This window comes from Primulina eburnea, chromosome 17 (assembly GCF_022965805.1).
Source record: "Primulina eburnea isolate SZY01 chromosome 17, ASM2296580v1, whole genome shotgun sequence".
In the NCBI taxonomy this organism is placed as follows: Eukaryota; Viridiplantae; Streptophyta; class Magnoliopsida; order Lamiales; family Gesneriaceae; genus Primulina; species Primulina eburnea.
In genome coordinates this window covers 17,328,058-17,400,146 of record NC_133117.1, presented here as the reverse complement: position 1 = coordinate 17,400,146, position 72,089 = coordinate 17,328,058, and the positions used below count along the sequence as shown (strand labels likewise).

Here is a 72,089-nt window from a genome sequence, read left to right as displayed (position 1 = left end):
ACGCCTAGTAGCATCGCTTACATGATTCCCTAGGTATCAAATGATAGTACCTGCAAAAACCATTCTATTATGGTTAGCGTACAGTACGGTCCCTTCAACTCATATATCCCGACCGATTCGACAACTATTGGTATAAGGAGAGCTGCCAAAGAATCGATACTATGTGTCATGTCGTAGTTTCATCGAGGGTGTAATATAAGAAACCCCTTTCTTAATTACAACCAACACTATGATCAGAGATTTCAAACTAAATACACATGAGATCACATAGGATATCCATACCCGAAGGTAAGCGGTGAATCCCCGAGTACAATGCATCAATTCCTATATGTTTCGACAAAACACACAACCTTGCCACTTGATTACCCCATATGAGTCGGTAAATAATTCAAAGTGTAATGCTAGCCTATAGAGTCTCAATGTTGTCCTGGTTCGTAAGGACTAATGGTGTACAACCATAAACTAGGACGTTTCCACTCGATAAGTGAGAACCACTTGGAAAGTCCTTTATGAAGGGTTTTTCAATGCACTCTACAAGGAGCACCTATCTGCATGCTCGGACATCACAATGTCCCCTACCAATGAAACATGGTACTCAAATCGCAGATACTAGTCTCAAACACAAGCGGCATTTATCCTTCTTAGTGGCAGCTGAATCGACTAGGAACTGTTTAGAATATAAAATATTCCAAATATGAGTTTCATGATACTCATCATATGAGCATCTCATATTCTTTCTACTATTTGTATATTCAAGGTCTTTATCTATGCAACTAGCATGGGTATACAGATAAAGATTTACCAAAACAATAATTTAAAATATTTTTAAAATAAAGACTGTTTATACATAGAGTTTAATCATGAACCCTCTGCCAACACTTGGCTCGACGGACACCTACTCTAATAGTACACTTGGGTGGAAATTTTTATGTTGTAAACTAGGTCTAATGAAACAACCCCACTCCCATGACATTTAAATTAACTAATTAACATATGCGGAAGCCTTAGCATTTAAAATGGAAAGAACAATATACCATTTACATCATAACTATTACGCACTGATATACATAACCATTCAAAATCATATCCTTCAACACATAACCAAAAGCCAACATAAAGTTTTCCTCATCACTCCTCTAGCCAATTACATGACATTTTAAAGCTTCACATGTTTACTAAGCTCAAACAAAAGTGACACAACCAAACAACATCTTTCCCATTGCCTTATATATATATATGACTTCTCCCGCATCGGACAATCCTTTTCAGTCCTTCTTATCACCTGCATCACATGACATAACTGGAATTTGAATAAAACTCAGTAAGTAAGAAGCTGTACTTAGCGATTACATATACATAGCTTTGGCTTAGAACATGGCTATGGCAATGGCGATAAAGAATGAATCCTAAATCTCAAATCAATGTAAAGGGTATCATATCATGAATTAAAGGAAGGAAATGACAGTTCTGTGACCTTTGGCCTGTGACCTGTGGCAAGTATCTCTTTGATATAAATATCAAAACTGTGAGAGATACCTCATAATCATGTGATTGGCCAATGAAATGCATTAATTACTATCATTCCTTGGCTTTAATCATTGGAAATCTCATAGAGGCATTTTGACAAACACTTGGTAGGAACAATGAATTAACAGCTCCTTTGTCAATGAATTCAATGTTAATCTTTGAACAATGAATATATTTAACAATATACATATCAATTATATGCCAATGGAAGGAGCTAATTGACAATAACATGGCTTGATACATATATAAATCATGTGAGCACAAAGGAAAAGCTTTCACTTACTACTCAATAAACACTTGGTTGCTATGATAACTTCAATGGAATTCCTACAACATAATACACAAGAATAACTATAATTTATCACAAGTAATCAAAGAAATTCATCAATCCTATATAAACCTTCATCTTCTTAAACTTTTCTAAACTAAAAATATGTTCCTTACCTTGTAACTTAGAAATTGAAATAGGAGAACCTAACCAATAAACTAGAATCTTTGAACTTGAGGTAGAAGAGGAGGAAGAGAAAACTTGGAGAGAAAAGAAGCTTTGATCGATCAAGGAGAAAAGATGACTTGAAGATATGAAGAACCCTCTAGAAAAGGGTTTAAAAGCCATTCACACGCCTAAAAACGCATTTTGAAACAGCATTTCTTCACTGACTAGCGCCGCGGAGCCATTCCTTGGCGCTGCGGTGCCTAACCTTCGGGTTTGGCAGCGCCGCGCTTAGGCGCCATGGCTACAGCCTTAGAAGCGCCTAGGTGCTGCCACCTGCAGTGTTCTGCGCGCATCTTCCTCAAATATTTCTCCAAAAATGCTTCTTACCTTCATAATTAGGAAAAATGGTAAAAATGAAATTGTAGCACTATGTCTTGGCTTGCATCTCCAATTGGCTTCATGTCATTTGAACGCCTGAGTAAAAAGTTATGGTCATTCTCCCAACATGTGTCAGTGCAGGAATAACGATACACACCACTATTCCAATAAACATAACCATAACCATTCTAATCTCATTTCAATAAACAACACCATATACATATACCATTTAACATAATCTCAACCATTAAATCATAAAACATGATTATAACAATAATAAATCATAGAGATTAACATGATAAAAGGTTGGGCTATTACAATCTCCCCTCCTTATAAAAATTTTGTCCCCGAAATTTGCTTACCGTTGAATAAATTGGGATAACGATGTTTCATTTCTTCTTCCGGTTCCCAAGTCACCTCTTCAATTATATGATTCCGCCATAGAACTTTTACAATAACAATCTCTTTGTTTCTTAATACTTTTACATTGCGACCAAGAATTTGAACTGGTACTTCTTCGTAGCTTAAGTTAGGTAAAAGATCTAATGATTCATGTCGAAGAACATGCGATGCATTGGGAAGTATTTGCGTAGCATAGAAACGTGAAAGACAATGTACACTCGATCCAAGTCCGGTTGCAATGCAAGACGATAGGCTCTGTCTCCAATTTTGTCAAGGATTTCAAACGGCCCAATGTATCGAGGACTTAACTTACCTTTCTTTCCAAAACGCATCACTGCTTTGAGAGGAGATATTCTAATGAACACATGATCACCAACCTCGAATCCCAAAGGCCGTCGACGTACATCAGCGTAACTTTTCTGTCTAGACTGAGCAGTCTTCATTCGCCCTTGGATCAATGCCACAACATCTGCTGTTTGTTGAACCAACTCCGGGCCCAACATCTTCCTTTCACCTACTTCTTCCCAGTACAATGGAGATTTGCACTTTCTTCCATACAAAGCTTCGCAGGGTGCCATGCGGATTGAAGATTGATAGATGTTGTTATACGTAAATTCAACAAGAGGCAATTTGGAATCCCAATTTCCTGGGAAATCAATTGTACGAGCTCGTAACATATCTTCCAGAATTTGAATTACCCTTTCGGATTGCCCGTCACTCTGAGGATGATATGCTGTGCTAAAGGCCAACTTTGTGCCCAAGGCTCTGTGCAAACTCTTCCAAAACTCGGAAGTAAACATCGGGTAACAATCAGATACAATTGACACAGGGATTCCATGAAGTCGTACAATCTCAGCTACATAGACTTCAGCATACTGGTTCAATATAAACGTTGTCTTGACTGGAAGAAAATGAGCCGACTTGGTTAACCAATCTACAATTACCCAGATGGAATTGTAACCCTTTGATGTTCTTGGAAGCCCTATTACGAAGTCCATGGTGATATGCTCCCATTTCCACTGCGGTATTGGGAGAGATTGCAAAGTTCCAGCAGTCTTTGATGTTCAATCTTAACCTGCTAACAGGTTAGACATTCAGAAATAAATAACATGATATCTTTCTTCATACCTGGCCACCAATAAAGACGTCGAAGATCTTGATACATTTTGGTACTGCCAGGATGAACTGAATATGGAGCTTCAATAAGTATATCTTTCCGAATGTCATCACCCCTAGGAACACAAATTCTACCTTGAAAGGTCAATAAACCATTACGATTCAGACCAAATTCAGAAACTCCTGTTAAATCATTTTTATTCTTCAACTCTAATAAGTGAATATCCAATTGTTGCTCCTTTAAAATTCGATCAACCAAAGTAGAGCGAAGAACTAGTGTAAATAACTGATCTACCGTACCTGGAGATACTAGAGTGACTTCGTTCCTTTGCAAATCGAGTAATAACAGTTTCTGAAATATGGAACCCAATAAATAACTGGATTTACGGCTTAAAGCATCTGAAACGACACTAGCTTTTCCAGGATGATAGCTAATGGTGCAATCGTAGTCATTTACCAGTTCCAACCACCTCCGCTGCCTCATATTCAATTCTTTCTGCGAAAACAGATAACTCAAACTTTTAGGATCTGTAAAAATTTCACACTTCTTACCATATAAATAATGCCGACATATCTTCAAGGCGAATACTACAGCTGCCAACTCCAAATCATGCGTGGGATAATTCTTCTCATATTCTTTTAGCTGACGAGAAGCATAAGTGATCACTTTCCCATGTTGCATCAACACAACACCTAACCCCTGCTTTGAAGCATCTGTATACACAACAAAATCCTCAGTACCACAGGGAAGTACTAATACAGGGGCAGAAGTTAACTTATCTTTCAAATTTTGGAAAGCTTGTTGGCATTCTATGCTCCATTCAAATTTGATAGCCTTTCGTGTCAAGCTCGTCAATGGTAATGCTATTTTTGAGAAGTCCGCTATGAATCTTCTGTAATACCCTGCCAAGCCAAAAAAACTTCGTACCTCTGAAACTGTCTTTGGACTGGACCATTGCTTAATAGCTTCAATCTTGGACGGGTCGACTGCTATTCCTTCTTTTGACACAATATGGCCTAAAAACGCCACTTGATCTAACCAGAACTCGCATTTCTTTAATTTCGCATATAATTACTTCTCCCTCTATGTCTGTAACACGATCCTCAAATGCTCCCTATGAAGTTCTCGTGTCTTCGAATATAACAAAATGTCGTCAATAAATACAATCACAAAAGCGTCCAAATACAATTTAAAGACACGATTCATCAAATCCATAAACACTGAAGGAGCATTAGTTAATCCAAACGACATCACCAAAAATTCATAATGGCCATACCTCGTTCTAAAAGCAGTTTTTGGTATGTCCTCCGTTTTTACCTTCAATTGATGATATCCGGATCGAAGATCGATTTTTGAAAATACAGTGGCCCCTTGCAATTGATCAAAAAGATCGTCGATTCGAGGTAAAGGATATTTATTTTTAATAGTTACCTTATTGAGTTTGCGATAATCAATGCATAACCTCAACGATCCATATTTCTTTTTCACGAACAAAACCGGAGCTCCCCATGGCGAGGAACTAGGACGGATAAAAGATTTATCTAATAGCTCCTGTAATTGATTATTCAATTCTTTCATTTCAGTTGGAGCCATTCTGTATGGAGCTTTAGAAATTGGGGTTGTACCTAGACTCAATTCAATAACAAACTCTACCTTTCTATCAGGAGGTAAACCAGGCACATCATCAGCAAATACGTCAGGATATTCCTGAACCACATCAATATTCTGAATTTGCACTTTACTATCCATATCCACATCCGATACTAAGGCCAGAAAACCAGTACAAGCCTTATTCAATAATTTCGTAGCTTGGAGGCAAGAAATAAGGGGAATACTTAGTGAAGAACCTAGCCCAAAAAATTCATCACCCTCATGATCATTAGTTAAAAACTTCACGGTCTTTTCCACACAATCAATCACGGCACGATAAGAATATAACCAATCCATACCCAAAATAACATCGAAAGCAACCATCGGAATTACAATAAAATCATCGTACAATAATCTCGAACTTATCTGTACCGGACATGCCTTAGGAATACTAGTAGGAAAAATCTCATCACCAGAAGGAAACATAATATTGAATTGTAAAGGCATGATAGTAGGCTCGCGAGATAAGGAGTGCATAAATACTTCAGACATAAAGTAATGCATTGCACCAGTATCAATCAACGTAAGTGCTTCCTTGCCAGATATTAGAATATTACCTGATAAGATTGAAGAATCAGGATTGGCTCCTTCTTTTGTCATCGTAAAGATTTTGTCTTGACCTTTTCCTTGATCAAAGGAGAGAGGACACTTCTGTGCTGTATGCTCCATTTCTTTACATCTATAACATCGACCACTTCCCACAAGACACTCAGCTTTATGTGGCTTGCCACATTTAGGACATAACGGTCGCTCCGTATTTGAAGAAGGTGCAAAAGGTTTATTGCGTTGCTCCATCTTACCTTTTCCCTTATAGCCACCTCGAGTACTAGTACTTTCCTTTTACCCTCTCGCTTAAAAAGCTTGCCTTCTTAATTGCCGCTCCTTTTCAATTTCTTGTTCATCGTGCTCGGCAAGTAAGGCTCTTTCAACGATGTCTTGATAAGTGATCACCTTGGCCATATGAACATCCCTTCGAATTTCCTGTTTCAACCCACGAAGGAAGTGTTCTCCTTTGTCTTTATCATTTTCAGCAATAAACGGAACAAACACGCGTCCTTCTTCAAATTTCAATGTATATTCAGCAACAGACAAGGAATATTGCCTCAACTCAAGAAATTCTTTAACCTTCTTCGCTTTAACTTCTCTTGAAAAGTACTTGGCATAAAATAACTCTTTAAAATCATCCCATTTTAACTCACGAACATTGACAGTCACTTTAGTAGCTTCCCACAAGATGCGAGCAGCTTTCACTAGCATAAACACAGAACAACTCACTCTATCTCGATAAGTGAACTTCAGATAGTCAAATATATCCTCCAAATATTTACCCATTCAAGAGCTACGAGTGGATCGGCACCACCAACAAATTCGGGAGGGTTCATACGCTTGAAAAATTCATAAGAACTACCTTTGGTACTTTCCACTCTGCTTTGTCCTCTTCCTTGACCATGACCTTGGGTTGAGGTATGCAGGCTCAACAACTGTTGAATTTGTTCACCATAAACTTTTGCTTGTTCTAGTATTAATTTACTAAATTCATCTACAACGTTGGTAGTCCTGTCAGTGGTAGGGGTTCTATCATCCCATTTAGTAACCTTTCGTTTAGGAGGCATTTCCTACACATAAGCTCACTTTAACATAGATAGGAAGAAAATACATCAATAACAATGGAGTAGGATCAACGCTCAATGTTAAAATCAATAGATGCAGGATCGAAAACATACCGGATTGTCCTAGGTAGAAGAAGTCATATACGGTCCAAGAACTTTCGCTCTGATACCAATTGAAACAACCCCACTCCCGTGACATTTAAATTAACTAATTAACATATGCGGAAGCCTTAGCATTTAAAAGGGAAAGAACAATATACCATTTACATCATAACTATTACGCACTAGTATACATAACCATTCACAATCATAATCTTCAATACATAACTAAAAGCAAACATAAAGTATTCCTTATCATTCCTCTAGCCAAATACATGACATTTTAAAGCTTCACATGTTTACTAAGCTCAAAACAAAAGTGACACAACCAAACAACATCTTTCCCATTGCCTTATATATATATGACTTCTCCCGCCTCAGACAATCCTTTTTAGTCCTTCTTATCACCTGCACCACATGACATAACTGGAATTTGAATAAAACTCAGTAAGTAAGAAGATGTACTTATCGATTACATATACATAGCTTTGGCTTAGAACATGGCTATGGAAATGGCGATAAAGAATGAATCATAAATCTCAAATTAATGTAAAGGGTATCATATCATGAATTAAAGGAAGGAAATGACAGTTCTGTGACCTGTGACCTGTGATGTGTGGCAAGTATCTCTTTGATATAAATATAAAAACTGTGAGAGATACCTCATAATCATGTGATTGGCCAATGATATGCATGAATTACTATCATTCCTTGGCTTTAATCATAGGAAATCTCATCGAGGCATTTTGACAAACACTTGGTAGGAACAATGAATTAATAGCTCCTTTGTCAATGAATTCAATGGTAATCTTTGAACAATGAATATATATAAAAATATACATATCAATTATATGCCAATGGAAGGAGCTAATTGACAATAACATGGCTTGATACATATATAAATCACGTGGTCACAAAGGAAAAGCTTTCACTTACTACTCAATAAACACTTGGTTGCTATGATAACTTCAATTGAATTACTACAACATAATACACAAGAATAACTATAATTTATCACAAGTAATCAGAGAAATTCATCAATCCTATATAAACCTTCATCTTCTTAAACTTTTCTAAACTAAAAATAAGTTCCTTACCTTGTAACTTATAAATTGAAATAGGAGAACCTAACCAATAAACTAGAATCCTTGAACTTGAGGTAGATGAGGAGGAAGAGAAAACTTGGAGAGAAAAGAAGCTTTGATCGATCAAGGAGAAAAGAGGACTTGAAGATATGAAGAACCCTCTAGAAAAGGGTTTAAAAAGCCATTCACACGCTTAAAAACGCATTTTGAAACAGCACTTCTTCACTGACTAGCGCCGCGGTACCATTCCTTGGCGCTGCGGCGCCTAAGGCGCTGCCTGGAAGCGTCTAGGCGTCATGGCTTCGGCCTTAGAAACGCCTAGGCGCTGCCACCTGCAGCATTCTGCGCGCAGCTTCCTCAGATATTGCTCCAGAAATGCCTCTTACCTTCATAATTAGGAAAATTGGTAAAGATGAAATTGTAGATCTATGTGGCTTGCATCTCCATTTGGCCTCATGTCATTTGAAGGCCTGAGTAAAAATTTATGCTCATTCTCCCAACATGTGTCAATGCAGGAATAACGATACACACCACTATTCCAATAAACATAACAATAACCATTCTAATCTCATTTCAATAAACAACACCATAAACATATACCATTTAACATAATCTCAACCATTAAATCATAAAACATGATTATAACAATAATAAACCATAGAGATGAACATGATAAAAGGTTTGGCTATTACATCTAAGAAAGGGAGGAACATAATTTTTATGATGCTTAATGAGATTTTATTATAGTCATTTTGTATCATTTGTTATTTATCGTCCAGAGTAATAGATGAATGCATAAGGAGGGCAACCGTGAAGTTGGGAATTCAAGTACGGTTGGAACGACCCGATTATAGCGCCGATAAACTTGAGCTTAAAGGTGAGTTTGTTCATAATATAATCCTTGTTATTACTAACTTGCTTTGTTTTTGCGTAGGTAACCAAGATTTGAAGACAAATATATTTTGAAGAATGAGAGTATGATATGAATATGACCGGGCATGGCATTCAAAGGATTGGAAGGAATTTCAAAGAAGCATTGCATGGACTCATGATCAATCGAGAAAAGCTTGCAAGCAAGATTCCAAGCCTCGAAGGGTCTGTGATTCATGGAAATGAGCTTGGGGGCCATAAGATCGTTGTGCGAGTGTTAATGAAGAGGAAGGCAGAACGCTCCATGCCGAGCGATCAAATCCTACCGCCCGAGCGCCAAATTCACTGTTGCACAAGGCCACATGCAAGAAGAAGGAATTGATTACGACGAAACTTTTGCTCCAGTTGCTCGACTTGAAGCAATCAGAATATTCCTTGCCTATGCATCATTTAAAAATTTCAAAGTCTATCAAATGGGTATGAAAAGCGCTATTCTCAATAGTTAGTCACAGAAAGAAGTTTACGTAGAATAACCACCAGGTTTTGTCAATCATTTATTTCAAGACCATGTTTATCACCTTAACAAAGCTTTATATGCTATTAAACAAGCTCCCAGAGCTTGGTATGAGACTTTATCAAAATTTATAATTGATCATGATTTTATTGTAGGAACAGTTGACAAAACATTGTTCAAATTCATGAAGAAATGTCATACCCTACTTGTTCCAATTTACGTTGATGATATGATTTTTGGGTCAACTAACCCAAACTGTGCAAATAATTTGCTAAACTGATGCAGGACAAATTCAAGATGAGTATGATGGGTGAACTGACATTCTTTATCGGTTTGCAAGTGAAGAAAATGGAAACTGGCATTTATATCAGTCAGAAGAAATATACGAAGGAACAATTCAAGAAATTTGGCATGAAAACATATTCAGCAATATCCACTCCCATGAGTCCATCGATTAAAACAGACAAAGATGAAGGGAGGATATATGTTTATATGACACTCTACAGAGGTTTAATAGGTTCATTATTGCACATAAGTACTAGCTGTCCTAATATCATGTTTGTTGTATGCTTGTGTGTTAGATTTCAAGATGATCCCAAACAATCACATTTATTAGCTGCCAAACGTATATTGAAATATCTTAACGGCACACAAAATTTGGGCTTATGATATGCTAAAGATTCTTATTTCAATTTAGTTGGATATTTAGATGCAGATTACACATGATTTAAGCTAGATCGCAAAAGCACAAGTGGATCATGCAAGTTTCTAGGAGACAGACTAATTTCATGGTTTACCAAGAAGCAGACATCCATTGCGATTTCCACAACTAAAGCTGAATACTTGGCTGTTGGAAGCTGAAAACTTAGTTTATGGAAGTTGATGTGCCCAACTACCCTGAATTCAGCAACAACTGAAAAATTATGGAGTTACTATAAAGAATCACCAATATTTTGTGATAACACCAGTTCAAATGCGATTATATATAATCCAGTTCTCCATTACAGAACCCGACATATTGATGTCAGACATCACTTCATCAGAGATCATGCTTTAAAGAATGACATCAGACTGGAATACATATCAACAAAATAACAAGCAGTGGACATTCTCACCAAGCCTCTAACCGAGACTAAGCCTCTTACTTACTTTTTTCCCCATGCCTCTAACCGAGACACTTTTCACCAAGCCTCTAACTTGCTTTAGAAATATTTTAGGGCTTATTGATTTAACTTGATGCTTCATTTAGGGGGAACGGTGAATTTTAGTTGGTTAACTGATAATATATATGTAGTGACCCGTTCCAGAATCACCTACTAGGCAAGAACTAAGCATGCAATTAACCTAATAACAATAATCAGAGATACAGCGGAAAATACCAACAAATGATACCGATTATACAACCAACCAGCTACTCAACGTCCTCCTCCTGCTCCTCCTGAGCTGTCCAACCTGAGGCCTGCCCCGTGGGAATGGGGTGTCCACGAATAAACAAAACCGAGGACGTGAGCGATAAGAACGCCCAGTACAAAAGTATGAGTATACAGACCTATATGAAATGCACATGCTATGATCATGATACCGGGGTAGTCAAGAAACAGGAATCACAAAGGATCTCAAAATGCTCAGTCTAGAGGCGCCAAGTGGATAGTGCCGCGCGGTACACCTCTGGGTCACTGCATCCACTACAAGACAGACGTGGACCTAAAGTGTCCCGGACCACCGAAGCCCTCCCGACCCGTCGGCCACTGTGTACTCTCGGTGTCCATGCGTCCACAAGACAGGGCTGAGCGGCCCCAAGATATAGCTTATCTCGAAAGAGATACAGCTCAACAGTAAAGGCTATCTCGAAGGAGGTACGGCTCAACATGAAATGCAACGTGCAGTAATAAACGTGACATAATAGCATGCATCATATGACATATATCAATGCACCACATAATCATGCAACACATATAAGAATGTATACTCAACCAGGATATCTCGGATAGTACTTTCGTACCTCTATCACAGCAATCCTAATCCACTGGAACAACCAGACAACAGGTCTAATCCAAGCCTATTCATCAAGAGCATACCCAATGAACAATACTACCATGCTCGGCTAGCAAAACCAGTACTCCCTAGTACTACCAAAGGTTTAGGGTTTACCTTCGTCCGTCGACAGCCCTTTGATGTCGATTGCCTCGAAACTCCGGCGCTGCTATGCTACCAATCCCGGCAGCTCTTGGCTATCGCTCGAACAACAACTAACCCTAGAATCCTTCCAAAACTCTCAAAGAGGAGACTTAACTCAAGGAATGGCAAGTCACAAATGAGAAATCCGGGCACTATTTATAGGCCATGTTCGGATCCTCCGAACACCACTTCGGAACGTCCGAACGCTACGTGTCCATTGGCTCTTGACAGCTCATGATCGGATCCTCCGATCATACACTTCGGACCGTCCGAACATGCACGTGTCCAGCTGCTCTTGACACCTCATGATCGGATCCACCGAACCTACACTTCGGAACGTCCGAACTCCCACGTGTCGACCAACTCTTGACACCTAATGATCGGATCCACCGAACTCACTTCGGACCGTCCGAACTCCCACGTGTCGATCAACTCTTGACACCTAATGGTCGGATCCACCGAACCCACTTCGGACCTTACGAACTCTTCGGTGCTTCCGAACCATCTTCGGTCCGTCCGATCATGACTCGGTCAAAATTACACATTAAACCTTCTTAATCACCATTACTCCGTTAATTACCCAATTTGGGATTCGGGCTACTACATTCTCCCCCCCTTAAAACGATTTCGTCCTCGAAATCAGGCTTAGAGAATGAACAAAATGAATAACAATCATTGTTATTACATCTCAGACACACCAAACACTTGGCTACAAACTGGTAAACACTTCTCTTCATACCTTTCCACCAAAACTTGGTTTTCAAATCCTTATACATTTCCATGCTTCCAGGGTGGATACTCAACTTACTCCTATGAGCTTGAGATAAAATCTCGTCTCTCAATTTAGAATCTTCTGGAACTACGATTCTTCCTGACAGACACAAGGTTCCATCTGTTTGGATTGCAAAACCAGATGTGTGGTCTCCGTTAGCTAACCTTGCTAACTGTTGTTTCAACTCTTTTATCTCTGTTGGTGCCAATCTTCATTAAATCTATAATGTTGACACGGTTCCTACGTTTCCTTTCATCATGATCTCGGTGACGTCCTCCGTCACGATCTCTACGACGATGTTCTCGGCCAGCCTCATCTTCGCCATAACGGCCATGTCCCACACTACCGTGACTGCTTCCATCTCCTGACATCTGAAAGGAAACTAAAATCAACTCCTAAATCCTCAAAACAGAATTACTAATGTCCCAAAAATCTTTGCATGCTCTGATACCATAAATGTAGTGACCCGTTCCAGAATCACCTACTAGGCAAGAACTAAGCATGCAATTAACCTAATAACAATAATCAGAGATAACAGCGGAAAATACCAACAAATGATACCGATTATACAACCAACCAGCTACTCAACGTCCTCCTCCTGCTCCTCCTGAGCTGTCCAACCTGAGGCCTGCCCCGTGGGAATGGGGTGTCCACGAATAAACAAAACCGAGGACGTGAGCGATAAGAACGCCCAGTACAAAAGTATGAGTATACAGACCTATATGAAATGCACATGCTATGATCATGATACCGGGGTAGTCAAGAAACAGGAATCACAAAGGATCTCAAAATGCTCAGTCTAGAGGCGCCAAGTGGATAGTGCCGCGCGGTACACCTCTGGGTCACTGCATCCACTACAAGACAGACGTGGACCTAAAGTGTCCCGGACCACCGAAGCCCTCCCGACCCGTCGGCCACTGTGTACTCTCGGTGTCCATGCGTCCACAAGACAGGGCTGAGCGGCCCCAAGATATAGCTTATCTCGAAAGAGATACAGCTCAACAGTAAAGGCTATCTCGAAGGAGGTACGGCTCAACATGAAATGCAACGTGCAGTAATAAACGTGACATAATAGCATGCATCATATGACATATATCAATGCACCACATAATCATGCAACACATATAAGAATGTATACTCAACCAGGATATCTCGGATAGTACTTTCGTACCTCTATCACAGCAATCCTAATCCACTGGAACAACCAGACAACAGGTCTAATCCAAGCCTATTCATCAAGAGCATACCCAATGAACAATACTACCATGCTCGGCTAGCAAAACCAGTACTCCCTAGTACTACCAAAGGTTTAGGGTTTACCTTCGTCCGTCGACAGCCCTTTGATGTCGATTGCCTCGAAACTCCGGCGCTGCTATGCTACCAATCCCGGCAGCTCTTGGCTATCGCTCGAACAACAACTAACCCTAGAATCCTTCCAAAACTCTCAAAGAGGAGACTTAACTCAAGGAATGGCAAGTCACAAATGAGAAATCCGGGCACTATTTATAGGCCATGTTCGGATCCTCCGAACACCACTTCGGAACGTCCGAACGCTACGTGTCCATTGGCTCTTGACAGCTCATGATCGGATCCTCCGATCATACACTTCGGACCGTCCGAACATGCACGTGTCCAGCTGCTCTTGACACCTCATGATCGGATCCACCGAACCTACACTTCGGAACGTCCGAACTCCCACGTGTCGACCAACTCTTGACACCTAATGATCGGATCCACCGAACTCACTTCGGACCGTCCGAACTCCCACGTGTCGATCAACTCTTGACACCTAATGGTCGGATCCACCGAACCCACTTCGGACCTTACGAACTCTTCGGTGCTTCCGAACCATCTTCGGTCCGTCCGATCATGACTCGGTCAAAATTACACATTAAACCTTCTTAATCACCATTACTCCGTTAATTACCCAATTTGGGATTCGGGCTACTACAATATATGTCAATTTTTCCTGAACTGAACTGATCCAATTTCAAACTGATCATTTAGTACTAGAACCAATTGATCTTATAAAATAAGTTATCTGATTTTAATTCAGTTAAGTTCTACAATGAGATTTGTGACTGTCGTCGAAGTGTTGGAGTCGTGAGGTAGCTAAAGTTTGGTGAGGGCCAATCGTATATTTTGGTAGAGTGGCTCGGTTGCGTTTAGATCGGAAGAAAGGAGTGAGCCGGCAGTGCGAGGGTTGTTACAAGTCTTGGACCAGACCCTGATGGGTCTGAGCAATGACCTAGGATGGCTCAAACCCTATAGTCGTTGTCATGGGGCCGAGCGAGGGAGTTTAGGCGAGGGTTGTCTCGATTGGGCTTGTTTTGGTGGCTCTTGGGTGGTCGCGCTTAACAGCGTGCATGGGGCTGAGAGCTAGGGGTAGGTCGGTCCAGGAGGGTCCGGAGTTTAGGAAGATTTGGTTCGGGTTTGGTCCTCAGTGTTTTGGGCTAGGGTCAAAATTTAGGAGGATAGATACGCTATGATTTTCGGGTCTTGTGTGCTGAAAATTCCAGCAAGCAGCAGCGTATTTTGTTGGGTCCAAACAGCTTGAATTGGGTGGTCTAAGGGCCGGTTGGGAGTGATTACGTTGTGGTTTAAGTTTGGAAATATTTTGTTAGTTTCGGGCTGATTCGGGTTAAAACCGGGACTCCAGTACAAGTTTTAAAATGAATTAAATAAATTATGTAACAGGCTCGATTTTATGTCTAGGAATCGATTGTAAATTCTTTTTGAGATGTTTGGTTGGCTTCGGGTCAAAATTTTGAGGTTCAGGGGTAAAATGGTCAATTAGGGTTTCCAAGGGCAAAATGGTCATTTTGAGCATGAGTCAAGTTAGCATTCCTGGCAGCGCCCTCATCACAAAATTGCACGTTTTTAATGCCTATGCTATCATGAACATGAACTTTTAAAGAAATATGAAAAATATGTTGCATGCTTGATTTTAAGAAAAATTTACGTAAATGCAAGATTTTTTATAAATGATGAATATGATGACGATGAGAGTTTGTTGTAACTAATACGAACACGATAATACGATGACATGTAAGACTAAGGCTCAATGGATGGGTAATACTGTCGCTTATGTCCATGACGCCGGGTACCACAGTTATACGTAGATGGATCCATCGAATAATATGATGATATGAAAGTCACAACTAATAAATTGAATTTGTTGAAATCAGAATTTCGGAGTTTGAGAAATTGATCGTTTGAAGATTACAAAACTGATCAACTCAACTGAACGTAATTGAACTGAAATGACTTGAACAAAGTTTTCCCGACTAATAATTAATGCAACAAACAATCGAAAGAAACTGAACTGATTAAAGCTAACTTAAGCTGTGTAGCGAACTGAACTATCAGTTAAGACTGATCAGTTACACGGTCAGTTAATCGAATCAGCTATACAGTCAATTGATAAATCAATTTGACACGTTATCAGTTAAAATGTGTATCCAACAACCGAAAATTTGTACAAGAGCAGACTGCAACTTGTAGTGGGAGCATCGCGTATCAGAATGCCATAGAGTACTATTGTCAGAAGAATTATGACATGTATACTCAGGAAAAATCAACGGATATATGACATTTAAACACATTCAATATTACCATTGGGAGCAAAGCCTATAAATAACCGAGAATATCAGCTGAGAAGAAAGTGATAGTTAAGAATGATAGTTACCGAGTTAGCAATAACAAGAACAAGCAAATCATTCTAAGTATAAAAAGCTCACGATTTATCAGATATATTCATAGCTTTCAAGCTATATTTCAAGCACTAGCACAAGAACTTATTGTTACTATATTTGATCTTTTTAGATCATTTGTTAGAAAAATATATCAGTTTCATACAGATAAAATTGTAAGGATACTAAGAGTTTCAGTTTGGCAGTGTTTAAGACCAAACTGAAATGAGTTATTACATATTCTGTAATTAATCAAAGTCTTTTAGTGAAAATCATATACTTGAGATAGAAGGGGTGACATAGTAGCATTTGAAGTTTCTGATCATCCATAAATCTTTGTGTTCTTTATTTCTCAAGTATTCATTCTGTTTTTCAGTTTATTTCCATATTTTAAGTTAACTGATTCACATTGGCAACAAGATTACCGAATTCATTTTATCACTAAATTGATTCACCTAATTTAAAAGATTTGAAAATCGTAAAGTGTTTATTCAACCCGCCCCCCCTTTCTAAACACTTTCACTCACCCAATCGATCATAACAAGTGGTATCAGAGCCATGTCAATCTTGTTTCTGAATACTTTCTATCGTTACAATTTGATTGACATTTCTTCTTTTAATAAGATCCCCATGTTTTCAAGAGAAGAATTTGATGACTGGAAGATCAGAATGCAGGCTCATTTAGCTGCACGGGATGATGACATGTGGTATGTCATAACCGACGGACCAATGAAAATATTGAAGGCAAATACAACAAATGTCATAACTGATGGAGCACCCCATCACATCGAGAAACCACGGAAAGAGTGGATAATGGAAGATAAGAGGAAAGACAACCTGGATAATGTGGCTAAAGATATTTTCTACAAAACCTTGGACAAAGTTACATTCAGTAAGATCAACATGTGCAAAACATCAAAAGAAATCAGGCAAAAACTGATGCAGTTATGCGAAAAAAATGAGAAAACTAAAGAGAACAAACTCTCAGTCGCAGTACAGAAATTTGACAACACCAAAATGAAGATTGGAGAGTCAATGAATGAGTATGATGAACGAGTAAGAAACTTTATCAATGAACTAATTGCGCTTGTGAAAGTTAATTCAAATAAAGAATTTGCGTTGAAGGTGGTTCGAGGTCTTTCCAAAGAATGAGATGTAAAGTGTAATGCCCGAGATTTAATATCGTATTAAATTACGATTATTGATTTTTAATCGAGACGATTATGAAAGGGCTAACCGATACACGAATGGAAAGTGTGCATGTGAGATTGTTGGTGCGAGAGCCGAAGGTCTCGCGCATATGCGCAAAGAGTAGGCGCGCATATGCGCGAGCTGTGTGGAAACCAAGGAGCCAAGATCGAACCTTGGGCGCACATGCGCAACGTAAAGAACGCACATGCGCGATAGGTCCAGTGGGGTTGGCGCATATGCGCCGAGAGAGGCTCGCATATGCGCGAGTGTAGTTGGGCATGAGACAGTAGGTCTCGCGCATATGCGCGGCGATGGGGCGCGCATATGCGGGAGCTGCCGAGAAGCCGAGCAACGAGACCAGTAGGTCTCGCGCATATGCGCCGATGATGTCGCGCATATGCACGAGACGTGTAATATGTGGGATGAGCCACTCGTCCTTGTTCATGTACGTGGATGTATATATATATATATATAAATATATATATATATATATATATATATATATATATAAACACACGAATTATTCATTATTCAGAAGAAAGAATCGAGAAAAAGGTTTCTGAAAAAGGGTTGAAAATCCTTACGCCTTTTGTGAGAAATCCGTCTATCCGATTTTGAATCCGATTTCGGTATTGAGTTCCTATCGACGTAGGCTACAACTAGACGTAAGTTTTGCTACGTTTTGATATGTTTTGAAATTATGGTATGGTCAGAATCTGATTTGATTCATATATGATGTTCTTGTCATGTTAGACATCGTATAATTGAAACCGGATTGAAGAACAAATACCATATGAAATTTTTATGATTTTCGGAGTAGTTTTGGAGTCGATTTGATATCAGAATTGAATTGTTATTGATTATGAGATGTTGGGATTGATATCTGATTAACATGGTAGTGATTGAAATTATGATGTTATGTTGTTGAAACAGAATTTGACTGAATATGATTATATCCAGTATGGATTGAATGGTGTATTGATACCGTACCCTCGATATTGTTATTATCAGATTAAGTATTGACAGGCTTAGGGTTCGAGACTGCGACCGAGTCAGAGTATCAGATATAAAGGTATAAATTAATGTTGTGTCGGGATTGCACAACTCGAGTGAGGTTTGACTCGAGTTTCCCTAAATCACATACTCAGTTTATTATATTGATATTTGTAATTGATGAGATTGATGTTTGTAGTCTATTGATTTATAGCCACTGCATGTATTGACTACTGAGTCGTTTAGTCATTGGCTGATTCGCCTATTCACCGGCTGATTCGTCTGGTTATTGGCTGATTCGTCTAGTTATTGACTGATTCGTCTAAACTTTGGCTGATTCGCTTAATTACTGGCTGATTCGTCTAGTTATTGGCTGATTCGCTTAATTCTTGACTGATTTGTCAATTCTGCGGCTGTTTCGCCCAGACACAGGATATATGAATTATATCGATGCCGTGTAGGAATTGATTTATTCCTATCGACTGAGATTCGATATAATTATCAATATCCAGACATCGGGATCCCTAGGTTAGAGTTGAGTCGAGTCTGAGACGACGCGTTTTTTGAGTCGAGTCTGAGTCTGAGTGTGATTCATTTCTTGATATTGATTTATGTTTCTGATTTGATACATGTTATCAAAATTTCTTACATGCTTTTGTATACGCTTTTATATGATTGCATGTTTACATTGTTTATACTGGGATGTAATTCTCACCGGATTTATCCGGCTGTTGTCTTATTTTGTATGTGTGCATGACAACAGGTGGGGCCAGATCAGGGTCAAGAAGAGGATGAGAGAAGATAGTTAGCGTGGAGATCCGGACTTAGGAGTATATCTGTTATATCACCTGAGATGTAGTGAAAATACAATAGTTATTATAATTACTTGTTGTACAGGACTTGTACTTAGAACTGATTAGTGATCTTGTAAATGAGATAAGACTTATTTCATATGCTGCGTACTCTCGTGTTTTAAAAAAAAAAATTTAGACCCTGTTTATTTTAATTGATTAATTATTACCAGCAAGTGATTAAGAATTGAATTAAGTTCGGGTCACCACATAAAGACGATGGCTATGAGAGAATCCAAAGGCCTGAATAAGGTAGAATTACATGACTTATTTCCTAATCTCAAAGCTTATGAGTTCGAACTGCAGACAAGAGAAGGAGAACCTTCAACACCAACAGTCATAGCTGCTCTAAATGCCATAAAACTGGAACCAACTGGTTCAGCTGAGAAGAATACAGAACAAATGAGTAATGACGCGATGACATTATTTGTCAAGAAATTTGGAAAATTTATGAGAAAAAATCAAAGTTATTTCCAGCTACAATATCAGAAGAACAATTCAAGGGAAGAGCCAAATTCTTGCTACAACCGTGGCAAGTCAGGACATCTCATTGCTGACTATCATAAACCAATGAATGATAGTATACATTCAACTGAAAAATGAAAGAAGTCAGTTCAGTTTAGAAGACGAGGCAATAATGATAAATGATCATTCATGAAGAAACATGAGGTCCTGCTCCTGCTAGCTAAAGAAAGCAAATCCAAATAGGCAAAGACTGATAGTGAAAAGTCAGTGTCTGAGAGCTTGAGCAGCTCCAGCGATGAAGATTAAGTAAATGCTTAATGGCCAATGATGCAGAACTAGAATCAACTAGTGAAAATGCATTTGATTTCAGCTTAACTGATTTTACACGAGAAGAACTCATTTATAAATTGCGTGACATAGTAAATGAGTATCACAAGCTTGATCTTTCATTTGAGAAAGCCAAAGTTAAGCAAACTAATCCTGAAACTGATTAGTCAGTTGAATTGTTGAGTCTAATAAAGGAGATTGCGAAGCAGAAAGCTGAAATGATTGAGAACCAATCTTTGATTCAGCAGTTGAAAAATGAAATTTCAAAACAATATGTTCTGATTCAAGCATGAACAAGTCATCAGTCACGCTGACTGAAATGCAAGGTCTACAAAAATCAGTTACTGACAAAAATGGTTTAGGCTTCAATAACAATGATGAAACCTCTGAAGTGATACAATGCCAAAGTTGAATGAGCACAATGGAAAGTATATTAACTTTGTGAAATCAACTGTGGTAAACGAATTCTTAGAACCAAATAAACCTATTGTCCAACCGATGGAGAACAAGAACAAGGTTAAACGACATGGAATTGGATATATCCCCACGAGTTCGACGGATTCGCGAAGATAGTCTCCTAAATGGTTCAACTACAAAAATCAGTACTTTAAGAATGGGTATTACAATAATTACAACTGTAAGCCAGTTTAGAAGAGATATCGGATGAACAATCAGTTGAAAAGGGTTAAAAATCATATTGTTTCTTCCGCACACAACACACCAAACACATACAAGTCGAGAAAAATCATTTGGAACACAGCAGCTAGAATGTCAGTCAGACTGATCCAAGTCTGGGTTCTCAAAGAACTAATCAGTTTAGGACAAAAATAGATGTGGGTACCAAAATTATTCATTTTGTGTGATTGCAGGTGACATGTACATCAACAAAAAAATCTATTTGGTACTTGGACAGTGGATGCTCACGACACATGATAGTGGATGCTAATTTTCTATACCAATTGATCAAATATTATTGTCCAAATATCAGTTTTGGAGACAATTCTAAAGTTAGAACTGTGGGTAAGGGTAAGCTTATCCATGGTAACATTATTATTAATGATGTCTTACTTGTTGCTAATTTGAAGTATAACTTGATTAGCATCACTCAGTTATGTGACATTAATTTTTCAGTTCAGTTCAACAAACAAACGTTTAAAGTTAAGAACTCAACTGATGACATCGTTTTAACTGGTAATCGATGTGGTAACACTTACAAGGTGAGTTGGACTAATTAGCCTAATGCACCAGTTTGTTTTGTAGCTTCAAAATCTTCTAAAAACTGGTTGTGGCATAAAAGGTTGAACCACTTGAATTTCAAATCCATAACTCATCTGAGTAATCATGATTTGTAAATGGTCTGCCTAAAATTGATTTCTCAAAAAAAAAAAATTTGTCCAGCATGTCAGTTTGGTAAACAAGTAAGATCTTCATTCAAAAACAAGGGTAGTAAATCTTCCTCCAAGTACTTAGAACTGCTGCATGTGGATCTTTTTGATCTCATACCAGTCATGAGTTTAGGAGAAATGAAATACACCTTGGAAATCGTTGATGATTTTTTAAGATTCACTTGGGTTATTTTTCTCTAATCAAAAGACCAAACTAATGCACAACTAATTAAGCTTCTCAAAATATTATTAAATGAAAAATCAGGAATTGACATAATAAGGTCTGATCGAGGGACTGAATTTATCAATCAAAATCTTTCTCATTTTTTAGAAAATACTAGGATTAAGCATGAGTTCTCAGAAGCTTTAATACCTCAGCAAAATGGTGTAGCTGAAAGAAGAAATCGTACTCTTAAAGAAGCAACTAGTACGGTACTTGCTGATTCCGGTATATCTAAAAGATTTTGGGCATAAGCAGTAAACACTGGGTGTTATACTAAGAACAAATCAATGATTAGTAAAAATAATTTGAAAACACCGTATGATGTCTGGCATGGACAGAAAAGTGTGGTGTCTTACTTCAGAATATTTGGATGCAGACGTTTTATTCATAATAATGGCAAAAATTATTTGAAAACTTTTTATGCTAAATCTGCAGAAGAAATATTTCTGGATTATTCATCAGTAAGTAAAGCTTATAGAGTGTTTAATAAATGTACTTTGAATGTAGAAGAATCAATTTATGTCGTATTTGATAAATCTGCATTAACTGATAAGCCAACTGATCCAGTTGAACTAACTGATCACTTTTCATAAATTATTTTGGAGGATGATAGTGAAGAAGAAGTTCACATCAATCGAAATATCCTTCAAACCCCAGGACCATAAGTAGTGGATCAAAAGGTTGAACAAGAAATTGTTCCCAACAATCAGTTGGTGGGATAACACGATGATATCCAAATGCCAACTGGAACTGTAGCAACTGAAACTGAAAGACATATTCAGTTACAAACTGAACCAGTTGCTGAAGTCGATCCGACTAATCCCAACTACAGATGGAACAAATCACATCCACAAGAATTGGTGATAGGTAATCCATTTGATCCGGTAAGAACTAGAAAACAAATGTTCAATTTATTTGTTCATTCAGCATTGGTTTCTCAACTTGAACCGAACAAAACTGATGAAGCTCTAGCTGATCCTAACAGGATAAATTCTATGCAAGAAGAGTTAAATCGGTTTACCCATAACAATGTCTGGACTTTAGTTCTAAGATCAGTTTCTAAAACAATTATATGTACAAAGTGCGTCTATTGAAACAAACTGAATGAATATGGTCCAATTGTGTGTAACAAAACGAGATTGGTAGCACAAGGATATATGCAAGAAGAAGGAATTGATTACAACGATACATATATACCAGTTGCACGACTGGAAGCAATCAGAATATTCCTCGCCTATGCCTCCTTCAAAAGCTTCAAAGTATACCAGATTGATGTCAAAAGTGCATTCCAGAATGGTCAATTGCAGGAAGAAGTGTACGTTGAACAACCACCAGGGTTTGTAAATCACTCTTTTCTTGATCATGTTTATCTCTTAAACAAAGCGTTGTATGGTTTATTAACAAGCTCCCAGAGCTTGGTATGAGACTTTATCAAAAAAATTTAACTGATCATGATTTTACTGTTGGAATAGTGGATAAAAATCTGATCAAATTTTCAAAGAAAGATCATATTTTACTTGTGCAAATTTATGTGGATGAAATTATTTTTGAGTCAACTAACCCCAAATTATGCAAGATGTTTTCCAAGTTAATGCAGGATAAATTTGAGATGAGCATGATGGGTGAACTGACGTTCTATCTTGGTTTGCAAGTGAAGCAACTGAAAATTGGTACATTAATCAGTCAAACAAAATATACGAAGGAACTGCTCAAGAAATTTCGTATGGATGCATGTTCAGTTGCAACTATTCCAATGAGTTCATCGATTAAACTAGATAAATATGAAAGGAGAATATCAGTTGAGATGATACTTTACAGAGGTTTAATAGGTTCTTTACTTTACCTAAATTCTAGTCGTCTTGATATTGTATCTTCTGTTTGCATGTGTGCTATATTTCAGGCTGATCCTAAGCAATCGTATTATACAGCTGCTAAACCCGTATTGAAATATCTTAAAGGCGCACAAAATGTGGGCTTATGTATGCTAAGGACTCATCATTCAATTTAATTGGCTATTCAGATGCAGATTATGCAAGATGTAAACTTGATCGAAAAATCACCAATGGATCATGTCAGTTTCTAGGAAATCGGCTGATTTCATGGTTCAGCAAGAAGCAAAAAATCCATAGAAACTTTCACAACTAAAGAAGAATATCTAGCTACTAGAAGCTGATGTGCCCAACTGTTCTGGATTCAACAACAAGTGAAAGACTATGGAGTCATTGCAAAAGAATAACCAATCTTCTGTGATAATATAAGTACCATTGAGAATACATACAATCCAGTTCTTCATTTAAGGACCAAACATATTGATGTCATACATCACTTTATCACAGATCATGCTCTCAAGAAGGAAATCATATTGGAGTACTTATCAACTGAATAACAAGCAGCTGGCATCTTCGCCAAGCCACCTCCCGAGACTAAGTTTGACATCTTCACCAAGCCACTTTCCGAGACTAAGTTTTCTTACTTTCGTAATATTCTTGGGTGAATTTATTTGTCTTAATATTATTTGCATTATTATATATTTTTGTTGTTATTCAGTTATTGCAAGTTTGAATGCAGAATAACAAATTAGTAAAATAATGAACAAAAATATGAATTTTATTGTTAATATCGAGCTGCTATTACACAGTTCGGTTCCATATCTACTGCGTCCTGCCAAAGGACATCCAACTGGATATCTCTTCGGAGTAAATTCTCCTGAATCCTTCTGAGAAGGCAATTCTTTCCAGAACTATATGCTCCTTCATGAGCATCAGGTAGTAGAGACCTTCATCTATGGCAATGTTTGAAGTATGAATGCCGGAGAGACGTTGTTTATATTTGATTTCAGTTGCCTTTTTTTTACTTGTGGCAATTCTTCCTTCTCTTTAGAGAGACTGCAGCTACTGAACCTTAGTCCATGTTGACATTTTTTTGGCGAAGAAATAGTCTTCGATCTCTTTCTTCCAAGATGCTTCGAATGCCAGCCTCTTCTTCTTTGCAAGATTGTGTTTCTTGGAACTGCTAGATTTTTCCATCTGCTCTTGATTAATAATGTCTGCTGAATTATTTTTCGTCTAATGAGTTTGATCTTATTTATAGAGAGACTCAAACCATCTGAAGAGACGAACAGAAGAATATGAAGAGACTTCAGTCAACCATCTACATTTAGTTTTTCCAAGGATGAGATTCTCTTAGTATATTTTATTTCATGCATTTATTTAGGATTAATGTTGATTTTAAAATTGGTTAACTGATAAAAAAAATTATCAGTTGGTGTTAACTGAACTGAATCAGTTTTCAACTGATCACTCAGTTATTGACCTAACTAATTTTATCACGTAGGTTGACTTATTATTGATAAAATTCCACAGTAAATGTTGTAACTGTCAAAATTACGTCATTAATCATAATTCCTTATGTAGTGATTGACAATGTGGCCCACGTAGTCCAATCGACTTAGTTACAGTTACACATCACGTACACACGTTTTTCTTTCTTCAAATTAATATTGGACTGACACATGTCGAAAAATTTGAACAGTCACCATCATAAGTGATCGGGCCGCCCTTATTCACTTTATTTTATCTCATTTTCTCATAACATCTATCCACTCAGAGCATTCAAAACTTTCAGAGTATTCTTCTTTGCAGAAACTCACAACTCGAGCAAATTCAAGCCAAACACCAGCTTTCATTCTCAATGCTATGGCTATCGAATTTGAATCTATTTTATTGGTGACAAATAAAGCAGTTCGGAGTGTATTTCTGAAACATGATGCTGCTGGTTTGAAGAAATTTCTTGGGCTGGAAAATCATGCAATTTACCCAAAGGAAATTCAAGAACTCTATGCCAACAACACTATGTCAGATGACGGTAAAATCATATCAACTATCAACAATCAGATGTTTATCATGGATGAAGACTCTTTCAGCACCCTCTTCCAACCACCCTCTTACGATTTACTCTTTTCTCTGAGATAAAACTTGCTGATATTGAGGAAATAGAAACTCTGCTATTTATTTATGGGAAGAAGATCAAGGTATCTGATCCCAAGAAAGAACTGAAGCCAGAGATACAGTTGCTGGCTGACATAGTTTCCAAGGTTGTTCTCGCCAAGGCAGGCTCATTTTCTTCCCTTACCCTGGAAAAATTTCAGATTATGACAAAAATCATGAATGGCAGGAGACTGAACTGGTCGACCATAATCTTCAACATACTGAAAAATATGGTTCATTCTTCCAAAGAGTCCAATGGTTTTGTTGTGTGATCGAGCAAAACTTGCATAGTAAAATCCTCAATAAAAATATGGTTTTGGATGCTCAAAATTTATCGTAAGTGCACGATGTCAAGTAATAGTATAGTGTACGCGAGTACGAGTATCGTTCCACTGAAGACTCTATTTAACAATTGTTATTTTCAGTTATTGAACATTTAGCGACGAAAATGGATTTGATTGTTTTAACACTACTATGCTCAAATAAATGTGCAAATAAAACAATTAAATGAATAACGAATGAGAATTAATATCTAAAATGTCGAGTAAAATTCAATAAGAAATGAATTTGTTGGGAATATCGGTTCATCTACCCCTCGATAATTAATTAATTCGTTCGATAGTAATTGTATGACTCCGACAAGATTTCCTATTTAAATGAAAACTCTCTCCCGAGCTATGTCAAACTAATTTGACTCAATGAAGAAATTAAATGTCTTTAATTATTTATCAAGAGTGAATCGCATTTCGATTTATGAAATCCCCTAGTTTTCGACCCTAAGGACTATGACTATCGGCGTGTATCCAATTTCATATATCTATGTAAATTGTAGATCCACGGATTATACTACTCGTTCCTATCACAAGTTATTCTATCGAACTCACTCGCAATATAAAAACGTTGTTAAAGTTAGCTACGCTCTAACAACACAATTACACAATAGTATAATCAAGAATAACGCAACAATCGAACATAAATTAATTCAATTCAAAGTTTGGGGTAGGCTCCCCTTAAATCCCAACAAATATTAAAGTTTAGCTACTAAAATTCATGATTGAAAATACCAAAACAAAGTTTAGAAGATGAAAACTGAATTAGAAATACGAGAATTGACGAAAAACGCGAAGAACGATGCCCGGAAAACTTCAAATCTTCAATCCAAGCGCGAAAGTCTCTCCAAAGCTTGTGGCGGCTGGAGAATCGAGTATGAATATGTCTGAATCTGTGGGGACCCGGACGCTAATCAAGCTCTTAATCATCATTGAGACTAATTAATCAATTATAAACAGGGTCTAAAATTTTTTTCTTTTAATATACAAAGCGGAAACGTAATGTAATTCAATTCAAATTACATATTAAACATAAACATACACATCCTGTATGATCTACAAGTATTCAACTAGGTTCAACTACTACAATCAAGTAATAAAACCTATCTATGTCCAAGTCCGGAATCACCACGCTAATCTCGATCTTTCTTCACCTCTGTGACCCTGAACCTGCCCCACCTGTTGTCATGCACACATACAAACAAGACAACAGCCGGATAACTCCGGTGAGAATAACTCCCAGTATAAACAATGTAAACATGCAATCATATAAAAACATATATAAAAGCATATAATTAACATTCATAACATGTATCAAATCAGAAACATAAATCAATAACAAGTAATGAATCACACTCAGACTCAAACAACGCGTCGTCTCAGACTCGACTCAACTCTAACCTAGGGATCCCGATGTCTGGGCGAAACAGCCACAGAATTGACGACTCAGTCAAGATTTAAGCGAATCAGCCAATAGCTAGGCGAAACAGCCGATAGCTAGACGAATCAGTCAATAGATAGACGAACCAGTCAATAGATAGACGAATCAGTCAATAAATAAGCAAATCAGACAATAGCTAGGCGAAACAGCCGATAGCTAGACGAATCAGTCGGTGACTAGGCAACTCAGCCAATGACTAAACAATTCAGCAGTCAATACATGCAGTTGCTATAAATCAATAGACTACAAACATAATCTCAACAATTACAAATATCAATGTAATAACTAAGTATGTGATTTAGGGAGACTCGAGTCAAACCTTACTCGAGTTGTGCAATCCCAACACAACATTAATTTATACCTTTCTTTCTGGTATTCTGACGCTGTCGAAGTCTCAAACCCCAAGCCTGTCAATAACTCAATCTGACAATAACAATATCGAGGGTACGATATCAATACACCACTCAATCAACATTGGATATAATCAGAATTCTACCAAATTCTGTTTCAACAACATAACGTCATAATTTCAATATATCCAGTACTACCATATCAGTTAGATATCAATCCCAACATCTCATAATCAATAACAACTCAACTCTGATATCATATCAACTCTGAAAATCATAACAATTCCATATGGTATCTGTTCTTCAGTCCGGTTTCGATTATACGATGTCTAACATGCCAAGAACATCATATATGAATCATATCAGATTCTGACAATACCATAATTTCAGAACATGTTAAAACGTAGCAAAACTTACGTCCAGTCGTAGCCTACGTCGATAGGAACTCAATACCGAAGTCGGATTCAAAATCGGACGGGCAGATTTCTCAGAAAAAGCGTAAGGATTTTCTTTCCCAAAGTCTCGACCCTTTTTCGGATTTCTTCTCTGAATTCTAAATGAATTCGTGCATGTATATATATATATATTTATATATATATATATATACATCCCCACACATGCAAGAGGCCGAGTGGCTCAACTTGGTTATGCCACGTCTCGCGCTCGAGCGGTAAGAAAGTACCGCTCGGGCGCGAGCTCGGCGCTCGGGCGGTGAAAATCTGCCGCCCGGGTGCGAGACTCTCTGTCCGGATGCTCCTCCATTGGCGCTCGAGCGGTAGTATTCTACCGCTCGGGCGCCACACCTTCTGCCCGAGTCTCACTCTTGCTGGACATTGGCGCTCGGGCAGTCTCTTTCTACCGCTCGGGCGCCAACAATTTTGCCCGAAAATCACATAATTCATATGTGTTAACCAATCTGGTCTCGGAGTGGTCCAACTATACTCACATCCGTTCATCGTCGATAAATCATCTCAGATTACGTTAATCATCTCAGATTACGTTAATCAAAATCTTGGGCATTACATTTCTCCCCCCCTAAGATACGATTTCGTCCTCGAAATCACAGGCAATCAATCGTATCAATAAGAAGGTATATCACAAAACTGAATAGAAAACTCACATCAGTTAAATAACTCGGGGAATCTTTGTCTCATGTCTGACTCTATTTCTCAAGTATCTTCTTCTATGCCCTGACGACTTCACTGAATCCTCATATGAAGCATCAATAAAGATAGTTCTCATCTCAATAAAGAGGAAATCACCATTTCTTTCCGTACAACGTTTTGAAAGAAGCCATTTCAATACTCGTCTGATAGCTATTGTTGTACGAAAACTCACAAAGTGGCAGTGTATCTTGCCAGCTAGCGCTAAAATCAAGCACTACTGTTCTCAGTATATCCTCCACTGTCTGGATCGTCTACTCAGACTATCCATCGGTCTATGGATGATATGTGGTACTAAGATATCATTTCGTACCTAGAGCCTACTGCAAACTCTGCCAGAAGTATGATGTAAACCGAAAATCATGGTTTAAAACAATCGACCTTGGCACTCTATGCAGTCTGATCATTCATCTGACATAAATCTCAGTCATCTAATCATAACTGTACGTCATCTAGTACGGAATAAAGCATGCGGATTTGGTCAATCTGTCAGTCACAACCCAAATCGCATCACGACTCCGGGAGGATCTCAGTAATTTCATTACAAATCTATGGAAATGTGATCTCATTTCCTTTCAGGAATAGACAAACTCTGTACTAATCCTCCTGTTTTCTTTCTCTCAGCTTCCACCTATTGACAATTCAGACATTTGGCTACAAATTCAGCTATAACAGCTTTCATTTGTTTCCACCAACACTGTCTTCGATCTGATTCAAACCCGAATTCAGAATAACAATAATATTCAGTCAAATTCAAGACATCACTAATCAGTACTGATCCGATAAACTCATACAATCGCAAATATCTGACACTGATATCTACTACAGCCAAGTAATTACAGTTTATTTCTGCTAAAATCAACAGAAACATCATCCTTGGATATAACACATCCTGAATGCCATCTGTCTCAATCAGGATTCACCATTTCAACTGTTTTTGATATCCAATCAAGGCTAAAATCAATCTCCCTGCCTGAAATCAAATCTGAAATCTTATCGGGGAAAAACATCAATAACTTTCATATCATTGGTAAATCAACCTATGATATACTCAACTTCAGTCAATCAACTGAATACATAAGGAGTCCATCTGCTCCTTTCTGTAATAATCGAGTCATAGCTAGTACGAATTATCAAAGGAACTCTCAATCTAGAATCCTTATCGTACAATATTCATTAATTGGTCATCTCAGATCCGATTCTCACCATCTTCTGGAACTAATCTAGGGTAGCTCTGTACTTGATCAGCATATCAATATCAGTAATGCAGTCCCAAACTCAGACAACACCGGTACAATACCAGCTACCACATGCTCTAACTCAATCTCATTCTCATCTTACGGTAGTATACCATATTTTACAGAATTCACTGCTATACAAACTCTCCCCAACGGAGCAAGGGTATACACTACAGTAAATAAAGACTCAACAGGCAATGCATAACTCAATGCAAATCATTCAGAAATAAATATAGGTGAAGCACCCGCATCTATCAGTAAAAAAGCAGGATAACTATATCAAGAATCGTTACCTGCAACATCACTCATCTGGTGCTTCCTCAGCCTGCTCCTCGGTCAAAGCGAATAATCTGGCCTGCAGTCTAGGAGGCTGGCCGACTATCTGGCTTCCTCCTGGCCTCTGCTGTGACTGAGATGGTGCTGGCTGAAATGAAGGAACAGCAGCTGATTGTCTACTCCACTGTGCTACTGATCCAGATGATTCGGTTCCCTGAAATCTTTGAGAACCTTTCTGTGGACACACTCTGGAAAAATGTCCCTGTTGTTTGCAGAAATGGCAGCTACCAAGTACTCCTTGGCACTGTTCAGTGGAATGTCTCCCTCCACAATTTCCACAGTAAGCCCCGGTATAACTCTGTTGGGGACCACTGGAACTAGAAGAACTGCCGCCAGACTTCTTAAACTGCTTTCCTCTAGCCTTCAGAAAGTCTTTCTTTCCACCACTACTATCACTCTCAAATCTGGGAGGTGGTTGCGGTGGTCTCCACTCTTGAGAAACAAATGCAGCTCCTCTCTGCCTTATCAGGCCTGCTTCAGCGCCCTTTGCTCTATTCATGGCATCAACAAAGTTATTTGGTCGCCCTGTGTTCACCAATGTAAAGATATCAGGATTCAAGCCATTGATGAACTGATCAGCCACGGCTTCATCATTATCAGCCACATGTGGAGCAAACTTCAACAAGGTAGAGAACTTGGTCACGTATTCTTCAATGTTCAGCTGACCCTGTCTCAAATTGGCAAACTCTGCCCCCTTGTCTTTCCTGTACGACACTGGGAAAAATCTCTGATAAAATTCAGTTTTAAATACATCCCAAGTAATAGTCGTACATCGCTGCTCCAAGGCCCTCTTCATCGTACTCCACCAGCTCTTTGCAACATCATGCAACTGGTTCCCAATCAACTTAATTCGGCGCTCATCGCTATACTCCAGCAATTCAAACAGCTTTTCGATATCATTCAGCCAACTCTCACACTCAACTGATGTCTCAGTACCTTTCAGAGTGGTTGGTTTGAATGATTGAAACCTCTTCAGCAAGGTTTCCATTGGAGTCGGTGTTACATCCATTGGCGGATTCGATGTACTACCCTGTTCTGGAATTCGTCTAGGAGTCATATCTGAAACTCAAAAGGATTAGTGACCCAATCCAACACATCTGTTTCAATTCAATCTCCCTCCCGATCATCTTACTGCTGATCGAGAATCAATTCAGATTCGTTCCCAATAATACAGATTACAAATCAAATCAGATAAATCAGGTAACATGTATTATATAAAGCTGTACAACATGCTAGCATTCAAAAGCAGGAAAGAATACCTCAATCTACCCCGCTCACTAGCCTCTTCTATCTCAATCTCAAGAATCTACAGTTCTAGTACCTACAGCTCTGATACCACCTGTTGTTGGGACCCGGACGCTAATCAAGCTCTTAATCATCATTGAGACTAATTAATCAATTATAAACAGGGTCTAAAATTTTTTTCTTTTAATATACAAAGCGGAAACGTAATGTAATTCCATTCAAATTACATATTAAACATAAACATACACATCCTGTATGATCTACAAGTATTCAACTAGGTTCAACTACTACAATCAAGTAATAAAACCTATCTATGTCCAAGTCCGGAATCACCACGCTAATCTCGATCTTTCTTCACCTCTGTGACCCTGAACCTGCTTCACCTGTTGTCATGCACACATACAAACAAGACAACAGCCGGATAACTCCGGTGAGAATAACTCCCAGTATAAACAATGTAAACATGCAATCATATAAAAACATATATAAAAGCATATAATTAACATTCATAACATGTATCAAATCAGAAACATAAATCAATAACAAGTAATGAATCACACTCAGACTCAAACAACGCGTCGTCTCAGACTCGACTCAACTCTAACCTAGGGATCCCGATGTCTGGGCGAAACAGCCACAGAATTGACGACTCAGTCAAGATTTAAGCGAATCAGCCAATAGCTAGGCGAAACAGCCGATAGCTAGACGAATCAGTCAATAGATAGATGAATCAGTCAATAAATAAGCAAATCAGCCAATAGCTAGGCGAAACAGCCGATAGCTAGACGAATCAGTCGGTGACTAGGAAACTCAGCCAATGACTAAACAATTCAGCAGTCAATACATGCAGTTGCTGTAAATCAATAGACTACAAACATCAATCTCAACAATTACAAATATCAATGTAATAACTAAGTATGTGATTTAGGGAGACTCGAGTCAAACCTTACTCGAGTTGTGCAATCCCAACACAACATTAATTTATACCTTTCTTTCTGCTATTCTGACGCTGTCGAAGTCTCGAACCCCAAGCCTGTCAATAACTCAATCTGACAATAACAATATCGAGGGTACGATATCAATACACCACTCAATCAACATTGGATATAATCAGAATTCTACCAAATTCTGTTTCAACAACATAACGTCATAATTTCAATATATCCAGTACTACCATATCAGTCAGATATCAATCCCAACATCTCATAATCAATAACAACTCAACTCTGATATCATATCAACTCTGAAAATCATAACAATTCCATATGGTATCTGTTCTTTAGTCCGGTTTCGATTATACGATGTCTAACATGCCAAGAACATCATATATGAATCATATCAGATTCTGACAATACCATAATTTCAGAACATGTTAAAACGTAGCAAAACTTACGTCCAGTCGTAGCCTACGTCGATAGGAACTCAATACAGAAGTCGGATTCAAAATCGGACGGGCGGATTTCTCAGAAAAGGCGTAAGGATTTTCTTTCCCAAAGTCTCGACCCTTTTTCGGATTTCTTCTCTGAATTCTAAATGAATTCGTGCATGTATATATATATATATATATATATATATATATATATATATATATATATATACATCCCCACACATGCAAGAGGCCGAGTGGCTCAACTTGGTTATGCCACGTCTCGCGCTCGAGCGGTAAGAAAGTAACGCTCGGGCGCGAGCTCGGCGCTCGGGCGGTGAAAATCTGCCGCCCGGGTGCGAGACTCTCTGTCCGGATGCTCCTCCATTGGCGCTCGAGCGGTAGTATTCTACCGCTCGGGCGCCACACCTTCTGTCCGAGACTCACTCTTGCTGGACATTGGCGCTCGGGCGGTCTCTTTCTACCGCTCGGGCGCCAACAATTCTGCCCGAAAATCACATAATTCATATGTGTTAACCAATCTGGTCTCGGAGTGGTCCAACTATACTCACATCCGTTCATCGTCGATAAATCATCTCATATTACGTTAATCATCTCAGATTACGTTAATCAAATTCTTGGGCATTACAGAATCCCCCTTCAAAAGTCGTCCAATCCCCTTCCATATCAGTCATCTCCCTCCAATAAGGCAAGGAACCGCACATGATATTTTTCCAAAAATAGGTGGCGCTCGGGCGGTAGAAAAGTACCGCTCGAGCGCCACACCTTCTGTAAACTTGCTTGGGATGTGCGGCATTCGTACTCGGGCGGTAGAAAAGTACCGCTCGAGCGCCGACTCTTCTGTAATTTGGCCTTCGTAAGATATCTCTCGCGCCCGGGCGGTAGAAAAGTACCGCCCGAGCGCTGACCGTTCTGTCAAGTTATGCAGCTGTTCATCTTTCGCGCCCGGGCGGTGGAAAATTACCGCTCGGGCGCCGCTCATTCTGTCCATTGCCTTCTATTTTGTACACTTTGCTCCATTTCTTGTTTTCCGATCATTTTTCCTGCAAATTCATCACCGAACAGTGAGACATGATGATATGCAAATGATTACTCTAAAATAAACAAAAAGTAAATGAAATTCATGCATGCACAATGCAAACACAACTAAAACTAATGCAATAAAGTGCGTAAAAACCACACCTATCAACCCCCTCATACTAACCTTTTGCTTGCCCTCAAGCAAAATAGGTTACAAACCACAACCAAAATACGAAACAAACACAAAACGAAAGAATTAAAATAACGAAACTGATGGTGAAGTAGCAAACTGACATCTCCTGCCTCAGCGGGTTTGTGAACCACATCCAATTAGTCAAATCCCAACATTCATCAATACCCATTTTAAAGCACCTTATAGCATTTTGATTTGACCAGAAAGTGTGGCCGTGTGTGTGCTGTGGGTCTCACTAGCTCGTGCTTCAGACAGTTTTATTCGCAAATCATGCGAGTTCACCAAATCAACAGTTCAATGCAAGTTTCCCTATCCTGAGTTCTGTTTCTAGTTGTGACCAACAAGTGAACACAAAGCGGTAAAATTTCAAGGTTGTACAACAAGAAATAGGGATTCAATATCATGAGGTTTCAAACGGCTCAAAAAGATGGGACGTACACTGATCATTTTTGTTATGCACTTGTCAGAATTTTTATCTGACATTCCTCAACGCCTTACATCTCCATCTATTTAGCCTTGGGATAGGATTTCATCCCTTTTTGGCTCCCCCCACACCTTACATCCCCTTTTTTTTCATTCACAACACTTTTTTTTTTTAGTGCATAATTTTCTCAAGTGTACTCCCCAGGTTTTGAGTATATGGAACGTTTGTTTATTTGGCTTAGGGATAACTCTTGAGGTGTTATGCACAATTTGGACGAAAGTTATTCCGGTGGACTCAAGTGATCTACTCTATTTCATGTCACTGGTCGGTCACGACTGTCAACAAAAATTCACTCAAGTTCGACTTGCATCTCATGTTTTTCCAGTTTCTCCCACAGATTCCTAAACTCGACTGTCGTTTACACTCCTAATAACACCCACTATGTGCGCATATGGAAATTTTCAATTCACTGGGGTATTCATAACGAGTGATAAGACTAAGTAACATGCAGTTCATTCATCCCACAATCATCATCGGCTACCAATTTACTAGTTCACCATCATTGACACTCATGCAAGACAAATACGAATGCAAAAAAATAAGAAGACGTACGACGACCCCCTCATACTAGACGTGTGCAATGTCCCCATTGCACAAAAGACTCAAAACACAGAAATGCAAAAACAAATGCAGACTAATAAAAATGAAAGCTTAAAACATGCTAGACTGAAACAATGATAAGAAAGAAGACAGAAAGCGGTAAAGAAATAAAAGTGCAAAGAAGGGGAAACAGTAAACTACCCTAGTCAAGACTCGTCGTCGTCGTGCTCAGGTGGTGGCACTCCAGCAGCGTCCCCCTACTGCTGGTAATCGTACTGAAAATGGAACGGGGGAGGGGGTTGCATAGTCGGTGGGAAGGTGCCTGGGTCAATTCCCCCGTGTATGAGCAAAGCGCGCATCATGGAGTCCATTTGAGCTGCATGGTCAATGAGGTACGAGTTGATCAGATTTTGATGCGTCATGAAGGCGAGGGTTTCATCGATTTTTTCATTTTGGGGTCGCCTCCGGGGTTGTTGTGGTAGACGTCGTGGGACGGCAGTGCTTGATCCGCCAGCTTCCTCCTCCTGAGGGGGGAATTCACTGATTCGTTTAGCACGTTTCCGCTGGAGGTCGTCCACACAAATAGGCTTCATAGACTGCAACCACTCCTCATCATCGCGAAATACAACTCCCGCTCTAGCACACAATTCAGAGATGATGGTGGGAAAGAACAAGCCGACATGACTGTTGTGGGCGCTCAGTGTGATTTGCGAATTTATAAGTTTTCCCACATTGATGTCGTATCCCTCGGTCAAAGCATAAAGCAGCACCGCCCGCTCTTTCTGTACCTCGCTCTTATGCGAGACCGACATCATCCTCCGAGCCACAAATAAATACCAAAGGGCAACTCCAGATTTCAAATATTTCTCGTCAAAACAGCTTGTCGAGCCGCCCAATGGTTTCCACATCGCGTCCGGATGGCACAATGTTGCTAGAATAGTATCATAATTTGGGTTGGCGACTAATGTCTGGAAGTGAGATTCGTCAACTTCCGTTGTCTCTAACAGTGCATTGATCGTAACCGAGTCATATGGTACATGTCTACCCCTAACAAAAACCATACCATCTCTCCCCTCCGCCGCATTGGCATAGAATTCGCGAATCACTGAGACTACCGTCGCCTTAGGTTGATTACCGAATTGTTCCCATTCACGCCTTTCCAAATCGATAAGAATACCCAAGTGTCTATCCTCAAACTGTCTCCGGACTCCCCTCTCGGCTATAGGGTTTCGGTGAATTTTGGCATGATCGTATCTAGCCCTAGCCTCCATAGTAACAAAACGATGTCTATCAAAGGCGGAAGATGAAGTAGAGGAGCCGGGGTTACCACTTTGTTTCTTGGGAGCCATAATGTGTGAAGATGGAGATGGTGACCGGAGAAGAAGACCCGAGTGATGGAATATTCTTGTGTCCCTACGAAGAAGTTCCACCTTGCCGAGGATTGGAGGATGAATTGACAACCTGCACAAGAAAATCGAAAACGGGGGTGAGAGGAGTTAGGGATTTGGGGAGGGATTTTTCGCAGAATGTGAAGGGAAAGAAGGGTTCTCGCGTTTTTAAAGCAGGCGCGCTCGAGCGGTAAAAAACTACCGCTTGAGCGCCAGCCTCTCTAGAAAAAATTCTTGGGGCAAATGTTCGCGCTCGAGCGGTAAAAGAATACCGCTCGAGCGCCGACCTCTCTGGACATTTCGTTGTTGTTTTTTTTTTTAATAAAAAAACAAAACAACAATAAAAGAAAATAAAAGATAATGACAGGAAATAAAAGTCAAATTAGAATTCAAGAGAAGGGAAAGAAAAGTAAGTTCTCAATTTACAGTCGAGAGCAAGACTGTCGGCCGGTCTCAGTTTGAATTGTCTTGGAACCGGGTGATTCGAAGTTGTGGCTCAACTGTGCCACCCATGTAGTGCTTCAGGCGCTGGGCATTGACCGTAAATGTCTCATCCTTCCCATCTTTCAATTCTACAGCTCCCGATGGATAAACTTTCGAGATCACGAATGGACCAGACCATCGCGACTTCAATTTTCCGGGAAACAGTCGCAACCGGGAGTTGTAGAGCAGACCACTTTGTCCTTCTTTGAATTCTCTTTCAATGATCCGCTTATCATTAGCTTTCTTCGTCTTTTTTTTGTATGACATGGCTAGATCATATGCCAGATTTCGGAACTCTTCTAACTGATCCAATTGAAGCAAACGTTGTTCACTTGCATCAGTAAAATTAAAGTTCAGTGCTTTTGTGGCCCAGTATGTGCGATGCTCCAACTCTACAGGTAGATGACATGCTTTACCAAACAAAAGCCTATACGGTGTAGTGCCCATAGGTGTTTTAAAAGCAATCCTATATGCCCAAGGGGCATCATCTAACCTCACCGACTAATCTTTCCTACTGACACCTATCACTTTCTCCAAAATTCGCTTTATCTCTCGGTTCGACACTTCCACTTGACCACTCGTCTGGGGGTGATAGGGGGTAGAGATCTTATGTGTGACACCATATTTGCTCAAAAGTTTTTCAAATAGTTTGTTGCAAAAATGCGTGCCACCATCACTAATGATTGCTCATGGTGTTCCAAATCGGTTAAAAATGTTTTTCTTTAAAAAATTTAGGACCACTTGAGCATCATTAGTGGCGTATGCTTCCGCCTCTACCCAGTTAGACACATAATCCACCGCAACCAAGATGTATTTTTTCGTGAAAAAACTGGGAAACGGTCCCATGAAGTCTATCCCCCACACATCAAAAACCTCACACTCAATGATATTATTTAAAGGCATTTCATGACGGTTAGAGATGTTACCTGACCGCTGGCATTTATCACAATGTAGCACATAAGAACGAGCATCTTTAAAGAGGGTTGGACAATAAAAGCCACATTCAAGTACCTTGGATACCGTCCTTGTTGGTCCGAAATGACCACCTACCTCACGGTCATGGCAATGGTTGAGAATTTGATCGAACTCTTCCTCTGCAACGCACCTTCTTATCATGGAATCTGCACAAATTTTGAACAAAAACGGTTCCTCCCAAAAATAGTATTTCACGTCAGAAAAGAATTTATTTCGTTGGTGAAACGATAGGTTTGGTGGAGTTGTGCCTGTGACAAGAAAGTTAGCGATATTTGCATACCATGGACAATTTCTCACCTCAAATAGTTGCTCATCAGGGAACCAATCATGGATAGCATGATCGACAGAATCATCACAAATAAATTCTAATCTAGACAAGTGATCTCCTACCACATTCTCAACACCTTTCTTGTCTTTGATTTCTATGTCAAACTCTTGCAATAATAAAATCCACCGAAGTAAGCGTGGCTTTGCAACTTTTTTAGCAAGTAAGTATTTAAGGGCAGAATGATCAGTGAATACAATTACTTTGGACAAAACAAGGTATGAATGAAATTTGTCAAGTGCAAATACTACTGCAAGTAATTCCTTTTCAGTTGTTGCATAATTCAATTGAGCTTCATCTAAGGTCTTACTTGCATAATAAATTGTATGAAATACCTTGTTTTGCCGCTGGCCAAGTACGGCCCCCACTGCAGTGTCACTGGCATCGCACATGATCTCGAAAGGTAGATCCCAATCCGGTGCTACCAAGACAGGAGCCGTCACCAAGCGCTCCTTCAAATTCTCATATTCCTGTAAACAGTCAGAATTGAAATCAAATGGCACATCTTTCATAAGTAAGGAAGATAGAGGTTTGGCAATTTTTGAAAAATCTTTTATAAAACGCCGATAAAAACCGACGTGGCCTAGAAAACTTCTAACTCCCTTTATGGACGTCGGAGGTGGTAAGTTCTTGATAACTTCAACTTTCGCCTTATCCACCTCTATTCCGTGCTCCAAAATCTTGTGCCCTAGGAAAATTCCCTCTTGTACCATGAAATGGCACTTTTCCCAATTTAGCACCAAATTCGTCTCCTCACATCTCAACAACACCACCTTCAAGTTCTGCAAACAGTCATCAAAAGAAGGGCCGAAAATAGACAAGTCATCCATAAAAATTTCAAGAAAAGTTTCTATCATATCATGGAATATAGCGGTCATGCAATGTTGAAATGTGGCAGGGGCATTACAAAGACCAAACGGCATGCGGCGAAAAGCAAAAGTTCCATAAGGACAAGTGAAAGTTGTTTTCTTTTGGTCCTCAGGTGCAATGATGATTTGATTATACCCCGAATACCAATCTAGAAAACAATAAAACTCATGACCCGCTAACCTCTCAAGCATTAGATCAATAAAAGGAAGGGGAAAGTGGTCTTTTCGGGTGGCATCATTCAATTTCCTATAATCAATTCACACACGTCATCCCGTAACAGTCCTGGTGGGTATTAGTTCATTATTATCATTTGTAATCACAGTAATCCCACCCTTTTGTGGCACACACTGAACCGGACTTACCCATGCACTATCAGATATAGGATAGATAATACCTGCATCGAGAAGCTTAATCGTTTCTGCCTTTACTACCTCTTGCATCTTTGGATTCAATCTTCTCTGAGGTTGCACAAGAGGTGAGTACTTGTCTTCCATCAATATCTTGTGCATGCAGACTGATGGATTGATCCCTTTGATATCCGCCACCTTCCACGCAAATGCACCCTTGTCCGCTTTCAGAACCTCCAACAGTTTGCCTTCCATCACATCTGACAAAGCAGCAGAAATAATGACAGGTAAAGTGTTATTCTCACCTAAGTAAACGTACTTTAGGTGTGGAGGCAACGGCTTTAGCTCAAGTGTTGGTGGCTCCTCGATGCTTGATCTTTGAGGAGTCAAATCTCTTCGTTCTCCAAGATCCTCCAGTCGCATCATCATTGGCTTTCTCCATGGATGGTTGGCATTAAAGTGTGCCACTATTTCAGCTTTTTCTTCATCCAATTCCTCTTCTCCCAATTCAGTAGTGATAGTGGCTTGCAAAGGGTCCCTAAGAGCATCCTGCACATAGTGAGACACAAAAGAGTCAAAGGAACGAATTCTAAAACAACTATCAGAGTGCAGTGTGTGCTTAAGTGCATTAAAAACATCAAAAGTAATCTCTTCCTCGCCCACTCTCAATCTCAACTTACCTTCTTGCACATCAATCAGTGCCTTTCCAGTTGCAAGGAACGGTCTCCCCAAAATTAGAGGCATCTCTGTATCCTCCTCCATGTCGAGAACCACGAAATCCTTAGGAAAAATGAATTTGTCCACTTTAACTAGCACATCCTCAATCACTGCGCGGGGGTACGTGACAGATCTGTCAGTCAGTTGCAAGGACATCCTCGTCGGCTTAGGATCTCCCAACCCAAGTTTCCTAAACACAGACAATGGCATAAGATTAATACTTGCACCAAGATCACATAACGCTTTATGAAAAACAACATCACCAATCATGCAAGGAATAGGGAAACTCCCTAGGTCTTTTAGTTTCGGTGGGATTTTGTTTTGCACCAAAGCGGAGCAATTTTCAGTTAAGTTCACTGTCATGTGATCCTCAAACTTCCTCTTATTAGCTAAAATGTTCTTCAAAAATTTAGCATAACTAGGCATTTGCATTAAAGCATCGGCGAAGGGAATATTGATATGCAATTTTTTAAATACTTCAAGAAACTTACCGAATTGTGCATCTAGTTTTGCTTTTTTCAATGCTGCAGGAAAAGGAGGAGGTATAACAATTTTAGGTTGTGCAGTGCGTGCTGGTGTAGAGTTAGAAGACTTACCTTTGGATGTCTCAGTCAGTTAATCCGGTATTTGAATTTTTTCTTTTCCCTTTGACTCCAAAATTTTCCCACTCTTCAACTCATTGGCCTTCACTTGCTCTTTTGGATTAGTCTCGGTATTACTTAAAAAGGTGCCCGGCTCTCTACTTGCTATCATCTTTGCCAACTGTCCAATTTGATTCTCGAGCCCTTTTATCGATGCATCTTGGTTTTGAAGTCCAGTTTCAGTGGATGAAATAAACTTAGACATCATATTCTCCAATTTGGACTTTTCTTCTCTAGGAGGATCAGATCTGTACATCGGTTGTTTCCCATATTGTTGTCCTCCTTGCTGTCTATTCTGACTGTTTTGACCGCCCCATGAGAAGTTGGGATGTGGCCTCCACCCAGGATTGTATGTGTTCGAATAAGGGTCATTCCTTGGGCGGTTTTGGACTCTCACTTGATTCACTGGTGCGTCATTTTGCACATAGAATGGATTGTCATCTTGACAGTCCTTCGCATAGTGTTCCCCTCAACACTTTTCACAGAATATCTCTTGAAGACGCATCGTCGTGCCACCCACATTCAAGCTGTCTAGCTGTCTAGTTTCCTATTTAAAACATCAAGTTGTGCAGTAATAGCAGAAAAATCATTTACCTGGTGAACTCCTGCACTCTTCCGCTGGTTGTTTCTTTCAGATTTAGGTTGATAGCTTCTAGCAGCCATTTCCTCTAACAATTCATATCCTTCCTCCGCGGTTTTTCTCAACAGGTTTCCACAAGCAGCAGCATCTATTATAGTACGGTTATGAGTAAGCAAACCATAATAAAATGTTTGAACGACTAACCCAAGTGGTAACTCGTGATGTGGACATCTTCGTAGTAGATCCTTGAAGCGTTCCCATGCCTCATATAGAGATTCCTGATCGAATTGAGCAAATGTTGTAATGTCTGCCCGCAGCTTCATGGTCTTGGAGGGAGAGAAGTATTTCATGAGAAATGCTTTCGCCATGTCCTCCCATGTAGTGATCGAACCTACAGGCAAACAATTTAATCACGCTTTAGCTTTATCACGTAAGGAGAAAGGAAATAAACGCAACCTAACAGTATCATCAGAAACTCCATTGAATTTAAAAGTATCGCAAATTTCAAAAACATCCACGATGTTCGTGTTTGGGTCATCTATTGCAGTTCCTCCAAATTGGACTGTGTTCTGAATCATCTGGATTATGGATGACTTGATTTCAAAGTGATTTGCCCGCACGATAGGCCTCACAATGCTAGGGCGTGCACCCTACAAAGAAGGTTGGGCATACTCCAACATTGGTATGTGGCGCGGTATCTCCACATGTCTATCTTCACGACGTTCCTTCTCTTGATCATTCATCTGCCTCTCCATCAGTTCTTTTAGTCTCTGCTGCTATCTTCTCCTGCGGAAAGTTCTTTCGATTTCAGGATCAAACTCAAGCTCCACGTCAAGTGACTTTGGCATGCACTAGACAAGATATCTGGAATAAAATATGGATTGTTAGCTAAAGAAAAATAAAATAACGCTAAAGAAAATGACTAAAAATAAAATTGTAGATTAACAGTCCCCGGCAACGGCGCCAAAAACATGATCGAGCAAAACTTGCACAGTAAAATCCCCAATAAAAATATGGTTTTGTATGCTCAAAATTTATCGCAAGTGCACGATATCAAGTAATAGTATAGTGTACGCGAGTACGAGTATCGTTCCAATGAAGATTGTATTTAACAATTGTTATTTTCAGTTATTTAACATTTAGCGACGAAAATGGATTTGATTGTTTTAACACTACTATGCTCAAATAAATGTGCAAATAAAACAATTCAATGAATAACGAATGAGAATTAATATCTAAAATGTAGAGTAAAATTCAATAAGAAATGAATTTGTTGGGAATATCGGTTCACCTACCCCTCGATAATTAATTAATTCGTTCGATAGTAATTGTATGCCTCCGACAGGATTTCCTATTTAATTGAACACTCTCTCTCGAGCTATGCCAAACTAATTAGACTCAATGAAGTAATTAAATGTCTTTAATTATTTATCAAGAGAGAATCACATTTCGATTTACGAAATCCCCTAGTTTTCGACCCTAAGGACTATGACTATCGGCGTGTATCCAATTTCATATATCTATGTATATTGTAGATCCACGGATTATACTACTCGTTCATATCACAAGTTATTCTATCGAACTCACTCGCAATATAAAAACGTTGTTAAAGTTAGCTACGATCTAACAACACAATTACACAATAGTATGATCAAGAATAACGCAACAATCGAACATAAATTAATTCAATTCAAAGTTTTGGGTAGGCTCCCCTTAAATCCCAACAAATATTAAAGTTTAGCTACTAAAATTCATGATTGAAAATAACAAAAGCAAAGTTTAGAAGATGAAAACTGAATTAGAAATACGAGAATTGACGAAAAACGCGAAGAACGATGCCTGAAAAACTTCAAATCTTCAATCCAAGCGCGGAAGTCTCTCCAAACACTAGTAGAAAAACGCTAAATGACAACGGATGTTATCCGTTGTGTTTTATGGTGAAAAACTGATGTTGTAAGCAGTGTTATTAAAAAGCAGGGAAACGACAACGGATAAAATCCGTTGTCTTAGATAACAAAGACAATGGTTTTGCATTGTTTTTAAAATGTTGTGTAATATGAAATACAACAACGGTTGTACAACGCTTACAAACCATTGTGTTATATGAGCTACAAAAACGTTTTTGCAACAAATTAAAACCGTTTTTGTTCTGAATTTACAACAACATTTTGACAATGGATAAAAAACGTTGTTGTTTGTGTTTTACAACAACATTTATGTGACGAATAAAAACCGTTGTTGTAAGTTATTTTTATCCATTTTATACATAATTCATGCATTATTTTATAATTGTTGTCGTTAAATTTGTAAAAACTATTATCTTTCACATTTTATATAAAATGAACTAATTAATTAATAATTATATAAAAACACAAATTAAAAAATCCTGAAATTAAAACTAATAAAAACTAAAAGCATACAATCATCCTCAAACAATTCAGCCCAAAAGTAAAACATAAATTGTGCCCACATCAACGTACCATAATCCATAATATTTGATCGAAAATAAGTCTACAACACCAAAAACACTAGATATAACTAAAGGTGCATATTTTTATCAAGCTTTCTTTCTCCGTCTACCGAAGCTGCAAAGTGTTTATCATTTCGAACCTATCCTGTTTTCAAAAACAAAAACCATGGTTATATTTTTTCGAATATTTAGCTGAGCTCAAAAACAAAACAAAAACAGCTGATGCAAAAACAAAAACACATAGATTTCCATGCACCATCTCGCGGTTGCTAACGAAAACAACATAACAACTGTATACTCGAAAATGAAGTCCCCAGGTAAAAGCATCAAATCATTATCAAAAGGGATATATCAAACATATTTGGTTAGGTTTTAATTCAGGAACATAAAGAAGGATTTCATAATGGTATAAATATTTTGATTTACTTTTCTAGAAATTTCGGCATGACCTCCCCATAAATAGGACATCCCGAAAAAAATCAAAACAACATAACAACTGTATACTCGAAAATGAAGTCCATCGATTCAAACATAAAACAAATCGCATGCAGAGCCAGCCAAGCTCGATCATTCCAAATAAAATCTATCAATCATCACACCATATGTACACATAGACGTGGTATGTCCTCGACAAAGGACTGAAGATGCAGTTATTTAGTACTTACCAACAAAAATATCTGAAATGTCTCAACAGCACAACAACATCAATTCCCTGGAAATGGAGGATTTATAATTTTTAAACTTTGCAAATGTTCATTCACTTATATCAAACAATTGTGAAATAAAAGAGAAACATAGAATTATGGAGGGAAGCGTTCCATACCTACTCATAAATGTGATACTATATACATTCTGCCAACTCAGAACGCACCTCATCGATTTCTTCCCGAGAGTACTCCGATTTTGTGAACTGTGTCACACATACAAATTATGTTACTAAAAAAAACAATAATTACTGAATTTTGAAAAAAGGTTGAAATCGACAATATAAATTTTCAAAGAAGCAATATAGTTTTACTATTGATCGTAGTGAATCTCTCTCGATAGTTGAAATTTCTTCAATAATTTGTCTCATAAATCTCATCACATAATAACCACATTGTTTTGCATCTGGTTGTCGAGGAGCCTATGGTAATTATAAACAAATGGTTAATTAAAAATATAAGCATTTAAGTTACTGTTTAACATAATTACACATACCTTTACCACTTCCCACAAAGCATTTTTTCTGCCTTTCCTTCCCTTGTTTGAATTAAACAATCTCAAGGCCCTTCATACAATAACAATAATTATTATGAGTTTTTTATTGACTAAATTTAAATTCTTAATAAAAAAGAATATTAACTCACGTTTCCACTACATATTTCCAGTCCTCATCGCGAATACGATGATACAGGGAATCCAACAAATAAATAACCTCCTTGTAAGGTTCAATGACAACGAGGATCCAATGAAAACTATGCAGAAACACATAATCAGTGCATAAAATGCAATAAATTGTCGAAATGAAGCCATTGAAAGTGAGATTGCAATTCGTACTCACCCGATATTATACGGCACAAAAACTAATTGATCCACTGAAGCACCACTGAGCCTATCTGCTATAACACTTGCATTGTGGTTCAACCTTTCAAGCTTACCTGTTTTGTCCTGTGTATTTTTTGACACATATGGAATTCTATGTGGATTGACAAATCTGAATTTCTCCATCTTTTGATCTTTCAATAGATTTTTGTAAAGATGCCTGGCATTTAAAACATAAGTCATACAAAACTAAACAAGACAGAGTGGTACCACAAAATTTTCTGTTACAACAAATAAGATTCCGAGTTCATTATAATGACAGTAGAACAGAATATTTGCAAAATATTTGTGTTTATAACTCAAATCAAATCACTTACCATATGTAGCCAACTACACAATTGTCCGAAATTGGGTCCAAATGATACAAAGGAATGATGTCGTCAAGGTGCAGAATAAGTTTGTAATCATCGCCAAATACATCATGATCTAAAATCATTGATATGTATCTTCCTTCATCAAGAGCACGCTTACTATAACAATACAGCATATATAATGATCTTGGGACACTTGCTGACAAATGATGTTTCTTCATTGGCTGTTCAATTGTCTTCCTTTCGGCCTTCTAGTAATTGCAAATATAAACGTGTTAGATAGAATGAATAAGAAACTTTTTAGTCAATTTAATTTTGCCATCGAATATAACATGTACCTCATTGGATTTCACTATCAAGTGTTCTGGCCAAACCACAAATGTTCCTACAGCATCACCAATAGTTTCACATTCACTAGGAATCGGAACTGGCAAAGGTGTTGATTTGTCCACTGCTTCATCAATGGATACCCGTATGCAATTATGGGGTAACGGAACACCATGGATCAATTTATCTTCTCCTTTGACACAGACAACTGTACCATATGCAACAATATTTTTGCTACCTTCCAAAGTTAATGCAACTTGTTTACCCTAAAAAAAATAGGCATTTCGATAAATTTTACTTACTCTATGTTGTGTTGTTATTACTTTACCTACAGCTACTCTCATACCTGTAAAACATCAAATTTGCTAACAATTTTCAGCTCCACATCATCATGTTTCATGTCGCTTTCACGCATTTGATTTAACTTCACAGAGCAACTGCCTTTGTCATCGATCGACATGTCACATGCACCACTTTTATACATAATTGCTTCAAGTTTTTTGATACGTGCATCTTGTTCTGAAATTTTCTTCTTTGCTTCCATCAACTCCCTTTTGTGCTCAGAACCCTTCCAGTTTCTACCACCATTGAAGTAGATCGTTGGAGTGATATGACCTCCAATGCCTCTCACACGCCCAGCATGTTCTTCAGTCTCAAGTGCTTTTGTAAGTATACCATCTTTTGCCCCTTCAATTTTCAGCTTACCCTCCCGTTTTTTCTTGTATATAAGCATCCTGTAATATTTAAAACATTTTTTTTATTGAATGAGTACAGTTGCAATAAAATTATTGGTTGACTTATTTTCATTTTTCTTACAATCTTATCCACTCTTTTCGTCAAATCATCGTCTTCAAATCTCCCTTCTTTGTTGAGTCGTCCTTTCTTCCAAATAATAGCTCTATTGATCTCATCATCATCACATAATTCAGCAGACTACAACAAGAAATTAGTAACTTATCAAACTCCAGAGAATATCAAATTACAAAAATCCCAGATAAAATAAAGATATTTAAAAACATCAAAAAATAAAATTCTCAATTGGTTGGCTTACTATTTCTTCGGCAAAGCGTGCATATCCTTTACGTGCAAGCCTATGAGGGTATATATTTTGCATTCTTCTCTCTTTTTGTTGATCACTTAGTCTCTAGTTATTTCAGAAAGTCCGCAATCAAATTTCAATATAAATAATGAATTATGGTAGACTATTTTTGAAAGAATAAATTAAGAATCTTACAATGAAGTCGTCTGACATGCGACTAATGACAAAAGAACTCCAATCATCTTTGCTAATTCCATAGCCAGTAGGTGGCTCGTTCAACTCTTCTGGCTTGTCAAGCTTGCTTAAAATGAATGTTCGAGTGAGATGAGCTTTGTATTGACGCCACTTGTTATTTGCTGATTTCAAACAGCCCTTCTTCCAGGTTGTGTCAACATTGTACATCAACTGTAAATAAAAAAATGGAAATAAGTTCAAAAGATAAATTAATAACATTAAATGTACCATATAATGTAAATAATATAGCTGTACAAACATGAAAACTTACTTACATTAACCGATTCCCATATCAATTCTTTAACATCACTTGGAACCCGCTTCCACTTTTTGTAACTAATCCTAATCTTTTCACGATAAAGTACGCCAATATAACTTTGCATTTCAACAGCAGCTTCTCCTATTGGTTGTCCTAGTTTATTGAATGTAACATCCTTTTAAATTCCTTGAACCCTTTGTCTAGCAAGCTTATCCATATGTGTCCGACCTCTAGAATTTCTTGTGGTTTCGGTATCTGTTGATTCCAAATTTGTATTGGATGCCATCAAGTCCACAAATCTGTTGACAAAAAAAATAGAGTTAACAATTGATATACTTAACATAATTTATAGTCAGAATTTACAGCCATAATTTTGAAAAATAATATGCTTACTATGGAAACTACAGCATTGAGAACTTCAAAAACACATTGCACCACTGTTCGACAAAATAGAATCTATGCAACTTTTATATTGCAACACTAAAGGAACAAGTATAACATATAATATACTGAACAATAACATGATAAAAACGAAGACAAGATAAGAAATCAATAGTCAAACAAAACGTAACAAATCAATAGTCAAAAGCAAGATAACAAATCAATAGTCAAAAGCAAGATATAAAATCATTAGTTAAATATTGTTAACCCAAGTCCCATCACAGTCTTCACGAACGCATGGTGGTTCATTATCATCTGCTACGTCAACATCCATTGATGGCATGCCTCTGCTAAAACATTGATAGTGGAGAATAGTGTCTTCACACTCGTCACCCCTTATGTATTCGAAATATTCCCTACTTGGTGTTGCAAGTACAACACTCCATAAAGGATCTTCAGGATCTTCAATGTAAAATACTTGCTTTGCTTGACTAGCCAAGATGAAAGAGTCAGATTTGAATCCAATTCTATTGAGGTTTATCAACGTGAACCCAAGATCATCTATGGTGATACCACCATTATTGTCCACCCACTTACATTTAAACATTGGAATTTGAAATTTGTGGTAATCAAGTAACCATATTTCCTCTATGACTACATAAAAAATCATATCTGTCACAATAGGATTTTTATCCTTTGCACTAGCAATTTGCATTGTCTTTGCGACTAAGCTAACTCCAGAGTTCTGAACAACTCGTACATCATCACGCTCTTTTGTAGCGTAAGTAACCCCATCAATCATATAACCAGAGTACTTTAAGACTTGCTTGCTAGGTCCGCGCGTCATCCACTTCAATCTTTCTGATACTTGATGTGTTGAATGGTCAACTACATGTGCAACCTATATTTTTATATGTGATAAATTATTTGTCTTGCGTAAATCGAACCGAAGAATGTATGAAAATACGTAATACATAAGGAACTTACACGATCACGCAACCAAATAATAAATGTTCGGTTATGCTCATCTTGCAACCACTTCTTCGATTTAGCCCTATGAGGAAATCTTGCGATCAAATACTCCATGTGTTCCCTAATGAAATTATTATTAAAAATAAATAAACAATAGAATGTAAGCAAAGCGCGTGAAAATATTATTAATTTAGAGAAATTACTTGATATAAAGATCAATCTCAACATCATTTTCCAATACATAACGATGTGCTTGCTGCAAATCATCGTCACAAGCAGAGTGCACTACTGCACCAGATAAAGGCTTCGTAAGTTCTATTTGTCGATGACTTGATGGGATCCCAATTGTGTGCACACTAGACAGATAGTCTGAGCAAAATTCAATAGCCTCTTCAGCAATATAACATTCAGCTATACAACCTTCAGGTCGATTGCGATTTTGCACATAACCTTTCAAAATCTTCATGTATCTTTCAAACGGGTACATGTACCTATACCAAACCGGTCCACAAAATTTCACCTCCCGCACAAGATGAACAGTCAGATGAATCATTATATCAAAAAATGAAGGTGGAAAATACTTTTCAAGTAAACACAATATCATCACAATCTCTCTTTGAATTTCATCCAACTTTGACACATCTATCACTTTATTACATACCACATTGAAGAAGAAACACAATCAAGTGATAGTGTCTCTGACATGTTTGGGCAAGACACCACGGATGGCCACTGGAAGCAATTGTTGTATTAAAGTGTGGTAATCGTGTGACTTAAGGCCAACAAGTCTCAATTCCTTCATCGATACAAGGTTTCTAACATTGGATGAGTAACATGCAGGGACTTGTATTCCAACCAAAGTATTCAAAATCTTTCTTTTTTCATTCTTACTAAGTGTATAACATGCTGCTGGCAAATACGTTCTCTTCTCCCCCATATTTGGTGCTAAATCTGTCCGCACATTCATTTCCACAAGGTCTAATCTCGCGGCTACTCCATCCTTTGTTTTTCCAGGAATGTCAAGTAACGTACCAATGAGACTTTCACATACATTTTTTTCAATGTGCATCACATCAAGAACATGTCGAACATGTAGATGTTCCCAATACTCAAGTTCAAAGAATATTGATTTCTTTTTCCAGCAAGATTTTATCTCATCCTTGTTCGACTTAAGCACCCCTTTAATTTTTCCCCAGCGACAATTAATTATTTCAACTCTTTCCAAAACTTCATGGCCACTCAATGGTTTTGGTGTGAGGTTGAATTCTTGGTTCCCGTTAAATGCCTTCTTTTGTCGTCGATAAGGATGAGTTGCAGATATAAACCTTCTATGGCCTGTATATGACATTTTCCTACTATGCTTCAATCTTGTTGAATAGGTTTCTTCACCACAAATAGGACATGCATGATATCCTTTCACAACACATCCTGACATGTTCCCATATGCAGGAAAGTCATTGATCGTCCAAAGTAATACAGCTCTAAGTGAGAAAGTTTCTTGTCGATATGCATCATATGTTTCAATGCCTGTATCACATAAGCATTTTAAGTCATCAATCAGAGGTGCTAAGTAAACATCAATAACATTTCCCGGTTGTTTGGGACCAGAAATCAACAAAGTGAGCATCATAAATTTTCTCTTCATACACAACCATGGAGGAAGATTGTAAGTGATCATTAAAACTGGCCAACAACTGTATGCAGAACTCATCAAACCATGGGGATTGATCCCGTCAGCTGATATGGCCAATCTAAGATTTCTTGACTCATTAGCAAACCCAGGCCACTTGCGATCAACTAATTTCCAAGATGGCGCATCGGCCGGATGACGTAAGTAGCCATCACGAAGTCTTTTATCAGCATGCCAAGTCAAATCCTTCGATATCTCCTTGTGCCGAAACATTCTCTGAAATCTAGGAATAGGTGAGAAGTACCACAGGACCTTCGCAGGCACTCCTTCCCTTACCGTATTTTTTTGGCCCAACTTCCACCTTGAAATCCCGCAAGTAGGGCAACTGATCAAATTGGCATTATCCTTTCGGTATAAGATACAGTCATTAGGGAAAGCATGAATTTTCACGTAATTCATCCCTAATGTACACAAGCTTCTCTTCGAATCGTATAAAGATAAAGACAATTCATTGTCATCAGGAAGACTTTCTCCTAACAAACTGAGTAGGTCAGTGAAACTTTTATCACTCCAACTATATTTTGCCTTCAAGTTGAATAATTTCACAAGTGCAGATAACTTCGTAAATTTAATGCATCCAGGATACAAAGGTTTCTCTGCATCTTCAAGTAGCTTATTGAATTGGGTTGGATTCCCAACATAACTATCATATGCATCATGTACCATATCTATCGGTTCTTCATCAAAAGATTTTTGACCAACTTGCCCTACTCGATCACTAGCATTCATTGAGTTCCTTATCGTAGATCTTTCCCCATGCCATATCCATGTATGATATGTCAAATCTATACCATTAGAATACAGATGTGCCCTTATAGTTTCTACATTTTTCTTCTTTAGATTACCACATTTTGTACATGGGCAAGATATTGTGTCAGGTTCATTTGCATTTTTCATTGCAAATTGCAAGAAAGACTCTACTCCAAATTCATATTCATGTGATAGTCTATCCTTTAACATCCATTCTTTGTCCATTCTTGGTAAAACTAATCAACCACCAATGAGTCAACACCATCAAAACAGTTGTAAAAAATAAAACAATATATTAACACAAACACAAGTAACAAATAGTAACAAAATAGTCAAAATATTTAATTTGCAATGTTAGATCCTTCTGGCATCTTAAATATGATTCAGCAAAGGAATAGTGAGTTTCTTAAACAAGCATATTACTCGGAGAAATTCATTCAAGTTCTCTCATAGCAGAAAAATGTTAAGCAAGTTCAAAAGAAAAATGTCACCATAACATTGAGCTGAATTTGGAGATCAAGAATGTGGGTGAAAGGGATGAAAGTGAAGTTGTGATTGTGTACTGGACTCCACCTACTGGGAACGAACATGTGGTTATAAGTATTTGTTTTAGATATGTGTTTTTATCCTATTTCAGTTATCTTTAATTTATGCTATTATTGTTTAATAAATTGAATGCTACTTCTAATTCTATATTTTTCCAAGTTGTGTTTATCTTCATATATATAATCCGAAATGCAACAAAACACCATACATAAATCACATTTCAAATATCTTTCCAGAAATTTGGTTAGACAATATCAGGCATCCTAAAGTCATACAAATTCGCTCAAATATATTATATCTGTGAGTGTTCGTGGTGTACTGTGGTGTGGTGTGGTGTGGTGGGGGAATGCCTAAAATTTCAAAGCGTAACGAATCTGAACCAACAAAAAATTACATTCATTTAATATTTTGAAATTTGATCCCTCCAACGAATCTGAAGCAACTTGAGTCAATCAACGTGAAAGAAAATGCAATAAAATATGATCAGAAATCTTGCATCTATGTTTTTAATCGGAATTCCTACAAAAATTGGACAATAATCGAGTGAAATTCTTACCCAAAGGGATGACAACGCGCGCGCAGGAAAGGACAGAGATTCACGAACGTGCCTTGCTCAAAATCTGAAGCAACTTGAGTCATTCAACGTGAAAGAAAATGCCACAAAATATGATCATAAATCTTTCATCTATGTTTTTAATCGGAATTCCTACAAAAATTGGACAATATCGAGTGAAATTCTTACCCAAAGGGATGACAACTCGCGCGCAGGAAAGGATTGAGATTCACGAACGTCCCTTGCTCAAAACTCCCGATTTAGAGTGTCAATCAGGTCAACCGGACCTGGGCTACCTTCGCCGGTCCTCGGCGACGGCGAACGGACGGGTGGAAGAGGAGGGCGACAGGAGAGGATTTCGGTGTGTGTGTGTGTGTGTCACGATTTCTATTGTGTTAAAAGTGTGTGAATTGCATTAAAGTGTGTGGGGTTGGGATATTGGTTTTTTTAACCACAGTTTTTTAAAAATTAAATGATTTAGAGTGTTGCTTTAAAAGCTATTTTTGTTTAGTGATACGACAACGATTTTTTTTAAACTGTTGTTTTAGGCCCTAAAAATGTACATAGACAACGATTTTATAATGCATAGTCATAGCTACTAAAAAAACCGTTGTCTCTCACTGATGTTAATAAACAACGATTTTTAACACCGTTGTCTTAGGTACATAAAAAGACGCTCATAGACAACGGTATTAATAACCGTTGTCGTAGCTACTAAAAAACACTCTCATAGACAACGGTATAAAAATCGTTGTCGTAACCAATATAATACAACGGTTTTTATTAAAACCGTTGTATTAGCTAAATAAAATACCAGCAAAAAGAAAACAGTTTAAAAAACCGTTGTCATAGCAACCAAAAAACACGCTCATAGACAACGGTTTTAGCAAACCGTTGTTGTTGACCCATAAACGACAACAGTTTTCAACAAACTGTTGTCTTTGACAAAGAAAAAAATCACAAAGAAAACGGTTTTCGTTAAAACCGTTGTTAAAAGGAAAACGACAACAGTTTTAATAAAAACCGTTGTCTTTTGAGTGTTGTTAAATCCATATTTTCTTGTAGTGAAAGCTTGTGGCGGCTGAAGAATCGAGTCTGAATATGTCTGAATCCCCCTTCAAAAGTCGTCCAATCCCCTTCCATATCAGTCATCTCCCTCCAATAAGGCAAGGAATCGCGCATGATATTTTTCCAAAAATAGGTGGCGCTCGGGCGATAGAAAAATACCGCTCGAGCGCCACACCTTCTGTAAACTTGCTTGGGATGTGCGGCATTCGCGCTCGGACGGTAGATAACTACCGCTCGAGCGCCGACTCTTCTGTAATTTGGCCTTCGTAAGACATCTCTTGTGCCCAAGCGGTAGAAAAGTACCGCCCGAGCGCCGACCTTTCTGTAAAGTTATGCAGCTGTTCATCTTTCGCGCCCGGGCGGTGGAAAATTGCCGCTCGGGCGCCGCTCATTCTTTCCATTGCCTTCTATTTTGTACACTTTGCTCCATTTTTTGTTTTCGGATCATTTTTCCTGCAAATTCATCACTGAACAGTGAGACATGATGATATGCAAATGATTATTCTAAAATGAACAAAAAGTAAATGAAATGCATGTATGCACAATGCAAACACGACTAAAACTAATGCAATAAAACGCGTAAAAACCACACCTATCATTGTGCCACTCAGCTACTTGCTGAAGAAATCTGGTTTGGTGGATCACCCGGCTGAGAAGTCATCCAAATTCAAGGTTTTCAATGCCAATAATGTTCACCGACCAAAGACAAAGCTGGACATCTCTCTTGAGCAGTTTATTAGGATCAAGAAGGAGATTGGGATGCTGGCAGCTCCCAAATCAGTCAAAAAGGCATTAACATAGGATTTGGCGAAGACAAAGACAATCAAAAGGAAATTATTGTCAGCAAAACTGAATCGGAGAAAACTCCATCTCCGAAAATTGTTAAGAAGCCAAGGTCCAAGAAGACCAAGCTAGATGTAGTTATAGCTATTCCAGCTGTTCGCCTTATGCCGACTGGAGTTGAACCACCGCTAACTGCTATACCAATTCGAGTAATTCCAGTTGTGTAATAGCTGAGCCCGGTGTACGGTACGGTTTAAGCTTTATTGTGTTAATTGGGTTTTGTGATTAGATGATTATAGTTGTGTTTTGGGCTATAGTATTATTGGTTATTATTTATTTGAGGTGTTAGTTGTTGTTGATTGTTCGTTTCAGCGTTTCGAATCGATTTTTAGTTGTTTTGTTACTGTTCATTGCCGTGAGTAGAGTGCACCCGCGCTCTTAGATGAGTGCCCCCGCGGTGTACTATTCATGATTTTGGTTTTGGAGGGCCGTGGCATCACCGCACCCGCGGCAGTGCAAGGACCGCACCCGCGGTGAGACCGCACCCGCGGTAATTGTAGCACCGCACCCGCGGTGTTCGTGCATGGGATTTATTTTGGAATGCCGTGAGCATGGCGCACCCGCGGTGCTTGTGTTGGCGCACCCGCGGTGTAAGTATGGGCGAGTTATTTAGTCACTTTTTGGGAGTTGTTGGCCATACCTTATCCTATTCCTTCTCTTCTTTACCGATTTTCTCTCCATTGGCAAGGGTTTTCATCCATTTCTTTAGCTTTCTATCTTTGATTCTTGGAGTTATTTGGATTTCCGACTTGAGATCATCGTCCTCCGTGGTATAAGGAAGCTTAGGTAAGTTTTTGGTGCGATTCTAACGAGGTTTTGAGTTAAGGGTTATTTTGGATTTGATGTTTGAGTTGTTTAATGGATTATTTGGCTTGTACTTGTGGATATAGAGTTGACATTGGTGTTATTTATGGATTATTGTTGTAGGTGGTGTACCAAGAGTGTAGTTGGAGGTGTTCTATTGGTAGTAAGTGGAATTTCATCCTTTTTGCTCACATGATAATATATGTATTGTGTTTTAAAGGTTTCAAAGCGTTATTCCCTTCCATTGATCCATTGCTATGTATTCGTTTCATTGATTATCTATTGGAGGCATTGTATGTCTCACCATTGTTATAAAGGGAATACAAGATATATTATGAGATTGCGAAACGACGGCCTTAAATGCTATTGAGAATTCAAATGTTTTATTGGATTGATTTATCATAGTCAGAGCATTGCATGCAATTAGATGATCATCGACCATAGGCTTTTATCCCCTCACAGTTATCGATTTATATCGATGGGATATTGGCAACCATAGTCACAGATACTATTGATATCAATCCAACCATAGAAAAGAGAATACCATCGTTTTGCTATCTATTGCCATTGCTATTGCTACAGTTATTGCTACGTTATTCATGTTTCAGAGTCGATGGTATTTATGATTTAAAAGCCATGTTTTACAGTGTATACTATGTATCATTGCTATGTAAGAGTTCCACTTGCTGAGATTTATTCTCATTTCAGTTTATTCATGTGATGCAGATAAGAGCGACAGACCGGGGCAGTGATCGTGGATGGGGGTCATATGCATGCACCGTTGGAAAGAAGGATATTTTGTATCATTTTGGGACATGATCATAAGAATGATTATTTTGTATTTTGTATGTCATTTGAATGATCATGTGTTTATTTTGTAAACATTTTATGAAATGTATTTTGAAACTCCTTCCATTTGAAAGAAAATTTTAAATTCCGCTGTATTTTAATTGTAACGGGTCAGGGTGTCACATTTAGTGGTATCAGAGCACCGGTTCTTCGGACCAATGCATATGACTTCGTCTACTTTCAACTGTCCGGGTATGTTTTCTTGCATCTATTCATTGTTATATATTGATTGTGTCTTGTGAGCAATTGTAGAGTATGCCTCCTAAGCGTAAGGCGGCAGAGGGTGAGGATAGTTCTTCCTCGAGAGTTGTTGACGAGTTCGGCAAGTTGCTTAAGGAGCAGGCTAAGGTGCATAGCGATCAGATTCAGCAGTTGCTCCGATTGCAAGGGGCAGGACAGGGTCGAGGCCAAGTGAGAGGTCAGGTTGCTCAGGCAGTTGGCACTGATGCCGTCTTTTCTGCTTTTAAGAGAATGGATCCACCGGAATTCGCAGGTAGCACCGATCCTCTAGTTGCTGTCGAGTGGGTCAAGGCGCTTGAAGCTATCTTCGATCATCTCCAGTATGAGGACAAAGACAGGATTAGCTGTGCAGTGTTCTTGCTAGTTAAAGCTGCACGTATCTGGTGGAATGCTACGAAAGTTGGAGTGGATGTTGCGGCACTGAAGTGGTCAGAGTTCACTGACTTGTTCTATGACAAGTATTTCCCCGATGCACTTCGAGCGAGGAAGGTTACGGAGTTCTTGGAGCTTCGACAGGGGAGCTTGGATGTTGGCCAGTATATTCTGAAGTTCGAGGAGGGTTGCCTTTTTGCTCCGTATGTTGCTTCGAACGACAAAGATAAAGGCGCTCATTTCATTCGAGGCCTTAGAGCTGAGATTCGTCGGGACATTAACATGTCCAAGGCTGTTACTTTCAAGGAGATTGTGTCCAAAGCTTTGTTGGCCGAGCAAGACGAGAAGGACATCGCCAGGGAGAGGCAAGAGAGGCACCAAGCTGTTGCTCAGAGAGGCCAGGGTTCTAATCAGAGGGGCAGGGATCGTTTCAAGGGCAAGGGCAAGATGGAGTCGAGTCCTAGACCTCCGCCAGTTCCAGTTGCTCCATTTGATCCTGAGAAGCCGCAGTGTCCAAAGTGTGGTAAGCATCATCGAGGAGAGTGCAGATTGGGCACTCATACTTGTTTTCGTTGTGGCGCGGCAGGCCACGTTGCCAGGAATTGCCCGAGGGGAGATAGCCAAGGGAAGGTGCAGGGTCGTATCTTTTCGATGACGAAGGAAGGTATTAATCGTGATTCTTCATTGATCCTTAGTACTATTTTGATTTCAGGCAGAGTAGCTACTACTTTGATTGATACTGGTGCTACTCATTCTTTTATGTCTGAATTATTTTTGAGATCTTTGGGTATAGTTCCTTCTATTCTTCCCCTCCATCTTAATGTTGTTTTACCTTCGGGGGATGTCTTGTGCCCGACATCGATTGTCTTTGCGTGCCCTGTTCGTATTGAGGAGCGAGTTGTCTTCGCTGATTTGATTGTTATCCCTATGGTTGCTTTCGACGTTATTCTTGGCATGGATTGGCTTTCGACTTACCGTGCAGTTATCGATTGTGTTGCTAAGAAGGTGACTTTTGCAGATGATGGCCAGGGAGGAGCGCTCGCCAGTGCAGGTACTTCGCTGGTCCTTCCTTTTATTTCTTGCTTTGATGCTGAGAGATTGTTGTGTAGAGGTTGCGATGGGTTTCTTGCTTCTATTGTGGATGTTGATAGATTGATTAAGTTGAATGTAGATGATATTGATGTGGTGAGAGAGTTTGCTGATGTGTTTGAGGATGATGTTCCGGGTTTGCCGCCGGATAGAGATGTTGAGTTTGTGATCGATTTAGCTCCAGGTACGGTTCCTATTTCTAAGGCTCCGTACAGGATGGCCCCTACCGAGATGAAGGAGTTGAAGGCGCAGTTGCAGGATCTTTTAGACAAAGGCTTTATTCGTCCGAGTTCTTCGCCTTGGGGAGCTCCGGTTCTGTTTGTCAAGAAGAAGGATGGTTCCTTGCGGCTGTGTATCGACTACAGGGAGCTTAACAAAGTGAATGTCAAGAACAAGTATCCGTTGCCTCGGATAGATGATTTGTTTGATCAGCTCCATGGTGCCACTGTGTTCTCGAAGATTGATCTTCGGTCTGGCTACTATCAGTTGAAGGTTAGGGAGTCTGATATCCCTAAGACAGCTTTCCGGACCAGGTACGGTCACTATGAGTTTCTTGTCATGTCTTTTGGTTTGACCAATGCCCCTTCAGTCTTCATGGACCTAATGAACCGTGTGTTCAAGCCTTATCTGGATAGCTTTGTCATTGTTTTCATCGACGATATCTTGATCTATTCCAAGACCAGAGAGCTTCATGCCGAGCATCTCAGAGTTGTTCTTCAGTTGTTGCGAGAGAAGAGGTTGTTTGCCAAGCTGAAGAAGTGTGAGTTTTGGCTGGATCAGATTTCTTTTCTAGGCCATGTTGTTTCGAGAGATGGCATTGCTGTTGATCCGTTGAAGATAGAGGCGATTCAGAGTTGGCCTATTCCTACCACTGTTTCAGAGGTTCGCAGTTTCCTTGGTTTGGCAGGTTACTATCGTCGTTTCATTTCAGGTTTCTCCAAGATTGCCTTGCCATTGTCCAATCTGACGAGGAAGACTGTGAAGTTCGAGTGGTCTATCGATTGCCAGAGTGCATTTCAGGAGTTGAAGGACAGATTGACGACAGCTCCTGTTCTTTCTTTGCCCAGTGGTTCAGAGGATTTTGTGGTCTATACCGATGCGTCGAAGAGAGGCCTTGGTGCAGTGTTGATGCAGCGAGGTAAGGTCATTGCCTATGCGTCTCGCCAGTTGAAGGATTATGAGAAGAATTATCCGACGCACGATTTGGAGCTTGCAGCTGTGGTTTTCGCCCTTAAGATTTGGAGACATTATCTGTATGGCGAAAAGTGTGAGATCTTCACAGACCACAAGAGTTTGAAGTATCTGTTCTCGCAGAAAGAGCTCAATATGCGACAGAGGAGGTGGTTAGAGCTGGTCAAGGATTATGATGTGACTATCAGCTATCACCCAGGAAAGGCGAATGTGGTGGCTGATGCTTTGAGCCGCAAGTCGAGTGCTTCATTGAGTTCTTTGATTCAGAGACCATTGTTGATGGATTTGCAGAGAGAGGAGATTGATCTGGTGATTCCAGGGACCATTGCTCGTTTGTCAGCGTTGGTTATTCGATCTACTTTGACGGACAGGATCCGTAGAGAGCAGTCGACTGATGTTCAGTTGGCAGAGTTGAGAGCTAGAGCCGAGGCTAGAGGGAATTCAGAGTTTAGTCTGAATGGTGATGATTTGGTAACTTTCAGAGGCCGCATTTGTGTTCCTTCTGGCGACGATATTCGTAGAGACGTCTTGACAGAGGCTCATACCGCACCTTATTCGATTCATCCAGGCAGTACGAAGATGTATCAGGATCTTCGTCGACTATACTGGTGGCCAGGTATGAAGAGAGATATTGCTTTGTTCATTTCTCAGTGCCTTACTTGTCAGCAGGTAAAGATTGAGCACCAGAGACCTGCTGGGACATTGCTTTCTTTGCCGATTCCTCAGTGGAAGTGGGAGCATATCACTATGGATTTCGTGACTGGTTTACCCAGGACGCAGAAGGGTTTCAATTCCATTTGGGTTATTGTTGATAGATTGACCAAGTCAGCGCACTTTCTCCCAGTCAAGACGACGTATTCGATGTCTCAGTATGCCGAGGACTACATTGCAGAGATTGTTAGACTTCATGGTGTGCCCGTGTCGATTGTGTCTGATCGTGACCCTAGATTTACCTCAGAGTTCTGGAAAAGTTTGCATAGAGCTATGGGTTCTCGATTATCTTTCAGTACAGCTTATCATCCTCAGAGCGACGGTCAGTCAGAGAGAGTCATTCAGATTCTGGAGGATATGCTCAGAGCTTGTACTATTGACTATTCTGGTAGTTGGGATTCTAAGTTGCCACTTGTGGAGTTCACGTACAACAATAGCTACCAGGCGACGATTGGCATGGCACCGTATGAGGCACTTTATGGCAGGAAGTGCAGATCTCCTTTGTTTTGGGATGAGGTTGGAGAGAGGAAGATGTTGGGTCCCGAGTTGGTCCAGCAGACTGCCGATGTTGTTGCAGTTATCAGAGAGAGGATGAAGACTGCTCAGTCGAGCCAGAAGAGTTATGCAGATGTTCGTCGCAGACCTTTGCAGTTTGAGGTTGGCGATCATGTTTTTTTGAAGATAGCACCTCTCAAGGGTGTGATGAGATTTGGCAAGAAGGGCAAGTTGAGTCCTAGATTCATTGGTCCATTCGAGATATTGGACAGAGTTGGTGACAGAGCCTACAGATTAGCCCTACCGCCCGATCTTGACAGAGTCCATAATGTGTTTCATGTATCGATGCTCAGGAAGTATATTGCAGATCCTTCCCATGTTCTTCGCCACGAGCCATTGGACTTGACGCCGAATCTGACTTACCATGAGATTCCGATTCAGATTTTGGATCGCACAGTTAGAGTTCTGAGGAACAAAGAGATCGGCATCGTTAAAGTCCTTTGGAGGAACCATTTGATCGAGGAGGCTACGTGGGAACCAGAGATTGAGATGAGAGAGAGGTATCCTGAGTTGTTCGTGCAGTGACGTCAATTTCGCGGACGAAATTCCTCTAAGGAGGGGAGATTGTAATAGCTGAGCCCGGTGTACGGTACGGTTTAAGCTTTATTGTGTTAATTGGGTTTTGTGATTAGATGATTATAGTTGTGTTTTGGGCTATAGTATTATTGGTTATTATTTATTTGAGGTGTTAGTTGTTGTTGATTGTTCGTTTCAGCGTTTCGAATCGATTTTTAGTTGTTTTGTTACTGTTCATTGCCGTGAGTAGAGTGCACCCGCGCTCTTAGATGAGTGCCCCCGCGGTGTACTATTCATGATTTTGGTTTTGGAGGGCCGTGGCATCACCGCACCCGCGGCAGTGCAAGGACCGCACCCGCGGTGAGACCGCACCCGCGGTAATTGTAGCACCGCACCCGCGGTGTTCGTGCATGGGATTTATTTTGGAATGCCGTGAGCATGGCGCACCCGCGGTGCTTGTGTTGGCGCACCCGCGGTGTAAGTATGGGCGAGTTATTTAGTCACTTTTTGGGAGTTGTTGGCCATACCTTATCCTATTCCTTCTCTTCTTTACCGATTTTCTCTCCATTGGCAAGGGTTTTCATCCATTTCTTTAGCTTTCTATCTTTGATTCTTGGAGTTATTTGGATTTCCGACTTGAGATCATCGTCCTCCGTGGTATAAGGAAGCTTAGGTAAGTTTTTGGTGCGATTCTAACGAGGTTTTGAGTTAAGGGTTATTTTGGATTTGATGTTTGAGTTGTTTAATGGATTATTTGGCTTGTACTTGTGGATATAGAGTTGACATTGGTGTTATTTATGGATTATTGTTGTAGGTGGTGTACCAAGAGTGTAGTTGGAGGTGTTCTATTGGTAGTAAGTGGAATTTCATCCTTTTTGCTCACATGATAATATATGTATTGTGTTTTAAAGGTTTCAAAGCGTTATTCCCTTCCATTGATCCATTGCTATGTATTCGTTTCATTGATTATCTATTGGAGGCATTGTATGTCTCACCATTGTTATAAAGGGAATACAAGATATATTATGAGATTGCGAAACGACGGCCTTAAATGCTATTGAGAATTCAAATGTTTTATTGGATTGATTTATCATAGTCAGAGCATTGCATGCAATTAGATGATCATCGACCATAGGCTTTTATCCCCTCACAGTTATCGATTTATATCGATGGGATATTGGCAACCATAGTCACAGATACTATTGATATCAATCCAACCATAGAAAAGAGAATACCATCGTTTTGCTATCTATTGCCATTGCTATTGCTACAGTTATTGCTACGTTATTCATGTTTCAGAGTCGATGGTATTTATGATTTAAAAGCCATGTTTTACAGTGTATACTATGTATCATTGCTATGTAAGAGTTCCACTTGCTGAGATTTATTCTCATTTCAGTTTATTCATGTGATGCAGATAAGAGCGACAGACCGGGGCAGTGATCGTGGATGGGGGTCATATGCATGCACCGTTGGAAGGAAGGATATTTTGTATCATTTTGGGACATGATCATAAGAATGATTATTTTGTATTTTGTATGTCATTTGAATGATCATGTGTTTATTTTGTAAACATTTTATGAAATGTATTTTGAAACTCCTTCCATTTGAAAGAAAATTTTAAATTCCGCTGTATTTTAATTGTAACGGGTCAGGGTGTCACAAGTTGCATTATCAGCTGAAGAACCTTAGCAAACAAAGCCAAATGCTCCTCTAAAGAATATTATCACCGAATCAGCTGAAAAAATTACATTGTTTGGACTTCACGCACCATCCATCGTTGTTGACAGAGCAACTGTTCTACAAGTTGCTCAACCTAAGGGTGTCTTAATTTCAGTGAAGGTGGATGCCACCACCTCAGGGCTAAGCATTTCTCACACCCTAACTGATCCAAAAGGTCAGTGCAAGTTGATTGAAGATCCCAAACCTATAAACCCAATTCAAATCACATCGATCTTATAAGGAATGAAATAAATAAGTTTTCTTAATCAAAGTTTGAAACTTATGATGAATAGGTCAGATATATGACTGAAGTGTTTGTCAGGCGTTTGAAGAAGACATCAGTTTTAAACAAGTTCATCCCCTTGGAGACAATAGTCGTGAAGATAGTTAAAGTTGTCACAATCGCTCAAGCACTGGAGAGGAAAACCTAATTTTTTGATCTGATGCAGGTGAAAAAGCTAACTGAAGTAGCAGCTCAGTTGAGAATGAATTATGATCCGTTCAGTCCAACTACCTACAATGACAGAGAATTTTTTCAGCAGTTAGACTCTGATCTCTTATCGTTGCAATTGAGGATCAAAGCTTTGGAATTAAATCAACAACTGTACATACTAGTTAATTCCCAGAGCTCAACATCAGCTGAGCACGATGAAACATCTACAGCTTAGCCAGAGTCATCCAAGGAACCAGTTGCTGAACAAATTTATGAGCAAGTGACTGTTCCTATTCTCAGGATGCTCAACCATCATCTTATTCTGCTTCTACAAAATCTCCTCCAGTTAGTTTTCAGCTGTATATAGATGCTAAGTTGTCACTGGCAAATGTCGACGAAGTGATACAATCAGTTGCCACTGACATCCAGCTGAATCTTATAACTGATCAATCAGTTGAAGACTAGAACAATAGAACAACCAGCCTCAGAGGCTGTGTTACAAGAAGCTGAAGAACTAGTTCAGTTGGCCGCCACGATTGGACAACAGAATCAAGCTGAACTGAGTAAGTTGCACTCAGACAAAAAGAATATGTGCAAGTGCCAACCATCTCAACTGCTGCTCAAACTTCTACCTCTGCTCAAGACACTCATCAGGAACCAGTTGAAGAAATTATTGCTGAACTAGCTCAAGCTGAGACTGAAGCACCACAATTGGTAATGGTTATTTTCAATGAAGAAGACAAGGAAGAAGATCCAGATACAACTGAAACACTATCTCCTGAGATGCCTGTGGCTACTGACATTATGATTGAAGAAATTCAGTCCACTTTACACAATCTAATTTCAACTATTTTTTATATGAATTCAACCCAACTGCTGCATACGTTAAAGATTGATTTTATGAAGGAGAATACTATAAAGAGCCTCCAGCGGGTTACTAAAGATATTACTTCCTTATTTCTCCTAGTAGATCAGTTGAAGAAGGAAAGAGTGACAATACCAGCTCTTTTCCAAACTCAAGACATGCTTATCAATTGGATTGATTTCATACAAACAAGCAAAGAGAATGGATTTGATGCAAGAACAAATGTTAAATGCTATATATCAAGTCACTACAGAAGTCCGTATTTATCCAAACGAGTAGGTGGTGTTGACAAAAAGGGGAAAGAAGAGCAGCAACAGCAATCAAAGAAGAGACCGAGACAACCAACTGATCAAGAACTGGCTGATAAAAGAGCTAAGAAATAAAGATCCGTTAGAAGACACTCTTTATCTGTTTATTCTTTGATTTGGCAGAGTATGAATTAAAAGATATTCTTTCTTTCCTTTAATAATTTTTTCATTCTTTGTACGAATTTGTATAGTGAAAGATTATTTTATCTACAAGGTTCAGTTCATGTCGGTTCTTAAACTCTAAGTTTTGTCAAACATCAAAAAGGGAGAAATTGTTGGAATCAGAATTTCGTAGTTCGACAAATTGAGCGTTTGAAGATTACCGAACTGATCAAATCAACTGAACGTAACTAAACTGAAATGACTTAAACTGAAGTTTTCTGACTGATAATAAATGTGCTAAACAATTGAAGGCAATTGAACTGATTAATGCTAACTGTAGCTAAGTAGCGAATTGAACTATTAAGTAAGACTGAACAGTTACATATTCAGTTCATCGAATCGGCTATAGAGTCAACTGATAAATCGTCTTGACATGTCCTCAGTTAAAGAGCCTATCAAACAATCGAACATGTATTGGAAGCACCACATATTAGAATACCACAGTGTACGCTTGTCTGAAGAATGTTGACATGTCTACTCAAGACAAATCAACGAATATATGACATTTAAATGCATTCAATATTACTGTAACGTACCGTAATTTTGCTACTTAAAATTTGTGGAAAAATAAAAAATTTTCTTAAATATAAAATACCCTTTCAAATTGTGATCAGATACAAAGTTTGCTAAAGAAAATACTTGTTCAAAACATCATAAATCAAGACATAAAATCAGAGTATTTGATCATTTCATAAAAATTTCAAAACATGGGCGGTCCTCGGCTTTAGCCTCCGCTCATTCCAAGCCTGCTCCTTGGTCCCCACCTTCAGCCTCCTCATAAACGTCCTCACCTGCATCGATCAAGTCTATTGAGTCTAAAGACTCAACACATATAAACTAGAAGTAAGAATAATACATAATAAGATCACATGCAACTTTAAAATATGACATACATACTTGAAACTTGAACTTGAACTTGAAATAAACTTGAACATACGTACATACATACTTAGACGTGCCATCAACATAAACTTTTGTTAAACATGCTTGTATACTTGAACATACTTGAACATATATAACTTCGTCATTTTGCGTAGAGATATGTTTCAATGCAAGTGACACATAACATAATCGCCTGATCAGACTAAAACATAGTATTGGGATGACATGGACGTATCCAATACCACATACATGAGATCCTCGTTCATAATTTAACGGGCCGATTGGTCCCCGTTCATGATTTAACGATTTCTAATCTCGATCTAAACCCGTTCATAATTTAACGGGGTGGGTTGGTTCGAGTTCATGATTTAACTATTTCCAACCCCATACATAAATTGATCACAAGACATTTAGCATACCTCAAAAACTTGAAAATATTTTCTTGCACGTCAACATACTTACTTGGCGTCGAAGGATTCGTTGGATGTCGCTTGGGGCCGCTTCTGCACATAATAACATGAATTCACATACGTAACTTGCATAACCTAGACGTGGGTATTCATGCTCACCCCGAATTCAATAAATAACTTAATGACATTCTAGAACACTCGTAACTTGACCTCATTTAAATCATCATTCTAAACCCAGACATGAAACTCCAAAGGACACAATAAAATTTTCCCAAAACATGAAGTACATGGACCCCGTGCCCGGGTCCGTGTATGGGTCTGTGTAGGTGCGCAAAGGGAATACCAACAAGAAAGAAGGGACACGGACCCCGTGCCCTGGTCCGGCTCCGAGTCCGTGTAGGTGTGCAAAATGGGATACTCGGCAATTGAAGGGACACGGACCCCGTGCCCCGGTCCGGCTCCGGGTCCGTATTGGGTAGCAAAAATGGCACCAAAGAGAAATAAAGACACAGACCCCGTGCCAGAGTCCGTGTCCGGGTCCGTGTACCTGCGCAAGTTTGAAAACCACGAAAATTTAATACACGTATTGCTTAATACTCTAAACTCGATCGTACGGACTATGAACCGACCCCGACACACATCTTAGCATGCCATAACATCGAGCCAAATTCGCACAAACACCCAAAGCAACGACGTCCACCCTACGACACATACAATTCAAGCAACTGAACCAATTCGTTTCCTACGACTTCTAATGCATTCACATGCCTATCGACACTAAATGACATATCAAATAACATCCCAACATCATACTAAGCATACCTAGACACACCAACGATCACCCGTCGATTCCCAACAAAGCCTGCAACAATAAAATCTCAAGAACACATCTATACATAATTTTCCGAAAAACGCAGTTTGAGCCGTCCCACGAAAAACGTCATAACTCACTCAATGTTTATCCAAATATTTCGAGTTTACTGTCAAATCGAAGGTATCGAAAAGTTATACAATTTTTTGTGGAAAATATTTTCTCAGAATCACGACCGAAAAAATCGCAGTATTTAAAAAGACAGTAAAAACGAGTTTTCAGATCTAAAATTATTTCAAAACTGATCCAAACAAATTTCCGCTCAAACGACGAACGTCACACATGAATTTTTACGCATAAAAATAACACAACACATAATATGAAGAGATCGATGCAGAAATAACAGATTATACGCGCTTTTTGATATTTAAAAATACCGTAACGACGATACCGACGCGGGGAAGGAAGCGAGGTTGATCCGGGACGAACGTGGCGCTATTTTCTTTGATGAAAACTCAAAGAAATCTTCCTGGTAAATCTGAGGGAGGGGGCGGCTGCTCTCTCTACTAAGAACCCTAGTTTTCTCCTCTCAAAAATAATAAAATCTGAATAATGAAGTGTGTGTGTTTTAGAGTTATTTAGTGTGTGTAAAGTGTGTGTGCGGGTGATTGGTGTTAATTAGGATAAAAACTTGCTTAATTAATAAATAACAAGCTAATAAAAATGCTAATCCACCTCTAACTTTAACAAAATTCCTTAATTTAAATTAAAACACACAAAATGCTAATTTTAAAAGTTTCGGACTCTTAAATCACTAAATAAACAAATTAGCTTTTAAAATACTAAAACTTAATAAATTATTTAAAATACCCTATCCTTAACTTAAAAATAAAATACCACGTTTACAAATTGCCAAACTCGTCACCGGTCTCTGTTCCTCGATCCCGCCTCGAATAATCGCCTGAAACATTAAACTCGAAAAACATTTTAACGTGCCTCACCAAAACATGAATAATTTAAAATAATGTATTTAAATAATTCGTGCATGGCTAATGCACATTTAAACTTAAATAAATGACTTAAGAATTAAATAAATTCATGGGTTATACGTGTACTGAATTTGGGCACTATAGTTCCTCCCCCGCTTATAAAAATTTCGTCCTAGAAATTAAATCTTACCAAACAACTCCGGGTAGCGAATCCTCATGTCCGCTTCTGACTCCCAAGTGGCTTCTTCCACGGATTGATTTAGCCACCGAACTTTGACCAACTTGGTCACTTTCTTCCGAATTCTCCACTCCTGTCTGTCTAGGATTTGGACGGGTCTTTCCTCATATGACAGACCTAGAGCAAGTTGCAATGGCTCATAACCCAGAACATGCGAAGGGTTAGCTAGATACTTCCTCACCATCGAGACGTGGAACACATTGTGTACCTCGGATAGATTCTGCGGAAGGTCAACACGATAAGCTAGTGTCCCAACTCTGTCAAGAATCTCGAAAGGTCCAATAAACCTCGGACTCAGCTTGCCTCTCTTTCCAAAGCTCAGAACACCCTCCATGGGTGCATATTTACGAAGACGTGATCAACTATGGAAAAATCGAGATCTCTTATCCTCTTAACGGCATTGCTCTTTTGACGACTCTGGGCGGTCTTCATTCTGTCTCGAATCTTGACCACCACATCTACAGTATGCTGAACTATCTCCTGACCAAGTTCTGCTCTTTCACCGGCTTCATCCCAATGAATCGGCGATCTGCACTTCCTTCCATACAACGCCTCGTAGGGAGCCATACCAATGGACGATTGGAAACTGTTGTTGTAGGTAAACTCCACTAGAGGTATATTTGATTCCCAAGTCCCTTTGAAATCGATCATATAGGCTCGCAATAAATCTTCCAAAAATTGAATCACTCGCTCAGATTGGCCATCTGTCTGCGGGTGAAAAGCTGTACTGAAAAGCAACTTCGTTCCCATGGCTGCATGTAAGCTCCTCCAAAAGGACGAAGTAAACCTCGGGTCCCTATCGGACACAATTGAAACTGGGATCCCATGCAATCGAACTATCTCCTTGATATAGAGCTCTGCATACTGTGTCACGGAGAAAGTCGTCTTTACTAGCAAGAAGTGTGCCGACTTAGTTAGTCGATCCACTATAACCCAAATAGAATTAAATCCTCTGACTGACCTCGATAAACCAACTACAAAGTCTATGGCGATATTCTCCCATTTCCATTCTGGGATGGGGAGTGGCTTAAGTATTCCTGCTGGCCTCTAATGCTCTGTTTTCACCTGCTGACAAGTGAGGCATTGAGACACAAATCTGCGGATGTTTCGCTTCATGACTGGCCACCAATACAAAATCTACAAGTCTTTGTACATTTTGGTACCTCCTGGGTGAATAGAATACGGAGATGCGTGTGTCTCTGTCAGAATATCCTCTCTGATCGAATCAACACTAGGCACCCACATTCTACCTCTGTATCTCACAATACTATCAGACACTGTGTAGAGTACACTGCCCTTGGCTTCATCCTCCTGTCTCCATTTCTGTAACTGCTCATCCGAAGACTGACCTGTACGAATACGGTCTAGCAGAGAAGATTGGAATTTCAGATTTGACAGACTTGGAGCTCTGCCCTTGCTATAAACCTCTAAACCAAACTTCTGAATCTCAGACTGAAGAGGTCTCTGCACTGACAAATGTGCTACAACTGCCACTTTCCTGCTCAAGGCGTCTGCGACAACATTAGCCTTTCTCAGATGGTAGCTAATCTTGCAGTCGTAGTCTTTCACCAACTATAACCACCGTCTCTTTCTCATGTTCAGTTCCTTCTGCGTGAAGAAATACTTGAGACTCTTATGATCAGTGAATATCTGACATTTCTCACCGTAAAAGTAATGTCTACAAATCTTCAACAGAAAGACAATGGCGGCTAATTCTAAGTCATACGTCGGGTAGTTCTTCTCGTGTACTTTAATCTTCCTGGAAGCATAAGCTATAACTCGACCCTGCTGCATCAAAACTGCTCCTAACCCGAGCTTAGATGCATCGGTGTATAGCACAAAATCACCTTGCCCTGTCGGCATGGCTAACACTGGCGCTGAAATAAGAGCTTCCTTCAAAGTATCGAAGCTCTTCTGACACTCGCCACTCCACAAGAACTTAGCATTCTTCTTGGTCAGTGAAGTGAGTGGCACTGCTATGGACGAAAACCCCTGAATGAACTTACGGTAGTAACCGGCTAAACCCAGAAAACTGCGGATCTCTAATGCATTCTTCGGTTCAACCCAATCTCTAACTGCTGCCACCTTGGCTCGATCTACCTCAATCCCATTGTTAGATATAATGTGACCCAAAAACGCTACCTTCTCCAACAAAAACTCGCACTTACTGAACTTCGCAAATAATTTGCGACTCTGTAAGGTCTGTAGAATTGTCCTCAAATGCTGGTTGCGCTCCTCATGGCTCTTCGAGTAAAAAAGGATATCGTCAATGAACACTATGACGAATTGGTCTAATTAAGGCTGGAATACTCGGTTCATGAGATCCATGAAAACTACTGGAGCATTCGTCAGTCCAAATGGCATCACTAATAATTCGTAATGCCCATACCTGGTCTCGAAGGCTGTCTTGTGCACATCTGCATCCCTCACCTTCAGCTGGTGATACCCTGATCGAAGATCTATCTTAGAGAACACGGTGGCTCCCTGCAACTGATCAAACAAGTCTTCAATCCTAGGAAGTGGGTACTTGTTCTTTATCGTTACCTTGTTCAACTCTCGGTAATCGATGCACAGTCTCATACTCTCATCCTTCTTCTTTACAAAAAGTACTGGTGCGCCACACGGTGAGAAACTAGGGCGGATAAATTTCTTGTCGAGAAGCTCCTGAATCTATTGCTTGAGTTCTAACATCTCAGCTGGAACTAGTCGGTACGGTGCCTTAGAGATTGGCACAGTGCCTGGCATAAGATCGATTGCAAACTCCACCTCTCTCTCTGGTGGAAGACCTGTGACGTCGTTAGGAAAGACGTCTGGGTAGTCTCTTACTACTGGCACATTTGATAGTGATGGAGTGGGCACGTCAAGTGCAGAAATACCGCTGGCCAAGAAGGCCTGACACCCCTTAGAAATAAGTCTCCAAGCCTGCATGCAAGAGATCATGCGAGGGAAACTTCTCCATCTGGCTGGTTCAAACAGGAACTGATCGTTGCCCACCGGTCGAACCAAAACTGATCTCTTTTGAAAATCAATCAAGACTTTGTTCCTCGTCATCCATTCCATCCCCAGAACGATATCAAACTCTGGAATTGGTAAGAAGATCAAGTCGGCATACACTAGGTGGCAGTGTAATTCTAGATCAATGTCTCTGACCACACTAGTAGCTGATAATTCTTCCCCTGATGGCACTGAATAATTCATGTCGAGTCCAATGGTCTTGATATCCAAGTGACTAGCGAACGTTTACGAAATAAATGAATGGGTGGCTCCTGAATCTATCAAGGTCTGGGTAGCTAGTCTATTAATGAAAATATTTCCTAGGAGATGTTAGCACAACACAACTTATATCCCAAATTACTAACATTTAACCTCAAGAATCGAAGAAATTAGTATTCCAAGTCACTCAAAAGTATTACTAGCACACTAATAATCCCAAATAAAATTCCAACATGCAAGGCAAAGTAATGCTGAGCTTAGGTAGAGAAGTTTACTGGTCAGCAATTTCGTGTCTGGGTTTGCCTCCTGTGCATGCATGGAGAACACTCTGCCCTGAGTTGGCTGATTCCACTGTGGGCACTCTTTTATCTTGTGTTCAGTAGCTCCACATTTAAAACACTTGCATGACCCATATAGGCACTGCCCCGGATGCTGGCGGTTGCACTTAGGGCACACCGGGTAATTTCCGTGCTTCTGAGCTACCCCCTGCTGCTGAATCGGACCCTTGCCTCTTGGCGTTCCCTCGTAGGGGTTCTTCCCTGGTGGCCCCTGATACTGTTTCTTAAACTGAGGCCTCTGAGGCTGCTGCTGGTGTTGCGGTGGTACCTGATAGGGCCTCTTGCCCTGCCTGTCCATCTCAATATCCCTCAGATCCTGCTCTGCCGCCAATGCTCTAGATACGGCGACTGTATAGCTAGTAGGACCAGCTACTCACACATCACGGCGCAGGATCGGCTGCAATCCATCCATGAAATGCCTCAGCTTACTCTGGGCATCAATAGCTATCAGGGGTACAAAGTGACACCCCCTCTCAAACTTCCTGACAAAGTCTGCCACGCTACTGTCTCCCTGTCGCAGCGTCATGAACTCCCTAGTCAATCTGGAGCGTACTTCCTCAG

The 72,089-nt window shown here is 39.2% G+C and overlaps 2 protein-coding genes and 1 non-coding gene across 4 annotated transcripts; 1 reads left to right on the top strand and 2 right to left on the bottom strand.

Moving 5' to 3' along the window:
- The first annotated feature begins 42,016 nt into the window (after positions 1–42,016).
- Positions 42,017–42,122, top strand: LOC140818873 (small nucleolar RNA R71). Its single transcript, XR_012115104.1, has one exon. It is a non-coding gene; the product is annotated as a small nucleolar RNA R71 (small nucleolar RNA).
- A 2,065-nt stretch (positions 42,123–44,187) lies between these two features.
- Positions 44,188–47,430, bottom strand: LOC140818836 (uncharacterized). Of its 2 annotated transcripts, none has more exons than XM_073178887.1 (11): positions 47,312–47,430; positions 46,842–47,229; positions 46,507–46,761; positions 46,175–46,419; positions 45,817–46,017; positions 45,623–45,730; positions 45,474–45,543; positions 45,292–45,399; positions 45,097–45,183; positions 44,939–44,985; positions 44,188–44,418 (listed from the first exon to the last, which is right to left on the bottom strand). In XM_073178887.1, the coding sequence occupies exons 2-9, from the start codon at positions 47,226–47,228 to the stop codon at positions 45,115–45,117; spliced, it is 1,443 nt and encodes a 480-aa protein (XP_073034988.1). In that variant the 5' UTR covers position 47,229; positions 47,312–47,430; the 3' UTR covers positions 44,188–44,418; positions 44,939–44,985; positions 45,097–45,114. The 2 variants fall into 2 exon arrangements, with proteins under 2 accessions (XP_073034988.1, XP_073034989.1); XM_073178888.1 differs by having other exon boundaries at positions 46,175–46,416.
- Positions 47,431–50,062: 2,632 nt separating this feature from the next.
- On the bottom strand, positions 50,063–52,045 carry LOC140817910 (uncharacterized). The gene has a single exon (XM_073177701.1). It carries the CDS (start codon positions 52,043–52,045, stop codon positions 50,063–50,065), a length of 1,983 nt encoding a protein of 660 aa, XP_073033802.1.
- Positions 52,046–72,089: the final 20,044 nt, after the last annotated feature.

What these genes read in the sequence shown, in the direction of transcription:
- LOC140817910 (XM_073177701.1), bottom strand. Translation starts at nt 52,045, where the DNA reads ATGGACAAAGAATGGATGTTAAAGGATAGACTATCACATGAATATGAA.
- LOC140818836 (XM_073178887.1), bottom strand. Translation starts at nt 47,228, where the DNA reads ATGCTTATATACAAGAAAAAACGGGAGGGTAAGCTGAAAATTGAAGGG. An exon ending in TGTGTAGTTGGCTACATATG is followed by an intron (nt 46,018 to 46,174) that starts GTAAGTGATTTG and finishes TTTAAATGCCAG; the next exon opens with GCATCTTTACAAAAATCTAT. An exon ending in TGGAAATATGTAGTGGAAAC is followed by an intron (nt 45,544 to 45,622) that starts GTGAGTTAATAT and finishes TATTGTATGAAG; the next exon opens with GGCCTTGAGATTGTTTAATT.